Here is a 72,089-nt window from a genome sequence, read left to right as displayed (position 1 = left end):
GAGAAGCTCAGTTTGGTGTGTTTTCTTGCATTTTATCTTTACATAAAAATCTTGAAAGACCTTATTTTTCTGTGTTCTGATATTTCCAGAAGGTATAAAAGAAAGCTTCTCTTTGCCACCCAGGCAGACAGTTGCTGTGCTGACTTGCTGGTCAAAATGAATGGGCTGCCATTAAAAGCTGAGGAAATCCATTATGGTCTGGACACTTGTGCAGCATCAAGTGGTCTCAGTTCCTGAGGCTGGAGATGATGTGAGGAGTGATTAGCACGGCACTTGTCCAAGACACAGCAAGGGTTATGGCCATCCTTATGGTCAGCAACTGCACAAATATGAAATAGGCTGAGTTTGTGGAAGGAGGTTTCTTCAAATTATTTGAAGTGGGGGGATACCTCCTATCTCTATTTATTATTCCACTTCTTGGGGCAGCACTGATGAAAAACTCTGTTTACTTTAAGCTGTTCCCATTATCGGGACAGCATTATAGGCATTCCCCCACCCAGTGTTATTTCCACAGTGAAGCGCTGGCAAATGTGACATTATGACAACCTTGTTTAAAAATATTCAGCTTAACATGAGGAGCTGTGTTTGTTCTGTAAACTTCTTGGTGTTTTAGAAAACAAACTTGCATGTCTGTCGCCTTCTGGGCCTAAACGCTCCTGCCATAGGATCTAAGGCGAATAAATATTTGTCCGTTTTGTGTCAGGGGCTGGGCAAGGCAGAGAGCAGAGAAGAGCAGCAGAGGGTAAGGCCAATGGCTCTGGCATGCTGCAGCCTTTCTTGACATGGCCAAGCAATTCAGGAGAGTGGTTCCCCAGAGCCTCAAATGAGTGCTCCTGTCTGGAATCGCCTTTGTGAGAGGTCATAGGCAGGGCTGGTGTGCTCAGTCCTCTGCCTTCATTTTGAGCAATACCCTTTGCAGATGAAGACAGACAAAGAAACCCTCTTAGGCTTCATTACTCCAGTCATCTGCTGTCCCATCCTCCCCCCCCAGTCTTGATAGGCTTGGCAGCCAGAGAAAAAAGGAGGTTCTGAGAGATTTCACTGGTTTGTTATCACTGCCAGTATGTAATAGCTCTGTTTTTCGTAGCCAGCCTCAGGGTAGTGCAGCCTCTGCCTGCTGCCTGGCAGACATCTGAGTAAGTTTTAGTTTGGAAAAGAGGAGGCTGAGGGGAGACCTCATTGCTATCTACAACTACCTGAAAGGGTGTTGTAGGGAGGCTGGTGCTGGTCTCTTCTCTCAGAGGAATCTCTTCTCTCAGATAGAATAAGAGGCAATGGCCACAAGCTGTGACTGGATAGGTTTAGACTGGACATTAGGAAAAAATTTCACAGCAAGGGTGGTCAGGCTTTGGAATGTGCTGCCCAGGGAGGTGACTGAGTCCCCGAGCCTGGATGTGTTTCCAGGTGGTTTGGATGTGGTGCTTGGGGTAATGGTTTAAGGGTGACCCTTGTAGAATAGGGTTCTTGGTTGGACTTGGTTATCCTAAGGGTCTTTTCCAACCTGAATGTTTCTGTGATTCTGTGTGCTGGGGAGATGGACACATATGGGTCTTGCTGGGGAGAGCGCCACATCTGGGCTTCTCAAGGGATGTGGCTGCACCTGAGCCTCTCTCAGGATGGAGCGTGTGGTTGTCACTGAGGAGATGACTTTGTTTTGATCTTCCCTGGATTGGTTGGTTCATGGAGAAGCTGATGAGGAGTCATGCATGGGTGAGAGGTCTCTTGGCAAGGGAATGCCCTTCCCCCCCTCAAAGCAACCAGAGTGAAGGGTAGGTGGCAGTGCAAGTATGAGGATTTTCTTGAGGGTCACTCCTTGTGTGCTCAAAAAGGGGCATGTGGTTGTCCAGGGAAAGACAGAAAATGAACATTGCTCCAGGCATTACCTGAAGCCTTGTTCACCTGAAAGCCCTTCAAAGCAGCCTGTGTAATGACAGAATAGAATAGAATAGAATAGAATAGAATAGAATAGAATAGAATAGAATAGAATAGAATAGACCAGACCAGGTTGGAAGAGACCTTCAAGATCATTGCATCCAACCCATCAACCAATCCAACCCACCTAAACAACTAACCCATGGCACCAAGCACCCCATCAAGTCTCCTCCTGAACACCTCCAATCATGGTGACTCCACCACCTCCCCAGGCAGCCCATTCCAATGGGCAATCACTCTCTCTGTATAGAACTTCTTCCTAACACCCAGCCTAAACCTCCCCTGGCACAGCCTGAGACTGTGTCCTCTTGTTCTGGTGCAGGCTGCCTGGGAGCTACCTGTCTGCTGGAGAATACCAGCTCCCTGACTAGCAAAGATGGGAGCCTAGGTGCTGCCTAGCATTTCAAATGGGGCAGGGTTGAGTATTTAAGAGAGAGAGGAGTAGTGTGTAGGTGTCTGTTAGTGCTGCAGATTACTTGATACAATATTTAGGTCTTACAGAGGTTTTAGTTATCAAAATAATTTATGCTCTGGAGGGCAGAGAGATGCTGGCAGGGATTTCTCAGAATAACCCTGTTACTGCAGTAGGATGACTGCTCCTTGAATGGTGAGTAGCAACAATTATGGGCTCAGAAGTGACTACTCTCTCAGTTTGAATGGGAAGTTCTGAGAGGGAAGGCAGTCTTGTGCTGTTCTCCAAGTTCCAAGTAGGTGCTATAACTTCTGGATGTACACAGAGTACTTGGAAACCATGCTGAGTAGGGTGATGGAGGAACATGACCAAAGAAATACATCTAAAGTACAGGACAGAGGCTTGGCTAACAAGCCATGTTGGATCACGACTACAGCATCATACTACAGAGAGTTCTGCATGTGTGTGTTTTAATGGGGACACAAATGAATGACTCACCCAGTGCTCTGTGTTTTAAGTCACTGGATCACATGGCATGGCTCAGTTTCCAGCTAAGAAACACTTCATTCAGCAGTTAAGTGAGTTGTTATCTGGCAGTCATTATATCTGTGATTTACAAGGAACATACAGATCTTCATTACCAGTGTCAAAGACCACCAATATAAAATACAGCAAATGGGATTTTTATCTTTCAGCACACAGCAAGAGTGGATGCATGAGCCACACTTTTCAGGCTGTATGTAATCAATCTAACGTAAGACATTATCTCCAAAACAGAAGACTAAACTTAGGACTGCTTTACATGACTTCATACCTTTAAATGCAGTTTACAATCTGCTCCCCTGGTTCCCCTACAAGTTCTCTGTGGCCACTACAAGATGTTCATCACCAGCGTGAAACGGTCACCGATGCAAAGTGAAGCTGTTATGTCAGAGGAGTCTGCTGACGGCAAGCTAAGGAGCCAACACTTGCCAGAAAAATCAAAGTCCATTTCTATGTTGTGTTTTAACCCAGCTTCAACAATCTCTCAAGGTGAGAAAGACATGCACAGACTCGAAAAGCAGTCAAGGAGTATTGAGTGATTACTTCCCAACAGGCACAAGGAACTGTGAAGAATGGAAAGTTAAAGAACAAAATGAGAGTTTAGCGGTGACTGCGTAGCTTCCATATCTTGCAGTTGTTTTGTAACAAGGAAGAATCTGTGAGCTGGGAAAGAAAACAGAATCTGTTTGGCTTTGCAGCTGGAGCAGATATGGCCATCCTTAAAGCAAATAATTTCTAGGGCTGGTTTTTAGAAAGCACAAAGTTGTTTTTAATTGTGTTCAGGAAGCGCTCATTAGTATAAAATTTGAACCAACACTGCTCTCCCTCAGCCTCAGAGTGGATGAACAATCAAGAGACTTTCAGACCTGCTGGGCACCCTCAGTGGGAAGTGAGAACTCGAGACCTAATGACACTTAGATCATTTTGTTCACTTAGGTGGGCTCCAACCTGGCAAGCACTTAAGGTTGTAATGGTTAGGGCTGTGTAAACAGATGGAAAATTATAGCATTGCTATTATTTAATCATTTTTCATCTAAAGGAAGCTGAAAATAAACCCAAACAAACTGAATAAAACATTTAGTTCAAACAAAATAAAATCTCAGGTATGTGCAAGCAAGGCATAGGAAGCAAGTAAGGTACAGGAAGCAAGTAAACTATTAGAAACAAATTGGGCAAAAATCAGCATAATTATCTCTTTTCTACAAAAGCCAAGCCAGGAAAATTATTTCCACAGACAAAACTATTCAACATTCCCCACCCAAACTTGCAAATAGGCTTGGGATGACCAAAACCACATGTTCTGGGGTTACCCTGAAGGGGTTTTTTTCTTCTTGGTTCTTGTGCCTAGCTTCAACTATAGAGGCAGTTTACTTGAATGCAGTGGGGCTATTCCTATCTAAAAAATAAAAAGCCTTTACAAACCATGCTAAGAATTTCAGAGTCTGTTTAGTTGTGAGTGATCATGTGGACATTAAGAAAAGAATTTTACATGGGCATTGCCTTCTGGTTTTGCTGTGCTGTTTGACACAGGCTCTGTGTTTGCTAGCATGGTAGAATGAACTCAGAAACAAATGGATTTAAATGGGGGGTGAATATTGGTTTCTATGCTTATGTATCACTCAGATTTTAAACTGTGCAGTGTCAGAGCAGGAAATTAATGTGTCCTATGGTCTCAGTGTTGTGTATTTATATCTTGGGTTAAAGGTGACATCATAAACCTTCAGAAAGTCCTTGTATACAGAAAAAACAATGAGGGGGAGAAGACTGCTGACCTCTCATTCACATCAAGAACATTCAGCCCCAAAATCAGAGGTTGGCATCAGTAACATTTGTAAGTTAAAAGTTTCCCTGTGTGGTGAGAAAGTTCTTCACTGAGAGTCATTAGCCATTGGAATGTGCTGCCCAGGGAGGTGGTAGAGTCACCGTCCTTGGAGGTGTTCAAGGGGGGACTGGACGTAGCACTTAGTGGCATGGTTTAGTTGTCATGAGGTCTGTGGTGACAGGTTGGACTTGATGATCTTTGAGGTCTCTTCAAACCTTGGTGATTCTGTGGTTCTGTGAATCTACAACAAGAAATGCACTGCTTCTGCCTTGGAGATAAGGAGGCTGACTGTTAAAATCCTTTTAAAATGTGGGGATTTGAGATTTAATACTATTATAAATAGTTCTTTCTGCAAAAAATGTTATGTAAGGAAACAGGAAGAAGAAAATAAAGTTGTTTGGTGTTTTGGAGTTTTTTTTTCCTTTTTTTTTTTCCAAATAGGTAAGAAAAATAGGACAAAATTTTATCTGCCTTTCGGGTAGGGAACAGGTTCTGCAACACGTTGTTGCCCAAAGAGTCAAGTTTCTCCACTCATTATGCACTTACTCCATAGAATAGAATAGAATAGAATAGAATAGAATAGAATAGAATAGAATAGACCAGACCAGACCAGACCAGGTTGGAAGAGACCTTCAAGATCATCATGTCCACCTCCAATGATGGTGACTCCACCACATCCCCAGACAGATCATTGCAATGGGCAATCGCTCTCTCTGTGTAGAATTTCTTCCTAACATCCAGTCTGAACCTCCCCTGGTGCAGCCTGAGACTGGGTCCTCTTGTTCTGGTGCTGGTTGCCTGGGGGAAGGGACCAGCCCCCACCCGGCTACAACCTCCTTTCAGGTAGTTGTAGATGGCAATAAGGTCTCCCCTGAGCCTCCTCTTCTCCAGGCTAAGCAACCCCAGCTCCCTCAGCCTCTCCTCATAGGGCTTGTGCTCCAAACCCCTCTCCAGCTTTGTTGCCCTTCTCTGGAGGTAGCATTTCAACATCCTTCCTAAACTGAGGGTCCCAGAACTGGACACAGGACTTAAGGTGTGGCCTAACCAGTACAGAGTACAGGGGCACAATGACCTCCCTGCTCCTGCTGGCCACACTGTTCCTGATGCAGGCCAGGATGCCACTGGCCTTCTTGGCCACCTGGGCACACTGCAGGCTCATGTTCATCCTACCATCAACCAGTACCCCCTGGTCCCTCTCTGCCTGGCTGCTCTCCAGCCACTCTGACCCCAGCCTGTAGCACTGCATGGGGTTCCTGTGGCCAATGTGCAGAATCTGGCACTTGGATGTGTTAAATCTCAGTAGCAGTAGCAAAGAAGTTTGTTATCATTCTCTGGGAAATTCTGCAAGGTTCTGTGTATGTGTGGGCCCCTCCTGCTACTCCCCAGGAATGACCTGCCTCACTCTTTCCCCACGTATTCTTCTCTTTCTCCCATTTTTATCCAATGTTAACAAGTCTGGAAATAATTAAGAAATCCAGTCAGCTCTCCAGCACCATATAATTCAATTTACTGCTCAGTGTGTGAAAATTAGAGCTCAAGGCAGTGTTTATCTGTTATAAAAGTGCTTTCTTGTAGGGGAAAAAACAGTCTTCCTGGTTGCTTGTGGCTCACGGGTAGTTACTTAAATCATTAAAAACACAGATCTAATGATGGCAAGTGAACTTTTTTTGGCTGTTGCTCTTTTAGAGTACATGATGCTTCACTTCTTGAAACACAGAAGACAATGAAATATATAATAAAAATAGAAGAGTACTTTTTCCAGTGTCTTCACTATGATCCAATATGTGTCCAGAGAAGGGCAACGAGGCTGGGGAGAGGTCTCAAGCACAAGCCCTGTGAGGAGAGGCTGAGGGAGCTGGGGTTTTTTAGTCTGGAGAAGAGGAAGCTCAGAGGAGACCTTATTACTCTCTACAACTACCTGTAAGGAGGTTGTAGACAGGTGGGGCTTGGTCTCTTCTCCCAGGCAACCAGCACCAGAACAAGAGGACACAGTCTCCAGCTGCACCAGGCTGGAGATGAGGAGAAAGTTCTTCCCAGAAAGAGTAATTGGTCATTGGAATGTGCTGCCCAGGGAGGTGGTGGAGTCACCATCCCTGGAGGTGTTCAAAAAAGGACTGGACATGGCAGTTGAAGCCATGGTTTAATTGTCATGAGGTGTTAGGTATTAGGTAATAGGTTGGACTTGCTGATCTCTGAGGTTTTTTTCCTGGTGGATTCCATGATTCTATAATAGCCTCTGTGTGAACATGGATCAGGAAGATTCTTCCCTGGATTTGAAGAATAATATTAATAAGTTGGGGAGGATATAGTCAATGCTGTCCTTGGTATGATCCACAAGCTGCCCAGGACAAAAGGATGGAAAGGTATTTTACCCTAAAAGGAGTAAAACAAAATAAGAACAAATAAACATTTGCACAGAATTGGAGGTTAATTATGAATGCTGCTTACAAATATATAGACAGAAATCATGGAACCATAGCATCATAGAATCAACCAGGTTGGAAAAGACCTTAGTTCCATACAGCCAACCATACAACTGCATGAAAATGTATAAGAATTAATGAAAATCTCTGGTTTTTGAAAGATACATGCTTTCATGATGTTCTCATGTTCAAAGAATTCTGCATAGAATCACAGAATCATGGAATTGTTAGAGTTTGAAGGGACCTCAAGGATCATCTAGTTCCAAACCCCCCTGACATGGGCACCTCACACAAGATCAGGTTTCTCAGAGCCACATCCAGCTTGGCATTAAAAACCTCCACGGACAAGGCTTCCACCACCTCCCCTGGGCAACCTGTTCCAGAGTCTCACCACCCTCATGGGGAAGAATTTCTTCCTAACAGCCAATCTGAACCTACCCATTTCTAGTTTTGCTCCATTCTCAGAGTTAGAATTGGATGCACAGGGGTGGCAGAGCTTGCTAATACAGAAAAGAGCTTACTTAGACGGAGTTATACATAAGGCATCTTCCTGGCTTTCTGTATATTTTTTAGCATAAAACATTCTGCCCCACCCAACTTTGATCATGGTGGGCCTCATGTCAGGACTGCCCTCACTGGATGTATCTGCACTAGCAACTTCAATGTGCCTGGGACCATTCATTCCCTAGCTGTGAGGCCAGCTGGCACAGAGCACCCACCGCCATACAATTAACATCCTGCTGGTAATGATCGCTGGCTCCTACTGACTCCCACTGCTGCAGAGCACAGCCTGAAACTATGTCTGGGACCATTCTAGCCATTTAAAATACAGACTGTTGTATCTATTGCATTTGTTTTAATTGTTAACAAATGGGTATTTAATTTATGAGTATGGATGTAGAGATGGTGTTGTGCACGCAGAAGAAAAGAGATCTTTCTTTTATATGCATCTCCATAATGTCCTTGAGGTGAAGATATATAAGACAAGTGACCTATATATGGAGAGTAACAGGAGCTGCCACAGCTGAAAGTGGGTGGAACAGTGTTTTCCTGCTCAGGACCCCCAGGGCTTACAGAGCTGTGTAGAACTTGACCTTCCACATCAGGCCATTTGGCATATGTAGGTAACGTGAAGTATCACAGTATCGCTAAGGTTGGAAGAGACCTTGAGGATCATCGAGTCCGACCTGTCACCACAGACCTCATGACTAGACCATGGCACCAAGTGCCACGTCCAATCTCCTCTTGAACACCTCCAGGGATGGTGACTCCACCACCTCCCTGGGCAGCACATTCCAATGACTAATGACTCTCTCAGTGAAGAACTTTCTCCTCACCTCGAGCCTGAACTTCCCCTGGCGCGGCTTGAGACTGTGTCCTCTTGTTCTGGTGCTGGTTGCCTGGGAGAAGAGACCAACCCCTTCCTGGCTACAACCACCTTTCAGGTAGTTGTGGAGGGCAATGAGGTCACCACTGAGCCTCCTCTTCTCCAGGCTAAACAATCCCAGCTCACTCAGCCTCTCCTCATAAGGCTTGTGCTCAAGGCCTCTCACCAGCCTTTGTTGTCCTTCTCTGGACACGTTCAAGTGTCTCAATGTCCTTCTTAAACTGAAGTAATTCAAAGTGCAAGTATTTACTGGACATGGCTTTCTTAAAGCCATAGATAATGAATGTCCAAAGAAACCATGCCTAGCTGAAGAAAGCATGTCCTTCCCCTCTTTCTGCTTGGCTAGTCAACCTTCCTTTGTGACTTGTAAAGATAGCTGAGGTCGCAAAGAAATAATTTGTGTGTAACTGTGTGGTGGGATGGAAGGTAAGGCCGAGAAGCCTCCTCCCTTCCCCCTTGTAAAGTAAAAGGGAAAAAAAATTGAAGGGAAAAGAAAAAAAACTCGCAAGCTGAATTAGCAAAGCAGTGGAGCTATATTTACAAAGCGATGTAGGGTTTGCAGGGGATTATTTACAAATTTACAATATCTACAATATATACAAAGATATACAACAGAGTAACACAGAAATGAGAGTGACCCCCCTCTGGACAGAGGGGGTTCCCCACCTCCGCTCTCCCCTCTCTCCCCCCTTTCCCCAGAGTGGGATAGGAAGAGAGAGAAAAGAGAGGAAAGAAAAAAAAAATGTTAGAAGCAGTTTGTGTTAATTGGAAAAGAGTTAATACAGGCCTGTTATCTGTTTTTCTCTCAAGGCCGGAGCCTTGGCAGAAAGCCCAGGACAGAAAGCTGTTGCCTGAAGAAGAGGCGGAAGCAAGACTGACTGAGAAGTGCTGGAAATGTCCAGTATAGTCCCAGCTCAGAAGTGCTTCCTCCCACTCGTCCAATGAAATTAGTTTAGACTATTCCTTCCGTTTACCAACTTCCGTCCACCATATTCCCTTTCTTAAGGGGGCAACGTCAACCGGCCACAGTCCACCCCTTCTAAACAATTTCATTGGCTGTTCATACTGTCCATCCAATCCAAAACGATATTTACAGTTCGTGAGTAAAGTTCATAGTCCATTCCGGCTATGCTCAGATGTAGATGATTCAAAAGTCCAAGAAAATCAGAAAATGAGAAAAATGGAAAACAGTTCATTTCTTCACCGATGAAGCGAAGAAAAGGGAAACAGGGAATCTCAGGGTCTCTTAGTTGACTCAGGGCTCTCAGGGATCTCAGGGTTCGTGCACCGTAGACTCCTCGTTGATTCTTCCTTTGGACGCGATGTAGCTATACAACAGTTTGAAATTAACCTCTTTCAGCTAAAGTTAAATTTCTTTGTGGAATACACTGAATTTCACCATTCTCTTGCATTACCCAATAAGTGTGACCCGGACCTTCAGCTGAAACCACCCCTCGGACAGGTTTAGCCTCTCCTGAGGGTGAAAATACCCAAACAGTTTTACCTAACAGATTCTTTTCTCTAACAACAGGAACTCTATCACCTTCTACTTTCCGTAGCAAATCTGAATGTGCAGGTCCAGCTCGGTTCACTGAACCTCTACTATTTACCAGCCAGGTTGCTTGTGCTAAATGTTTTTCCCAGTTTTTCAAAGATCCACCTCCCATGGCTTTGAGAGTGGTCTTCAACAAACCATTGTAGCGTTCAATCTTTCCTGAAGCTGGTGCATAGTAGGGAATGTGGAATATCCACTCAATACCGTGCTCTTTTGCCCAGTTCTTTACAAGGTTGTTCTTGAAATGAGTTCCGTTGTCTGACTCAATCCTCTCTGGAGTTCCGTGTCTCCACAGGATCTGTCTCTCCAGACCGAGAATGGTGTTGCGTGCAGTTGCATGTGGAACTGGATAAGTTTCCAACCATCCAGTGCTTGCTTCTACCATAGTAAGCACGTATTGCTTACCAGAACGAGAATGTGGTAGAGTGATATAGTCAATCTGCCAAGCTTCACCATACTTGTACTTGGACCACCTGTCACCATACCACAAGGGCTTAAGTCGTTTTGCCTGCTTAATAGAAGCACAAATGTCACAGTCATGGATGACTTGTGTGATAGCATCCATGGAAATGTCTATGGATCTGTCACGAGCCCATTGGTATGTTGCATCTCTGCCTTGATGTCCTGACGAATCGTGAGCCCACCGAGCTAAGAATATCTCACCTCGGTGTTTCCAGTCGAGATCAAGATTAGAGTCCATGTCTACTTGAGAAACTCTTGCAGCTAGATCTGCCTGATGGTTGTGTTGCTGTTCCTCAGTAGCTTTGCTCTTAGGAATGTGAGCATCGATGTGTCTCACTTTCACTGGAATTCTCTCGATTCGATCAGCAATGTCCTGCCATAGGTTGGCTGCCCAAATGGGTTTTCCTTTTCTCTGCCAACCACTCCTTTTCCAGTTCTTTAGCCAACCCCATAGAGCATTGGCTACCATCCATGAGTCGGTGTAGAGATAAAGCTTTGGCCATCTCTCACGTTCAGCCACGTCGAGAGCTAGCTGGACAGCTTTTACCTCTGCGAACTGACTGGATTCTCCTTCTCCATCTTTTGCTTCTGCAACTCGGCGTGTTGGACTCCACACTGCAGACTTCCACCTTCGCTTGTTTCCAACAAGACGACAGGAACCGTCTGTGAACAAAGCATATTTCTTTTCATCATCAGAAAGGTCATTGTAAGGAGGAGCTTCCTCAGCACGAGTCACTTTCTCCTCTGGAGGTTTAGCACAGTTGATACCTTCAGGCCAACTTGAGATCACCTCCACTAGACCAGGTCTTTCGAGATTTCCCATTCGAGCTCTCTGTGTTATCAGAGCCATCCACTTAGACCATGTTGAGTCTGTGGCATGATGTGGTGTGGAGCCTTTGCCTTTGAACATCCAATTCAAAACTGGTAATCTGGGAGCTAAGAGAAGTTGTGATTCAGTTCCAATCACTTCAGAAGATGCTTTTACTCCTTCATAGGCAGCTAAGATTTCTTTCTCTGTTGGAGTATAATTAGCCTCTGAACCTCTGTAACCTCGACTCCAGAAACCAAGAGGTCGTCCACGTGTCTCACCTGGAGCTTTTTGCCACAAGCACCAGGTTGGACCATTGTCACTTGCAGCCGTGTACAAAATGTTCTTAATGTCTGGACCATCTCGGACTGGTCCCAGACCCATTGCTTGAATTACCTCTTGCTTTATCTGGTCAAAGGCTGCTTGTTGTTCGGGTCCCCAGTGGAAATGGTTTCTCTTTCGAGTCACATCATACAGAGGTTTCACAATCTGACTGTATCCAGGAATGTGCAGTCTCCAAAATCCCACTGTCCCCAAGAAACGTAGGGTCTCTTGCTTGTTGGTGGGACTTGCCATGGTAGAGACTCTATTTACCACATCCACTGGAATGTGTCGACGTCCATCCTGCCATCGCACTCCCAGAAATTGAATTTCTGTGGTAGGTCCTTTCACCTTGTCTCGCTTGATGGCAAAACCTGCATTCAGAAGAATGTCAATGATTTTGTTACCTTTCTCAAAGACTTCCTCAGCAGTTTTGCCCCAGACGATGATATCATCGATGAACTGGATGTGTTCTGGAGCACCGCCTTTCTCCAGAGCATCATGGATCACTGCATGACAGATGCTTGAGCTGTGGATCCAGCCCATTGGCAGCCTGTTGAAAGTGTACTGGATTCCTCTCCAGGTGAAAGCAAACTGAGGCCTGCATTCCTCTGCTACGGGAATAGAGAAAAATGCATTAGCAATGTCTATGGTAGCATACCATTTGGCCTCTTTGGATTCCAGCTCATACTGTAGTTCCATCATGTCTGGTACTGCTGCACTCATAGGTGGCGTCACTTCATTTAGGGCTCGGTAGTCTACCGTCAGACGCCAGTCTCCATTCTGCTTCCGCACAGGCCACACTGGACTGTTGAAAGGTGAATGAGTTTTGCTGACGACTTTCTGACTTTCCAACTGACGAATCAGATTCTGAATGGGCAACAAAGAGTCACGGTTGGTTCTGTATTGTCTGTGGCGCACAGTCTGAGAAGCAACCGGCAATTTAATGTCCTGTATCTTATGTTGTCCCACAACTGCAGATTCATCAGAAAGTTCAGGTCTGGCAGACAGCTTCAATTTTTGTCCATCAATTTCTATAGAAGCTACTCCAAAAGCCCATTTGTAACCTCTAGGGTCCTTGAAACGCCCTTCTCTCAGAAAATCAATTCCCAAAATACAAGGTGCGTCAGGTCCGGTCACAACTGTATGCTTCCTCCATTGTTTACCAGTTAAACTTATATTAACCTCTACCTTACTTAACTCTTGAGATCCACCAGTGACTCCCAGAATAGTTATTGACTCTGATCCCTGATAATTTGATGGTATTATGGTGCACTGAGCTCCTGTGTCAACCAAGGCCCTGTACTTCTGAAATTGTGAAGTGCCAGGCCACTGGATGTACACATCCCAATAGATTCTATTATCTCTGTTATCCCTCTCCTCCCCCTGGCGGGAGGCAGGGCACCCCTAGTTATGGGGAACATGCGCACATGTGCATTGCACATATTGTGCAGGGTTATAACTTTGCGTGTTATAACTGGAGCCACTGTTGGAGCCATAAGAGTCGTTCTGGGGAACTGTGGAAGTAACAGCTACCCTTCTGGTATTGCTACCTCGGGTTCTGCCACTTTGCAATTCCCTCAGTCTCCTGAAAAGATTAGAAGTTGGTTGGCCATCCCAGCGGTTCATGTTCTCACCAAACTGATCACGCAGAGTTATCCAAATAGTTCTACGTGATTGTCTTGGTGGTCTGTTTTGGAATGACCTGTTTTGGAATGTCCTGTTTTGGAATGACCTCCTTGGAGGACGTGTATTCCTCACAGATGAGACTTGTACCCACCTGGAGGAAGAATTGAAATTATCCTTCTGTGCCAATTGGTATATGGAATCTTTTAACTCTCTTATGCAATTTTGAATATCACCAGACATCGTTTTAATGGCTGAAACCAAAGAACCACGTGTCATGCTATCCTCCAATTGTCTCATTTGATCACTGAATTGGCCAACCGTGGGAGAAGCTCCACCATAACTTCTTGACACAATTCTGCTTGCCAGAATATTTGCATAATTAGAAGGAGCAAGTTTGATGATCTTTTTAGCAAGACCAATACCCACAGGAATGTCATCAGGATTCAGAGTTTCATGTTCACCATAGAGTAGCTCTCTAACAGCAAATTCTCTCAAGCGCTTAATTCCCTCATCTATGGTAGTCCAGGGTTTAGGATTCCATGGAAGATCATCTCGGGAAGGGTATCTCAGGGCAACCGCTATTAAAAGGCGTATCCACAGATTAACCTTACCGAGAGCTTTGCCTAGATGTCTATCTATTCCATTGTCCCTTGAGAGAGTTCCTAACTGAGCTGCTGACTTGTCTCCAACTGTTAGAGCTGAAGCACCTGTATCATAACACCTACTAAGCCAAGCTAGAACTGGCTCCTTATCTGCCCTGGTGAAATCTTTACGGACATTTCGCAATTCCTCCCTTGGGGAAGAACAGTCCGTAATATCATCTTCATCTTCATCTCCCTGAATTCTTTGCCCATAAAATCCTGCTGTCATTCTCCTAAGGATCTCTTTAAGCTGAGAACCACCTTTGCCAGCTGCTTTCCTAGCTTCATCTCTATCCTGCTTTGATCTTACGAGGTTAGCTAGATCTTTAAAACAAACCTTCTCTTCCTCCTGAGCAGGATCTTTTAGAGTAGAGGGCCCCTCACCAGGATCAGTCTCCACCTCTTCTTCTCCATCTTGGGCCTTTCCACTTCTAGTCTTTAAAGGAGCCATCTTGACTGGAGCTGTGTTTGCATTTACAGCCACCTTAATGGAAGCTGACAGGTCCTGAGATAAATCAGCTGCTGGGGCAGTGACTTTCGGTCCCACCGAGGGAGTGGGTGGAAGTGACGTTGCTCCATTAATGGCCGACGGAGAAGAAGAAGAAGGAGAAGGAGTGGGAGAAGGAGTAGGTGCCATGTTGATACCAGCCGATGCCCTTGGCTGCTTGCTAGAATCAGCAAAGTCATTTAGAGCTGCTTTACCAATTAACTTTTTAGCCTTCTTTTTGACTGACACGGGTTCTCCACAGTCCTCGTCACTAGATGACTCTGGGACTGACCGAGAACCACGGCGTTTTCTTTTTGATCTAGTTTTAATAACAAAACACGCCCTGGACACCTTTTTCTCCTGACGCCAGGAATACAGAGAATACACATTAGTTATCACCAGCAGCAGAATTATACACACCAAATAAATCACCTTTGGATCCCAGGCATCACCTAAAGTTACTGTCTCCTCAGGCGGAATCTTAAAACCCTTTATCTCAATTGGGAGAGTGGTGGAGGTAACATTCCTGTATCTCACTGGCCATAATAAATTAATACATTTTCCATACCATAATTTAACTTTATACATAACCCACATATAAATTGTCCGCACCAAATATTTACCCAGGTAATCCAAAATCAAACCCAAACAATATCTGTAAATCAGAGCCCCAAAAATTGAAAAGAATAATCGCTCCACAAACCACAATACCTTCATGTTTGCTAATTCAGCTGGAAAACACTAAATCAATCAAATAATAAATTAAACTAATTATCTGCCGCACGTTGGGTACGCCAATAAAAAAAAATGTGGTGGGATGGAAGGTAAGGCCGAGAAGCCTCCTCCCTTCCCCCTTGTAAAGTAAAAGGGAAAAAAAATTGAAGGGAAAAGAAAAAAAACTCGCAAGCTGAATTAGCAAAGCAGTGGAGCTATATTTACAAAGCGATGTAGGGTTTGCAGGGGATTATTTACAAATTTACAATATCTACAATATATACAAAGATATACAACAGAGTAACACAGAAATGAGAGTGACCCCCCTCTGGACAGAGGGGGTTCCCCACCTCCGCTCTCCCCTCTCTCCCCCCTTTCCCCAGAGTGGGATAGGAAGAGAGAGAAAAGAGAGGAAAGAAAAAAAAAATGTTAGAAGCAGTTTGTGTTAATTGGAAAAGAGTTAATACAGGCCTGTTATCTGTTTTTCTCTCAAGGCCGGAGCCTTGGCAGAAAGCCCAGGACAGAAAGCTGTTGCCTGAAGAAGAGGCGGAAGCAAGACTGACTGAGAAGTGCTGGAAATGTCCAGTATAGTCCCAGCTCAGAAGTGCTTCCTCCCACTCGTCCAATGAAATTAGTTTAGACTATTCCTTCCGTTTACCAACTTCCGTCCACCATATTCCCTTTCTTAAGGGGGCAACGTCAACCGGCCACAAACTGCTACTCATAAAAAGTTTTCTGTTTGACAGACTCTTTAGGTCTTTCTCCAGAGGTGACACAACACATGGCAACACAGTACTTGGCAACACGAATTCAGGTAGGTTAGTTACAGAGTTGAAAGGAAGATTCTTGATTAAAGGGGGGAAAGAGAGATTATTGGTGATATGGATGAGGGTTATTGAGTCCATCGTCTGTAAATTTGCAGATGACACCCAGCCGGGGGCAGGTGTTGACCTGCTAGAGGGTGGGAGAGCTCTGCAGAGGGACCCTGACAGGCTGGACAGATGGGTAGAGTCCAAGGGCATGAGATTTAACACATCTAAGTGCTGGGTTCTACACATTGGCCACAACAACCCCACATAGTGCTACAGGCTGGGGACAGAGTGGCTGGAGAGCGGCCAGGCAGAAAGGGGCCTGGGGGTACTGGTTGATAGTAGGCGGAACATGAGCCAGAAGTGTGCCCAGGTGGCCAAGAGGGCAAATGGCATCCTGGCCTGCATCAGAAATAGTGTGTGGCCAGCAGGAGCAGGGAAGTCATTTTGCCCTGTACTCAGCACTAGTTAGGCCACACATTGGGTCCTGTGTACAGTTCTGGGCCACTCAATTCAAGAAAGATGTTGAGTTGCTGGAACGTATGCAGAGAAGTGCAACAAAGCTGGAGAGGAGTTTGGAGCATAGCCCTGTGAGGAGAGGCTGAGGGAGCTGGGGTTGCTTAACCTGTTGAAGAGGAGGCTCAGGGGAGACCTTGTTGCTCTCTACAACTACCTGAAGGGGGGTTGTAGACAGGTGGGGGTTGGTTGGTCTCTTCTCCCAAGCAACCACCACCAGAACAAGAGGACACAGTCTCAAGCTGTGCCAGGGGAGGTTTAGGCTGGATGTTAGGAAGAAACTCTTCACAGAAAGAGAGATTAGCCATTGGAATGTGCTGCCCAGAGAGGTGGTGGTGTCACCATCACTGGAGATGTTTAGGAAGAGACTGGATGGGGTGCTTGGTGCCATGGTTTAGTTGGTTAGATGGCGTTGGATGATAGGTTGAACTTGATGATCTCAAAGGTCTTTTCTAACCTGGTTAATTCTATTCTATTCTGAAGAATAGACTCATTGTCTCATTCATTAACTGTGGTCTCTTTAGGGTTGTTGCAATATGAACGGTAGCATACCTGTCTGACCAGGGACTTTCTAACAACTGAACAAGATAACAGCTTTGCTGTGAAGATGATCATAGAATCATAGAATCAACAAGGTTGGAAAAGACCTCAAAGATCATCAAGTCCAACCTGTCACCCAAGATCTCATGTCTACTAGACCATGGCACCAAGTGCCATGTCCAATCCTCTCTGGAACACCTCCAGTGATGGTGACTCCACCACCTCCCTGGGCAGCACATTAACAATGGCTAACAACTCTCTCTGTGAAGAACTTTCTCCTCACCTTGAGCCTAAACTCCCCCTGGTGCAGCTTGAGACTGTGTCCTCTCGTTCTGGTGCTGGTTGCCCGGGAGAAGAGAGCAACCCCCTCCTGTCTACATCCACCCTTCAGGTATTTGTAGACAGCAATAAGGTCTCCCCTGTCCTTCTCCATGATAATCCCCTTTGTTGTGATTATTCAGTGCCTAATTACTAGTACTTAGCCAAGACTTTTAAGAGAGCCTTATGTCTTGAAAAACAAACAAACAAACAGCTAGGAATATTAAACTCCTGGTAGGAATCATAAACAGAGCAGGGTCTTTCAAAATATGCAGGTGGTGTCTGTTTGGGAAAGACTCGCTCTCTCCTAAGAAGAGAGCTTTCTGCATGCCTTACTATTCCTTCCTATGTTCTCAAATATAAAGCTTTCAGAGCTTAGTGCAAGCATGACACCAAACACCTCCAGACTTCAAACCCACCCTTCTATCACCACTGCAGTTTTTCTGGGGTGCTGAGTAATAGCCAGCATTCTAGGAAGGGTCATTAATGGTGAGACAGTCTGTGTTTCAATCACCTGCCTATCAATCAAATTCCTGAAGGCCAGAGTTCAATTAATTGATGACACCCTTGAGGCAACCTAAGCAGTTAACAAGTCAGTGAGACTTGGTAGAAAAACAAGCAGTAAGTTTAAGGGGAAAAAAAAAGCAACCCACACACACCACCAAAACCTCCCATAACTCTCATTTGCCATTCTACCTCCCCCAGGTTTGTCTTTCCATTGCTGCCCCACACTTGCAAAGACAGTGCATATTTTTCATGCAAAAAATCCTGGCCTAGACACAGAAAAACAAGATGTATTTCAAATGCAGACATCTGCCATGCCATGGGTGGGTTCACGCTCTTAAAAACAGACCCGAGTTTGGTGCTGTCCTAATAGTTAATTCTTGTTGTTTTTCCTTTTCTTTAGCTGCTTTAAACTATGTCATCACGCTTACAAAGCTTCCATGAGGTGAGCTTCAGGTCCCTGCTGTGTAGGGTGTTTGCTTTTGTATTGCTTTGTTTTAATGCATTTGGGTTTTGACTAGTAATGCATTTGGGTTTTGACTCTTAATGCATTTGGGTTTTGACTCGGAATTCATTTGGGTTTTGACTCTTAATGTATTTGGATTTTGACTAGTAATGCATTTGAGTTTTGACTCTTAATGCATTTGGATTTTGACTAGTAATGCATTTAGGTTTTGACTAGTAATTCATTTGGGTTTTGACTCTTAATGTATTTGGGTTTTGACTAGGAATGCATTTGAGTTTTGACTCAATGCATTTGGGTTTTGACTCTTAATGTATTTGGGTTTTGACTAGGAATGCATTTGAGTTTTGACTCTTAATGCATTTGGGTTTTGACTAGTAATTCATTTGGGTTTTGACTCTTAATGTATTTGGGTTTTGTCTCTTAATGCATTTGGGTTTTGATTGGTAATTCATTTGGGGTTTGACTAGGAATGTATTTGGGTTTTGACTAGTAATGCATTTGGGTTTTGACTAGTAATGCATTTGGGTTTTGACTCTTAATGTATTTGGGTTTTGACTAGGAATGCATTTGAATTTTGACTCTTAATGCATTTGGATTTTGACTAGTAATTCATTTAGGTTTTGACTCTTAATGTATTTGGGTTTTGACTCTTAATGTATTTGGGTTTTGACTCTTAATTCATTTGGGTTTTGACTCTTAAAGCATTTGGGGTTTGACTCTTAATTCATTTGGGTTTTGACTCTTAATTCATTTGGGGTTTGACTAGTAATTCATTTGGGTTTTGACTCTTAATGCATTTGGGTTTTGACTAACAATGCATTTGGGTTTTGACTAGGAATGCATTTGTGTTTCGACTCTTAATTCATTTGGGTTTTGACTCTTAATTCATTTGGGTTTTGACTGTGGTAGTTTGCGTCACTTATAAGACAGTTCCAAAGAACTCTGAAATATGTAAGGAGCTCTTCCAAGTACAGAATCACCATTTTTATCTATTTACATTTTTCTTTTGGTGGTGGTAATAAATCAGACAAACATGGGTTTAAGAAGAACAAGGGGAAAAGCAAAACGCCCTAAAACAGTGCAATCAGCTTGGCTTAATCAAGGCAGTTTATGTTGTCCTTACCAAAGGGAACAAGCTTGTTGATACAGTTCAGATACGTGTAGAACTGTTTTCACTCTGTGGATGTGTTGAAACATCTAATTTGATTTAATTGTGTACCAGTTTGCACTGAGCTTTGAAAAGTAAGGGTTCATTGCTGTAACTAATCTTGATATCTATGTATTTAATCACTCAAACCCACTTCTTTCTTGGGTTGTGTGTAACCATACTGGATGGCTTCGCCTGAAAAGTTTCAGACATAAGTAAATCTTCTGACAGATCTGGCCTGGCCTGGAAATTTATGATGAAAAATGATTCCACAGTTGGGTTTTGTTAACGTTTTGAGGGCCTCTGGTCTGTGGAGACAAAAAAAATTATACGTTAGCTAATGCTTTGATTCTCACCAATGGCTTGTTTCTGGCTTTAGGTAGTTGAGGGGGAGTGTAGCAGTGTCTATTTCCCATGTGGAGTCAACTATTTAGATGCAGAGGGAGTGAAGGCTTCTAGCACCTCTTGCTGAGTGAGAAGTGATACATATCTGCTGCCCAAACTGATCAGAACATACTAAGTCGGTTAGGGGTAGTTCTTGTCATGGGTTTTATTTGCAACAGAATGTGTAGGAGGTGGGTTGATCTGGAAGGGTTTTTTTCAGTTTGCTCACAGCAAACCCCATGGAGCATCGCTGAATCTCACCTTATTTGCTTGAATTGTGTGGAGAAATAATGTTCTTGAGTGGAGAGAGTTGCTAAATATAAAGAAATCTCCATAAGTAAGCCTCAACTATTGATTTATAGAACCAAATATAACTGAATGTTTTGGGAACAAATGTTTATTGCTACTGCATTATTGCTTTACATTTACATTGATATATGGGATGAGCTACCTATTTGCTCATAAATTGCTCTTCAAACCTGACTTCAACAGCATGAATTTTCACGAGTACCTACATAAGTCATACAGAGTCATTAAGAACTCTTGTGTCAGCAGCTTGAAAACAAGGAGTAAGGCAATTGTTACACTTCTGCTTCACTGCATATCACAGAATCACCAAGGTTGGAAGAGACCTCAAAGATCATCATGTCCAACTTGTCACCCAAGACCTCATGACTAGACCATGGCACCAAGTGTCATATCCAAGCCCCTCTTGAACACCTCCAGGGTTGGTGACTCCACCACCTCCCTGGGCAGCACCCTGGGCAGCACATTCCAATGGCTAACAACTCTCTCTGTGAAGAACTTTCTCCTGACCTCAAGCCTAAACTTCCCCTGGTGCAGTTTGAGACTGTGTCCTCTTTTTCTGGTGCTGGTTGCCTGGGAGAAGCGACCAACCCCCTCCTGGCTACAACCACCCTTCAGGTAGTTGTAGACAGCACGGACAAAGTCAAAAGTTTGGATATTGGTCTTGAGGCTGTGTCCTTATACTGCTGGTTGTAATTTTTTTAAACTTTCTTTAATGAGCCCAAGGATTTTTGCTTTTATATTTTGTTCTTATTAAGCCTGCTGCCTCTGGTATTTTATTATTTATTTTACCAACAGCCTGTTTTCTCCTCTGTGCTGGCACAGTAGGAGGGGTTAATTTTTGCCACCAATTACAGTTCATAGATGCAGGAGTACCTCACTGTCAGTGCCTGGGCAGCATTCCATTCAGTTCAGAGGTGCAGCATGGATCAGTTGTACATGAATAAGCTGTTTGTGGCTCCTTTCAAGAAGGAGATTGGTCCTTTGCTGTTTGTTAGCCACTACCTGCTTTAAAAGATCTCTTTCCAAGAAGTGAGAGGAAGAAGATCTGAAAGACACCAGACAACAACAGTTTGAAGATACCTTCACAAAAGATGCTGGAAGATGATAGTGGTGAGTGTAGTTAAGAGATACTGTGTGGTATTTGGGGTAGCTCACAAGACAGCTCTCCGTGGTTGTCTGTATGATCACAGAATGCCAGGTTGCAAGTGACCCTGAGGATTATGTGATCCAACCTTTCCAGGTAATACTGTAGTTTAAATTAGAAGGAGTAGCACCCTGTCAGATGGAGTCTTAAATTCTATTCTATTCTATTCTAAAACAGACCAATGTAGGGGAATCCACTACTTCTCCTGGGAGATTATTCTAATGTCTAACTGTTCTCATTGTGAAAAATTTTCTTCTGGAATCAAAGTCTCCCCAGGAGTTAACTTGTCCCCATTACCCCTTGTCTTTCCCATGCGTCTCCTTGTAAAAAGGGAGTCTCCATCATCCTGGTAGATACCCTTCATGGTAATAAAGTCTCTCCTAAACCTTCTCTTCTCAAGGCTGAAAAACCCCAGTTCTCTCAGCCTTTCCTCATACTTGTCTAATAAACCACTTCCCTTCACCAGCTTCCTTGTTTTCAATCTCATTTTCTAGGGGAGATCTCCCCTTTTAACTGCTCCTAATTGTGTAAAGGTTCCATTCAACTGCATGTGACAAAATTAATAGATGAGGGGCGAGCAACTGATGTTGTTTACCTGGACCTGAGCAAAGCCTTCGACACTGTCCCGCACCACATCCTGGTCTCCAAACTGGTGACACATGGGTTTGATGGGTGGACCACTAGATGGATAAGGAACTGGCTTGATGGCCGCACCCAAAGAGTGGCTGTCAATGGCTCCATGTCCCAGTGGAGGCCAGTGACAAGCGGAGTCCCTCAGGGATCAGTCCTGGGACCTGTCTTGTTCAACATCTTTGTGGGTGCCATGGACAGTGGCATTGAGTGCACCCTCAGCAAGTTTGCTGATGGCACCAAGCTGTGTGGTGCAGCAGACAGGCTGGAGGGAAGGGAGGCCATCCAGAGGGACCTTGACAGGCTGGAGAGGTGGGCACAAGCCAACCTCATGAGGCTCAATAAGAGCAAGTGCAGGGTCCTGCATATGAGTCGAGGCAATCCCAGGCACAAATCCAGGCTGGGCAGGGACTGGTTGGAAAGCAGCCCTGAGGAGAGAGACTTGGGGGTGCTGGTGGACAAAAAGTTCAACATGAGCTCTCAATGTGCACTTGCAGCCCACAAAGCCAATCAGATCCTGGGCTGCATCAGGAGAAGTGTGGCCAGCAGGGCAAGGGAGGTGATCCTCCCCCTCTACTCAGCCCTGGTGAGACCCCACCTGGAGTACTGTGTCCAGTTCTGGAGCCCCTATTACAAGAGGGATGTGGAGGTGCTGGAAGGTGTCCAGAGAAGCGCCACAAGGATGATCAGAGGGCTGGAGCACCTCTCCTGTGAGGACAGACTGAAGGAGTTGGGGCTGTTCAGTCTGGAGAGGAGAAGGCTCCGAGGTGACCTAATTGTGGCCTTCCAGTATCTGAAGGGGGCCTACAGGAAGGCTGGGGAAGGACTTCTCAGGATCTCAGGTAGTGATAGGACTAGGGGGAATGGAATGAAGCTGGAGGTGGGGAGATTCAGGCTGGAGGTGAGGAGGAAGTTCTTCACCATGAGAGTGGTGAAACCCTGGAATGGGTTGTCCAGGGAGGTGGTTGGGGAGCCCTCCCTGGAGGTGTTTAAGAACAGGCTGGATGAGGCTCTGTCCAGCCTGATGTAGTGTGGGGTGTCCCTGCCCATGGCAGGGGGGTTGGAACTAGATGATCCTTGTGGTCCCTTCCAACCCTGAATGATACTATGATATTATGATACTAACAGAAATATTAAAATATGGAAGGGAAACTCTTCAGATCAGGCCAGCAGTGCTAGTACAGGTCTCCAAGACATTGTCATTACAAAATGTTGAAATGCATTTCTTCATCACCATTCTTACTCATACTATCTGGATGAAAACTGCAACAAAGGAGACGCTGGGTTGTGGACAGGTAGGTTTGTTTCAACGTAGAGCAATTTTTGTTCTTGTTGGGGTTTTTTGTTTGGTTGGTTTTGGTTTCTTGTAGTGACAGCTTATTCCCATCTGTGGGTTAGTTTCAGGTAGATGGCAAGGTACCAGTTTGATTAAAGTAAAAATTTATGATATTTGGGTGGCACAATAAACAATATTCAAAGAACCACAGAATTGTCAGGATTGCAAGATACCTCAAAGATCATCCACTTCCAAGCCTCCTGCCACGGGAAAGAACACCTCTCACTAGATCAGGTTGCTCACAGCCACATCTAGCCTGGCCTTAAAAACTTCCAGGGTTGGGGCTTCCACCACCTCCCTCGGCAACCTGTTCCAGTGTCTCATCACGCTCATGGGGAAGAATTTCTTCCTAACAGCCAATCTGAATCTATCTATTTCTAGTTTTGTTCCATTCCCCCTAGTCCTATCACTTCCTGACACCCTAAAAAGTCCCTCAACAGCTTTCTTGTAGGCCCCCTTAAGGTAATGGAAGGCCACAATGAGGTCTCCTTGGAGCCTTTTCTTCTCCAGACTGAACAACCCCAACTCCCTCATTCTGTCTCCATAGGAGGGGTGCTCCACTCCTCTGATTATCCTCATGGCCCTTCTCTGGACATGTTCCAGCACCTCCAGATCCTTCCTGTAATAGGGGCTCCAGAACTGGATGCAGTACTCCAGGTGGGGGTCTCACCAGAGCGGAGCAGAGGGGGAGAACTGTCTCCCTTGACCTGCTGGCTATGCTTCTCTAATAATAAAAAAGCAAGTAAAGCAAACAGTCAAATCAAGCCCCTCTTCCAAGCTCATGAGACATGGAAGCGTTCCAAAGACCATTGCACAGTTTGGATGCTACACAACTTAATTGGAAAAGTACAAACAGGAACCAAATGGTCAATGGAAATTACAACTAAAACTTGGAAAGGAAAGAAAATGAAAAAGCAAATGTAACCTGCATGAGAATTATGTTTGGAGATGAGGAAAGGCAGAGATGGCAGAGAAACATTTCTGAAAATGCAAATGATCACCTGGGTTGGAGTCCAACATTCTCGATGGGTGACGCACGCAGCAGCTTACACCAGTTAGAGGCTGGATGGGAAGTTGGAGATCTGGGCCCAGGGCAGCTCTTTCTATATTACTGGAGAAGTTGGTAAGTACCCAAGCAAACTTATCACAAGGTCTTGTTCTTTTGCAATATGTTCCATGGAAAGAGGCTGCTACCTTTGGAAGTTCTGGAAATGTAGCAAAAGGGACCCAGAATGCCTCAATTTACAAAAATAGATGTCCAAAATGAAAAAGACTCTGATTTGATCAGAGTGAAAAGGATTCAGAGGCTTTTAAAACAAGATCTGTTGCTCTGATACAGTTTGCTAAGTCTCCCTTGCAACTTATGAAGGTTGTAATAGTGAAGAGAAGATCCAGGAAAGGCAAAATTCTCTGTCAGTCACACCTGGCGTGCACAGATGAAGGAGGCAAAGCTAAGTATTTAGCTTTTCTTGTGGTTTCCTTTTTACACCAACAGTAGCTCCTAGCTTAAAGGCACAGCCTAAACTGTCGCAGTATGGCAAATGCAATGACTGCCACAACTTCTTGGATGGCTACATGACAACCATTGACTAAAACCTTTCTTTTTGAATGCAGTGCATTTGTATGTGCGTATAAGCGACTTTAAGCAAGGATCAGGAGATTTCTGGACTGCTTCAAAAGCTTTGTGAAACTTTAATGATGTATATTGCTTTGTGCCATATAACCTGAAAAATTCTGTTAATAGCAGGCATGGTACATGGCTTGGAAGTGATAATGTTTCTGTATTGCATTTCCCTCACCCTTTTTCACTTTCAAGAATATGCAGTGAAGTAAAACTCCTGCATCTTCAAATTAATCAAAAAAATAGCCTGAGCTGAAATATAGAGATTTTTTTTCCCCTGGCTTTCTTAGGGTCACACATTTTTATGAGGCAGAAGATCTCATAAGCTTGCTAGTGCGCCAGATGTGGGATTTTGCTTCTGATTCAGAGCAAAATCGTTGGGTAGAATCCAGATCCCAGGTTGGGAAATGGCAGCATTTGCTTTCTCTGACAGTTTTGAGTGTTTTCAATATGCTACTTCTACTTGTAAGAAGGCTGGCTTAGGCATGGATGCCTCTGACAACACACAACGGAAAATCATGAACTTTTCCTTCCTTCCTTCCTTCCTTCCTTCCTTCCTTCCTTCCTTCCTTCCTTCCTTCCTTCCTTCCTTCCTTCCTTCCTTCCTTCCTTCCTTCCTTCCTTCCTTCCTTCCTTCCTTCCTTCCTTCCTTCCTTCCTTCCTTCCTTCCTTCCTTCCTTCCTTCCTTCCTTCCTTCCTTCCTTCCTTCCTTCCTTCCTTCCTTCCTTCCTTCCTTCCTTCCTTCCTTCCTTCCTTCCTTCCTTCCTTCCTTCCTTCCTTCCTTCCTTCCTTCCTTCCTTCCTTCCTTCCTTCCTTCCTTCCTTCCTCCCTTCCTCCCTTCCTCCCTCCCTCCCTCCCTCCCTCCCTCCCTCCCTCCCTCCCTCCCTCCCTCCCTCCCTCCCTCCCTCCCTCCCTCCCTCCCTCCCTCCCTCCCTCCCTCCCTTCCTTCCTTCCTTCCTTCCTTCCTTCCTTCCTTCCTTCCTTCCTTCCTTCCTTCCTTCCTTCCTTCCTTCCTTCCTTCCTTCCTTCCTTCCTTCCTTCCTTCCTTCCTTCCTTCCTTCCTTCCTTCCTTCCTTCCTTCCTTCCTTCCTTCCTTCCTTCCTTCCTTCCTTCCTTCCTTCCTTCCTTCCTTCCTTCCTTCCTTCCTTCCTTCCTTCCTTCCTTCCTCCCTCCCTCCCTCCCTCCCTCCCTCCCTCCCTCCCTCCCTCCCTCCCTCCCTCCCTCCCATGAATTCTTCCTCCCTCTCTTCCATCCTTCCTTCCTCCCTCTCTCTTTCCCTCCATCCCACACATGATGAAATAATCAACACCATTCTCAAGCATTTTTTCCCACAAGACTGGCATCTCTAACTCACAAACTATTTGGCCTTCATATTGTAATGAGTCTCTGTTACCACCAGTGAAGACAGCAATAAAGAATTTGCTGCTTGGTTTCTGTGGGGCGATTATGATGTCATGTATTTTATCATAGAATTATAGAATGGTTTGTGTTGGAAGGGACCTCCAAAAGTCATCTAGTCCAACCTCTTCTGCAATAAGCAGGGGCATCCTCAACTGGAACAGGCTGCCCAGAGTCCTGTGAGCCTCACTTTGAATATCTCCAGGGAAGTGGCCTCAACCACCTCCCTGGGCAACTTGTCCCAGTGTTCCACCACCCTCATAGTAAATAACTTGTTCCTAACATTCAGTCTAATTCTGATCTTCTCTAGTTTGAAATCATTGTCCCTTGTCCTATCACGACAGACTTTTGTAAACAGCTTCTCTCCATCCTTCTTGTAGGCCCCCTTCCGAGCAGGTTGCTATTAAGTGTCCCCAGAGACTCCTCTTTGTTTTATTCATGTAGCTTCTGCCTGCATCCTTTGGGATCTGTAGTCATTCTCATGACCCTGTATTTGGCAGGTATTTACTAGACATGTTTAGGGCTTGTTTCATTTGGTCTGTATCATCTTTCCATTTATAACCTGTATGTGATTCCTAGGTTCTGTTGTTTCATGTCAGTATAGCCCAGTTATATACATCTGGGCATGGGTACTTGCTGGACAGCTGTTGCCATCCAAACAGACTACAACATGTTTAGTAGATGAGGCTGAGAAATCACTCTAGACCAGGCAAATATTTTCTGAATTCTTCTCATCAGAATTCAGGCCTGTGCAGAAGACACAAGCATGAAAGCAAAATTGTACAAAATTAACAGTGAGAAGATGTGGTGGTTTAAGCCTTAAGTGGGACTTAAGAGCTCAGATGGGGGCAAGGCTGAGAATCAATCCCCCGCTCCCCCCTCCTCCCTCCCAACAGAGAGGGAAAAAAAAGAAAAGGAAAGGATCAAATCCACCAAACAATAATTTGGAGTTGGCTTGGAAGTAGAGAGGTAGAGAGTTTTCTTTAAACAATATCTATATCTATATCTATCTATCTATCTATATATATATATGTGTGTGTGTGTATATATATATATATATATACAGCAATAACAGGTAAGGTTCACAAGGGCAAGGAACAAGGATGGATGGGAGGGGGACAAAGAAGAATACAAAACCAGTCTCTCTCTGAAGAGGCACAGAAGCAGCAGGGAGAAGGATCAGGCCTGACCATGTGGCAGAGGAGTAGGAAAGCAGCTGCAGTAGCTCTCATCCAGGAGATGCAGGAGCCAAAAGGAGAGTTAATGACTCCAATGCCTTCCCTTTTTATACCCTATCTGGGCAGGGAGCGGGGAGTAGAACAGACTCAGTTTCCCAGGGGGAAAATGCCCTGCAGGGAGGGCAAAGCAGTTGCAAGCCCTCCACCCTGTTTTTCAGAATGGGCGTTAACCCACCGCAGAAGAGACAAAGATCAATTTGTTTCTTCCTTTATCTTACAAGACTAATCCAGAGCAAGAATGCCCTAAGTATATTCAGTGCTTGGATCCACGGACTACAAATTTTGGTGCAGCACACCCCATTTATAGCACTGCTTTCTGCAATTGTAGGTGATACTTCCTCATGAACATGCTGGGTGAAGCTCTATCCCAAACTCCCCACCTCATTTAAGTTCCTGCATGGTGCCCTTGACCGTGAAGAAGCAAAGCAAAATCCTCCTTGAGATGTTAGAATTGAATAGAATAGAATAAACCAGGTTGGAAGAGACCTTCAATATCATCATGTCCAACCCATCAATCAATCCAACCCACCTAAACAACTAAACCATGGCACCAAGCACCCCATCAAGTCTCCTCTTGAACACCTCCAATGATGGTGACTTCACCACCTCCCCGGGCAGCCCATTCCAATGGGCAATCACTCTCTCTGTATAGAACTTCTTCCTAACATCCAACCTAAACCTCCCCTGGTGCAGCCTGAGACTGTGTTCTCTTGTCCTGGTACTGGCTGCCTGGGAGATGAGACCAACATCTGCCTGTCTACAACCTCCCTTCAGGCAGTTGTAGAGAGTAATAAGGTCACCCCTGAGTGTCCTCTTCTCCAGACTAAGCAACTCCAGCTCCCTCAGTCTCTCCTCCAAACTTCCAGAGCAGCTGCACTGAATAATAGTGGTCGGGTTTAGTTTACATGGTGCAGGTACTGCACATTGCATTCACTTCCTCAGCAGTGACAGCCAAATACCCTTTTTGGTTCATTATCATGATAAAAAATAATAAATAAATGCTGCTCCCATGGACATTAATCATGTCTCTGTACATTATATTTCAGATTGGTTTCTCCTCTCTTATATGATGGCAGAGGAGATTATTTGTCTAACTGTCCATTCATCATCCCCCTTTTTCCACTTTCTTTAACCAGGACACATACTAACTTCTGCTGAGCATGTTGTTTGCTTTACAGCCCTGCTCACATTGCCAGCATTTGATCCGCTTTTATAGAGTTCAAAGGTAGATTTTCTTGGCGCTCTGCAAAGCTGAACCTAAAAAAGTAACAAAGACTTTTTTCTCTCGGCATCTTGGTTCCCCCAAGAAAGATGTGTTTCTGCCTTCAACCTAACAGTAACAGAAGGGAAGGGAACTTCTTGTGGATAAACCAAAGCAAAAGTAACCTTCCTGCCACAGCACGAGGTAAAACAGCTGAAGCAGCACTTGTTTATGGGGCAGAACCTGTTTCAACTACACCTTGGGGCTCTGGCAGGCTGAAAATCATAGAATTAACAGAAACAAACAGGTTGGAAAAGACCTCAGAGATCAGCAAGTTCAACCTATTACCTAATACCTAACACCTCATGACAACTAAACCATGGCTCCAACTGCCACGTCCAATCCTTTATTGAACACTTCCAGGGACGGGGACTCCACCACCTCCCCAGGCAGCTCATTCCAATGGCCAATCTCTCTGGGAAGAGCTTTCTCCTCACCTCCAATTTCTAGGGGAAAGAATTCCTTTCTTTTGCATCTGGTGTTGTATTAATCTACTTTTTAATTTACTTTCAATATTGTAATTTCCTTTTGTTGTCTGTTTGGTTGGTTGGTTGCTATTTAATTCTAACATAGATGTGTTTTGAAAAGGGATCCAACAGAAGAAGAGGAAAGAGGTTTATTCATTTTAAGTATAGGGTGTATGGTTCTTCTAAAACTTGTTCAGTCTGTTTAAAATAATACATTATAGTACATAGAATACATAGACTAAACCAGGTTGGAAGAGACCTTCAAGATCATCGTGTCCAACCCATCAACCAATCCAACCCACCTAAACAACTAAACCATGGCACCAAGCGCCCCATCAAGTCTCCTCCTGAACATCTCCAATGATGGCAACTCCACCACCTCCCCAGGCAGCCCATTCCAATGGGCAGTCACTCTCTCTGTATAGAACTTCTTCCTAACATCCAACCTAAACCTCCCCTGGTGCAGCCTGAGACTGTGTCCTCTTGTTCTGGTGCTGGCTGCCTGGGAGAAGAGACCAACCTCTGCCTGTCTACAACCTCCCTTCAGGTAGTTGTAGAGAGTAATAAGGCCACCCCTGAGTCTCCTCTTCTCCAGGCTAACATTCATGAGAATTAAAAAGGTGCAAATGATCCAGCAGAAGGTTGGACATGATGATCTTTGAGGTCTTTTCCAACCTTATTGATTCTATGATTCTAAGAGAGGAAAAGAGGTTTATTCATTTTAAGTGTAGGGTGTATTGTTCCTCTAAAACTTCTTTTATATTTTCTTACATTTATGAAAATTGAAGAGCAGCAAATGATCCACCAGAAGAGGGGAAAAGAGGTTCATTCTTTTTAAGTGTAGGAAGTATTCCTCTAAAACTTGCTTTATCTTTTCTCGCATTTATGTGAATTAAAAAGGAGCGGATTTGGGGGCCTAAAATGTGAAGATATCTTAACCCCAGAGTTTTCTGATATTTCATAAAAAAAAAAATCAGATTAATATCTCATTGTCCTTAATCTGTTTTGAAACAAATTTATCCAGAGCTTTAGGTACAATGCAGCAGATAGTGTAGAGCTAAAACCAGTGCTGATGCCTTTATTCTGAAGCATTAGCCAATATATGAAAAAAAAAAATATTCAGATGCTGCTCAAAAACTGCTCTGAGACTAAAAAAACCCACCCCTGGTTCTTCCCCATTTCTGCTTGAAGAAATTAATGTATGTCTTTGTCATACAACCAAGTGAAAAAACAGATGCTACTCTTTTATCTTGTGCCCCATTTGCTGACCACTAGAAAGAGTGCTGGAAGGGGAATGCTCTCCTGTACTCTAATGCGCTCGCGATAGCGAGGTGTTATCTCAAAGGCTGCCTCTCAACCTCTACCCCGTCACATTAGCCAGGATCAGCTATGCAGCACTCACTGTCAGTTCTTGAGGTTAAACACTCTACAACTGGTGAAAGGGCTTTCTCAGTTAGGGGCCACAACTGTGAACTTTCTCATGAGCAGAGAGACTTTTAGGACCAACTTGCTCCTCCTATCTGGACTGAAGCTTTCTGTAACCTGGCTGGTGCTGGGAGAACACACCCCACGCAGCTGATGACAGCAGTCACCAGAACTAATCTGACTTTGCAGAACCTTTCATTGTCTTACTGTAGATCTATAACAGTATCATAACACTTTTAATAAGCACTTCAGACTGGATTCAGGGAAAGATTTAAAGGGGTCCCTGTAATAGAGAGGTGAACACTATCCTTAGCATTCAGAGAAAGATTTAAAGAGGGCCCTGTAAGAGAGAGGTGAACACTCTCCTTAGCATTCAGAGAAAGATTTAAAGGGGGCCCTGTAGGAGAGATGTAAACACACATAGCAGAGCCTATTGTAAGAGGGCCAGGGGCAGTGGTTTTAAACAAAAAGAGGGTAGATTTAGACTGTGTATAAGGATTTCTTTGACAGTGAGGGTGGAGAAACACTGGCACAGGTTGCCCAGAGAGGTGGTAGAAGCCCCATCCCTGGAAATACTCAAGTTCAGGTTGGACCAGGCTCTGAAAAGCCTGATCTAGTTGAAGATGTCATTGCTTACTGCAGAGAGCTTGGTCTAGAGCTTTAAATGTCTCTTCAAGCTCAAAGCAGTCTATGATACATGTGCCAATTGGACAAGAATGTAGGGAAGGCATTTCATTTCAAGAGAAAACTCTCCACTCCTCCAAGCCCAATACTCTTATTAGGAAATCAAAACTCTAGTTGTCCTGGCCCTCTGATTTCCAAGGGTAATTTGTTTCTCTCAGGGACCTACTTCTCCTGTATTCAATAAAAAATAGGTATAGGTACTACATCCCACATTGCCTGAGCCTCTTGTTCTCAGGATAAGATTGCTGTGGGTGTTTTCAGGCAGTTTCTAGGCCAGTCATGGTAATAGTTGTTAGGAACATTACAGAATGCTCAAAATGAGATATGTTCAACCATGAAGTTGTCTTACACAGGAATTAATAATAATAACGATGATGATGATGATGATGATGATGATGATTAATAATAATAATAATAATAATAATAATAATAATAATAATAATAACAACAATAATAATAATAATAAAAAACAACCAGGATGGAAGAGACCTTCAAGATGACACATCAATATCTTTAACAATGATCTGGACAAGGCTGTTGAGTGCACTCTCAGTAAGTTTGCAGATGTCACAAAGTTGGGAGGGAGTGTTGATCTGTTTGAGCGTAGAGAAGCTCCACAGAAGAATATGGACAAGCTGGATTGATGGGCCAAGGTCAATGGTATAAGATTCAAGAAGGCCAAGTGCCAGATCAGACATTTAAGTCACAATGACCCCATAGAATCATAGAATCAATAAGGTTGGAAAAGACCTCAGAGATCATCAAGTCCAATCTATCACCCAAGACCTCATGACTACAAAACCATGGCTTCAAGTGCCTCATCCAATCCCCTCTTGAACACCTCCAGGGACAGTGACTCCACCACCTCCCTAGGCAGCACATACCAATGGCCAGTCACTCTTCTGTGAAGAACTTCTTCCTAACATCCAGTCTAAACCTCCCCTAGTGCAGCTTGAGACTGTGTCCTTTTGTTCTGGTGCTGGCTGCTTGGGAGAAGAGATCAACCCCCTGCTGGCTACAACCTCGCTTCAGGTAGTTGTAGACAGCAATTAGGTCTGCCCTGAGCCTCCAGCATCCCTCCTTACTAGAAGCATTCATTTGATCTTAGGTAGCTTCAGACTAAATATTTTATTCTCTCAGGTATAACAGCAATGCATTTAAGGCAGACTTCTGACACTGGAATGAGACAAAGTAGCTTCACAAGGGCTGGAAGTTTTATCTTACATGTTTTGGACACTTGCTCAAATGAATCATACTCAGGTGTTTATTGGTTGAGTGTTAAACACTAACCTTTGGTAGTTCTTCATTTGTGAGTGTTTGATTTCTCTACCCAGAAGCAAGATGAAAATTAAGGCTGTAAAAAGTAACAGTGCAGAAGTTTGATAGCTGTCCTAGCTCAAAGCTGGGCAGCAGAAGAGAAAAAATTCTTATCCTTCACCTTCCTTGTACTATTTTCTTCCTCTCTACTCTCTCCCCACAAACAGAGATCCAGCCAAACACTTCATAAATTCTGCTCTGTCAGACAGAAAAAGTTGTTTCTCCCAGAAGCAAACACTCTCTTCACCAAATGATGCTGTCAGTGGTATTTGCAGAACTGTTTTACTTGAATTGCATCAGCCTGGTGAGTGACACTGCTCTCTTGCTTTTGCCAGCAGCGCAGCATTGAGAGGAAGAAAAAGCAGTTAAAAAAAAAGTGCCCTCTGGGGATAAAGATGAATAAGAAGGTGTCAGTTTTATAAAGTCACCTTTGCAGTCAAAATTATCCTTCAGTGTTCCTTTAAAGCCAGTTATGTTTCCCCCAAGGCCAGAAAGAAATGTGTGTAATAGTTAAATATTGCAAGAGTAAGGATTCTTCAGCCAGTGAAACAGAAAAATCTCAACTGCTAAGCTGCAGCTCAGCTCAACCCATCTCCCATCGATTTCTTTGCCTAATAAAACTATTTTAATGTTACCAAGCTGCAGCTGTTTAGGCCTTTTCCATAAGCCAAGGAGTTTGAGATGCCTTATTATTGCTGGCAATTTTAGCACTTCCTTCCTTCTGCCATAATAGCAGAGTCTGTAAGGTTCCTCATTAAGAGACGAGTGCCAGATACTGACAGAGTGCAGAACTCAGCCTCAGGCTTCCCAGGCTTGTCCCCTCATTACCGAAGCAGAATGGAAGCTGTGAATTCACAAAGATTTACTTGAACAGTGCTAATGCATTTGAAGTGATAAACATTCCAAAGTGGAATGATTCTCACTCAGTGCATGGGAAATAAAGAAGCATAGTGCAGTGTTAATATGTCCCACTTTCCTCTTAAAGCAATTGCCATCAGATTAGTTTCTTCTTGCAAACAGGAAAGAAAAGATTCCTTCTCTTACGCCACCTCACATATCACGTCTGATGCCGTAAATGACTTCCCCTTCTGCCTGTTGGGGTTTTGCCCTAAATGGGTTGATTAATATGAAGCCAAATGTAACAGAAATGTCCCTCCCTTCACATTAAAGGCTTACCTTGATTCTCTTTGCTTCATAGTGTTAAAGGAGGTTGCAGCTGATTATAAGAGCTTGTCTTCATAGGTGTCCTATGCTTTGACCTCCAGGAAACAAGTGAATTTCAGAACAAAAATCATTCACCTATGCCTTTATGAAACATATGACATGAGGCTCTTCCATATGAGGCTGGTGAGAGGCCTCGAGCACAAGCCCTATGAGGAGAGGCTGAGGGAGCTGGGGTTGTTTAGCCTGGAGAAGAGGAGGCTCAGGGGAGACCTTATTGCTCTCTACAACTACCTGAAGGGAGATTGTAGCCAGGAAGGGGTTGGTCTCTTCTCCCAGGCAACCAGCACCAGAACAAGAGGACACAGTCTCAAGCTGCATGAGGAGAGGTTTAGGTTCAAGGTGAAGATAAAGCTCTTCACAGAGAGAGTTGTTAGCCATTGGAATGTGCTGCCCAGGGAGGTGGTGGAGTCACCATTCCTGGAGGTGTTCAAGAGGGGATTGGACGTGGCACTTGAAGCCATAGTTTAGCTGTCATGAGGTCTGTGGTAACAGGTTGGACTTGATGATCCTTGAGGTCTTTTCCAACCTTATTGATTCTATGATTCTTTATTGACTGACAGATACTGGAGTGTGATGATTTCATTAAGCTCCTGTGGAACACACCAGACACAATTCTAGTTTTGCTAACCGTGAAATATTATCATTGATTTAGCTGAGAGGTTTTCCTTTAGAAACCACTCTTCCTTGTTCATCTCTTGAGCTGGGTAATGAAGGTCACCTGCTTGTAGTAATGGCATGACAAGAACATTTATTTACTGTAAAAGACTTTGATTGTTTTCCTCAGATGAGCAAGTTTTTGGAGACTGTAATTCATCATCTGACTCATGAGGGGATCAAGAAGGCCATATCTCTCAGGCTAGAGATTCCCTCAGTGAGCTTTATTTTGTTATTCAGTGATTTGTGAGACCCCCCCCCAACTTTCCTCTAGAGAGTGCTGTCTACCTGAAGGGAGGTTGGAGCCAGGTGGGGGTTGGTCTCTTTTCCCAGGCAACCTGTGACAGAACAAGAAGCCACAGTCTCGAGATGCACCAGGGGAGGTTTAGGCTGGATGTTAGGAAGAAGTTCTACACAGAAAGAGAGATTGGCCATGGGAATGGGCTGCCCAGGGAGGTGGTGGAGTCACCATCACTGGGAGTGTTTAAAAAGAGACTGGATGAGGCACCTGATGCCATGGTTTAGGTGATTAGATGATGTTGGGTGATAGGTTGGAATCAATGATCTCAAAGGTCTTTTCCAGCTTGGTTGATTCTGTATTCTGTATTTGCATGTCACAAGCAGCTTTATCAGACTCTCACAGTCTGTGACTTCATATAAAAAATGTTCTGCATTCATCCTACCAAACCACCAGCAGTGTTACATAGAGAGTAGCTAGAAAATGTGTGATGTCTTATCAAGCAACATCTCCCTTCTCCCCTGTGGAAGCAGGTCAGTGAGAAATTATAGGATAGGATAGGGTAGGATAGGATAGGATAGACCATATTGGAAGAGACCTTTGAGATCATTGACTCCAACATATCATCCAACACTATCTAATCAATTAAACCATGGCACCAATCGCCCCATCCAGTCCCTTCCTAAACACCTCCAATGATGGTGACTCCACCACCTCCCTGAGCAGCCCATTCCAATGGGCAATCATTCTATGAAGAACTTCTTCCTAACATGTAGCCTAAACCTCCCCTGGTGCAGCTTGAGACTGTGTCCTCTTGTTCTGGTGCTGGGTGCCTGGGAGAAGAGACCAACCTCTGCCTGTCTACAACCTCCCTTCAGGTAGTTGTAGAGAGCAATAAGATCACCCCTGAGCCTCCTCTTCTCCAGGCTAAGCAACCCCAGCTCCCTCAGTCTCTCCTCATAGGGCTTGTGTTCCAAACCCCTCACCAGCTTTGTTGCCTTTCTGGGAACAGTGTTTCAAAATTTCATCAGAGTATTTGTTTGTCCAGTCTTGATCCATAGTTTCAAACAGACAATAAACAAAAGACAGCAAGATCATGGCAAGTTCTTTCACTGTAGGTGATGTATCCTTATGTCCTACCTAACGGTACTGAGAGGCAGGGTAATACATGAAAGCCTTATTTTATGTTTTCTATTTAGAAGCTTTTCCTGCATTTCTGAGTGTACTGAACCAGAGGAGAAAAAGGAATTTTCACTGCCAGACTTGTGACTTGATTTGTAATACTTTATAACTAGCAATCCATTATAGACCAGAGTCATTTGGAAGAGCTGAAAGAATTATCTGCTGGCTGAGGGTTTTGGTGGTGGCTTGTTTTTTTAATGCAGGGTGTTTGGTATGAGGTTGTTAAGCATTTTTAGATGAACCCTGGAACAGCGGAATCTGAGCGACTCGGCCTGCCACCGTGCTTCATCCATCTCCTCGTTTACACCAGCAAATGCTGCTGCCCTTCTGTCTCACAGAATGAAAGGGAAGCATGCAGATTCCTGTGCTATTTACACAGAGAAGTCAGAGGTGTGACAAGACCTTGGAACTGGCGTCTTGCCAGGAGAATGCTCTTTCCGATGACCTAGAAGGAATGGCTCCACAGTACCCTTATCTCCCTCACTTCAGAAATAAAAGGGCCAAATTAGAGGGTGACAAAGTAGCCCTGCAACTGGTAGGGTGGTGTAAGTGGCAGTAGCAAGTAGAGCATACTGACTTGGCTTTCAGTAGCTGTGGGATTCTTATTTTTTCTAGTATTTAATACTAATGGAACTCCAGGTAGTTTATGAAAATACACAGCTTTGCTCCAGCAGAAGGTGCCTGCTTCTACCTGTACTGAATTGGGAGTCACTAGTCACATAAAATTAAGTTTTAAATAGTATTAAGCCTCTTCTGAAGCCCTCCTTCAAGTTCCCTATGTAATAACTTGGAAGATTTTTTTCACATTCCTGTTCTAGTTTCTGCCTTTCAGCTCTGCAGCATGAGTAGTTTTGCTGTGAAGTTTCAAGATGATTTCAGCACATCTGCAAGTGAATTTGCTGGAAGTTATCCTGTTTTTCCAATTATAACCCTTTTGTGACTTTAATATACCTCAGGTATACTCATTGGTAGTTCAGGCCAAAATCATAGTATCATAGTATCAGTCAGGGTTGGAAGGGACCACAAGGATCATCTAGTTCCAAACCCCCTGCCATGGGCAGGGACACCCCACACTACATCAGCCTGGCCAGAGCCTCATCCAGCCTGCTCTTAAACACCCCCAGGGACGGGGCCTCGACCACCTCCCTGGACAACCCATTCCAGGGTTTCACCACTCTCATGGGGAAGAACTTCCTCCTCACATCTAGCCTGAATCTCCCCACCTCCAGCTTCATTCCATTCCCCCTAGTCCTATCACTACCTGAGATCCTGACAAGTCCTTCCCCAGCCTTCCTGTAGGCCCCCTTCAGATACTGGAAGGCCACAATGAGGTCACCTTGGAGCCTTCTCTTCTGCAGACTGAACAGCCCCAACTCCTTCAGTCTGTCCTCATAGGAGAGGTGCTCCAGCCCTCTGATCATCCTTGTGGCCCTTCTCTGGACACCTTCCAGCACCTCCACATCCCTCTTGTAATAGGGGCTCCAGAACTGGACACAGTACTCCAGATGGGGTCTCACCAGGGCTCAGTAGAGGGGGAGGATCACCTCCCTCGACCTGCTAGCCACACTTCCCCTGATGCAGGGAAATGGAAAGTAACTGATTAAAGACTTAGGTTGCATCCTCAGTAACTTTCATCTAGTGGAGGATGCTCAAGAAATACAATTTTTCAAGAACATTTTTCTGAGTGATTCACAAAGCAGGAAGTTTTTTGACATAATAAAACACAAGTGCTCAGCCACTGAAGCCAACGAATATCTTTAAAGGCCTAAGCATCTCTTCTGTATAAGAGCATGTATACATGCAGAATACAGAATTAACCAGGTTGGAAAAGATCTTTGAAATCATCAAGTCCGACCTATCACTCAACATCATCTAATTAACTAAACCATGGCACTAAGTGCGTCATCCAGTCTCTTTTTAAACACTTCCAGTGATGGTGACTCCACCACCTCCCCAGGCAGCCCATTTTCTCTTGCTGGGAAGAATTTCTTCCTAACATCCAGCCTAAACCTCCCCTGGCACAGCTTGACACTGTGTCCTCTTGTTCTGGTACTGGCTGCCTGAGAAAAGAGACCAACCTGGCTACAACCACCCTTCCGGTAATAAGGTCTGCGCTGAGCCTCCTCTTCTCCAGGCTAAGCAATCCCAGCTCCCTCAGCCTCTCCTCACAGGGCTGTGCTCCAAACCCCTCACCAGCTTTGTTACCCTTCTCTGGACACGTTCCACCAACGCAACATCTTGAACTGAGGAGCCCAGAACTGGACCCAGTAATCAAGGTGTGGCCTAACCAGTGCAGTGTACAGTGGCAGAAGGACTTCCCTGCTCCTTCTGGCCACACTGTTCCTGATGCAAGCCAGGATGCCATTGGCCTTCTTGGCCACCTGGGCACACTGCTGGCTCATGTTCAGCCTCCTCTCAACCAGCACCCGCAATGATACCCACAGTGTCTTATTGGCAATGAACACATGAGCTCTTCACTGTCATTCTGCACTTACTGAGCAGTAATCAATTTTAGACCGAGGCTACCTGCAAACAACATTTTTGACATAACTATCAGTTGGAGTGGTGGCAGTATCTAGTCCAGGAGGAGATTACATTACAAAGATTACTGAGAAAAACAGGCTAAATATTATGTAAAGACAAAACCTCCTATATTAGCTACAAAGAAACTCTAGCTTCTCACAGCATCCTCTTTAATTTCAGTAAGAGGAGGCCGTGATAACATGATTCTATTTATCTTCATTTCATTCTTAATATGTTGTCTTAAACTTCCATTAAATCCAGAGGAGATAAACTTACTCGGTTCCTAAAGCTATAAATTACTGTGGCAAGCATCCTCTTTCGTTTGAAGCGAAGAGTTTACATCTTCACTAATTTAAAAGAATTTCAGATGTAAATAGGGACTTGTAATCCAAGCACAGAGTGCGAGATGCCATTCCCAGCCAAAACTTGCACAGCGTTTGTTCATGACGGCAAAGCCGAGTGGACAGAGTGGTGTAAAATAGCTTCACTCTGTTTTACTAATTACTACATTGCTGCCAAAGATACAGGCAGGGAGATAGGACTTCAAGGGATGTGCTGGTGTTAGACTGCAGAGTCTCTTTCTGAAATTAGTGAACATGAAAGGAATGTGTTGTGAGCTCCTATCTACTGTTTATCTATGAGGGCCCGGCAGATAGTGAGCTTGACAGTGAAATTCTAGCCCCGAAACTGATGAAATGCCAAAGTTTCCTTAGTCCCTGGGACCGCTCGGTGTATCTTTTCTTGCTTCATAAGGGAGTGACTGGTATTTGAGCACTGATAACAGCAATCTTACTGGTGGTGCCGAGTTAGAAAAGACATTCCACAAAAATAAACAGCAGAACAACTACAGTTTCTTTCCCTTTTCCCTCCCTCTGTGAATGGCAACTCATCCAGGAGTCAAAAAATAAATCAGTTTATGAAGCAGGACATTGAATCCCATGCAGATCTAAACATCCATTGCAAATTTCATTCACCTGGGTATGTATGAGCACATGGGTGAGCATGGCAAAGGATAAGAGCAAACGTGTTGCAAAAGCTTCTTATGAATCACAGAATCACCAAGGTTGGAAGAGACCTCAAGGATCATCAAGTCCAACCTGTCACCACAGACCTCATGACTAAACCGTGGCACCAAGTGCCACGTCCAGTCCCCTCTTGAACACCTCCAGGGATGGTGACTCCACCACCTCCCTGGGCAGCCCATTCCAATGGCTAACTGAACTTACTAGAGCCATAAAATGAGGTCTTTTGTATGTCATTTTGCACAGTTGTGTCTACCAAAGGTTTATGACAATCACAGGATCACAGAACATTAGGGGGTGGAAGGAACCTCGAGAGATCATCCAGTCCAACCCCCCTGCCAGAGCAGGATCACCTAGACCAGGTCTTTTTCTGGTGCTGGTTGCCTGAGAGCAAAGACCAACCCCCACCTGTCTACAAACACCTTTCAGGTAGTTGTAGAGAGCAATAAGGTCTCCCCTGAACCTCCTCTTCTCCAGGCTAAGCAACCCCAGCTCCCTCAGCCTCTCCTCACAGGGCTGTGCTCGAGGCCTCTCCCCAGCCTCATTGCCCTTCTCTGGACACCTTCAAGTGTCTCAATGTCCTTAAATTGGAAGGGCCCAGAACTGGATGCAGTACTCAAGGTGTGACCTAACCAGTGTTGAGTACAGAGGCTCCCTGCTCCTGCTGGCCACACTATTTCTGACACAGGCTAGGATGCCATTGGCCTTCTTGGCCACCTGGGCACACTGCTGGCTCATGTTCAGCCTGTATATACGCACACACACACAGACATATATATTATACATATTATACATATATACACATATATGTGGATATATATACACACACACACACTCATACATACATCTATGCCGATACTTAAGTTCTGTTGTTACAGCTGGAAAGGTTCTCCCAGAGCCCGAGAAATGTACGACCAATGGAATTTTTAGCAGCCGGTGGCGATAATATTTCTTCAGATTATGAAACTTTCTTCAGATGCCTACAAAATATGAGTTTATCCAAGTTATGAAAACCTTAATGACAGCAAAGCACCTTCGAAAGTTATCTGTGGGCTCGTTGGCAAGCATTTATCACTTCGTGAGTAATGCGAAGCTTATCCGCTGGCAAAGGCAGCAATGGTTTCTGACAAAAAGCACAACCTTAAAACAATTTTGTTATGAGCCTTCCTCCTCTCAGATGACCTGTAGGTGAAAATAACAGCAGTCTATGACTATATGGGCTGTGATAAATGTAATGCATTGGGTGAGGGTCTCTTTGTCTTTTTTTTTCTAGCTGTATTTCAAAAGTAAGGTCGCAGAGGTTATATTTCTTCACAAGCATCATCAACTTGTTTACACTGATCAGCAAATTTACCAACACATTCACTCTGAGGTTTGGGTGTGTGACAAGCATTTTAGTATTAAGCTATTATGGTAGTTTTAGGTTAAAGCCTTTAAAATTTTTCACTGAGCTGGTCTGGCAAAGTTAATGTTGGGATGAGGCAGACATTTCAACCCACCACAACTGCAAACATTGCTATGGATAGTAGAAAGAAAGTAGGAAAGAAAGGTCTCTATGAAAATAAATATAATTTCACACAATCATAAAATCACTGAATGTTAGTGGCTGGAAGGGACCTTGAGAGATCATCCAGTCCAACCCCCCGGCCAGAGCAGGATCACCTAGACCAGAACACACAGGAGCACATCCAGGTGGGTTTTGAATATCTCCAGAGAGGGCAACTGGAGATACTCAACTTCTCTGGGCAACTTCTCTGGGCAACCTGTTCCAGTGCTGTGTCACCCTCACTGTAAAGAAATTTAGAATAGAATAGAATAGAATAGAATAGAATAGAATAGAATAGAATAGAATAGAATAGAATAGAATAGAATAGAATAGAATAGAATAGAATAGAATAGAAAGAATATAATAGACCAGGTTGGAAAAGACCTTTGAGATCATTGAGTCCAACCTATCATCCAACACTATCTAATCAACTAAACCATGGCACCAAGCGCCCCATAAAGTCTCTTCCTAAATGCCTCCAGTGATCATGACTCCACCACTCCCTGGGCAGCACATTCCAATTAAGAACTTCTTTCTTAGATCCAGCCTAAACCTCCCCTGGTGCAACTTGAGACTGTGTCCTCTTGTTCTGGTACTGGTGCCCTTGAGACATTCAAAACCCACCTGGATGCATTCCTGCGCAGACTGCCCTAGGTAATCCTGCTTTGGCAGGGGGCTTGGACTCAAAAATATCTTGAGATCCCTTCCCACCTCTAATGTACTGTGGTACTGTGATTTCAAGACGACAAAAAGGAACCACTTTTGCACAACAGTCATCACCCAAATAATTGTTTATTTCCCCTTACTCTTTTTTTTTCCTCCACTTGCCATCTTTGAATGGGTAACAAACCTACCTGTTAGTTATACCGCTGATGATTGTGGTCCCTCTTTCCCACAGTTCCACTTCAGCATCCCAGAAGGCTCATCAAGAGTGCAAGCAGTTGTGAATATTGTATTTCTAAGTGATTTATTGACAAATTAGACAGCTGAATTGTTGTTAATGTGAGTTGACCCAAGCAGGGACATCACTTATCTGTATACCCCTTCCACAAATTCTACATCACAGAAACAATGTTACTGAGGAGCTCAGAATTGGACACAATATTCCAGATGTGGCCTCACCAGGGCAGAGTAGAGAGGGAGGAGGACCTCTCTTGACCTACTGACCACACTCCTTCTAGTACAACCCAGGATACCATTGGTCCTCTTACATAGATTTAGTTTGGTATTAGTCTGTTCCCTAGTAAAAGGGTGTGAGTGGTGTGGGAAGTAACCTCTGTTACTTTATGGGAATTCTAGGATGCTTCCCTTTCAATTCAGAGACCTGTATTTAGGGATATGACACAAAGATCTGCTAACCAAGGAGACAGAAATGCCTTTCCAAGTCTATACTTCCACCACCAGTGAAGCCAAAGGCCTTCTGAAGAAAGAAATGCTCTCATAGAATTACAGAATTATTGAGGCTGCAGTGGAGCTCTGAGATCATCAAGTCCAGCCTATGATCTAACACCACCACATCAACTAGACCATGTCACTAAGTGTTACATCCAATCTTTGCTTAAACACCTCCAGGGATGGCAACTCCACTAGATCCTGGGCAGTCCATGCCAGTGTCTAATTCTCCTTTCTGTGAGGAAGTGCTTCCTAACATCCAACCTAAAACCTCCCCTGGCAGAGCTTCAGGCCATGCCAGACCCCCATCTTACTACAACTTCCCTTCAGGTAGTTGTAGAGTCTGATAAGGTTCCCTGAGTCTCCTCTTCTCCAGGCTGGACAACCCCAGCTCTCTCAGCCTCTCCTCATCTGACTTTTCCTCCAGTCCCTTCACCAGTTTTGTTGCTCTCCTCTGGACCTACTCCAGCACTTCAATTATCTCAACTTAGTCCTTCTTTAAAGTACAACTGACATAGCCTCTCTCCCCTTCAGACCTCTGCAATACCATATATGAGTGAAGCAGGAATAATAATAACAACAACAATAATAATTAAACAATAAAAATAATAATAATAATAATTAAATAATAATAACAACAATAAAATAACAATAACAAAATTTATAGGGTTATTGCTTATAGAAAGGTAACTGCCCAGATGGTAATTAACCTGTTGCATGCAAGACTGACTATACAAATGCCTCCAGCAGCAGGGTAAGCTCATTGTCTTTGTTGTGGCAGCCTCACAGTCAATAAGTGCTTAGGATTGCATGTTTTTGATTCACAATCCTCTAAGATGGGACAACTGAATATTAAACTCTCCACCTACTGAAACATTTAGAATGCATTGAACACAATGTACAGAGGAGAATTGCTAGGAGGATGAGAGCATTGCTGGCAAGGGGCAGCCAAGTCTGTCAGCCTCTCTATTGCTCTTGCTGGTTTTCACTTCAGACCTGTAAGGAGTAACTCAGTGAAAATAATCTGCACGTCTCCAGTCAGAGGAATACCAGGCAGCAAAAGGGAGCATGAGGACATGGATCTGTCCCCACTTGCCCCATAGCTACCTGGCTGAGGTAGAACCATAGAATTGTTAGGGTTGAAAGGGACCTCAAGGATCAGTTAGATCCAACCCCCCTGCCATAGGCAGGGAAACCTCACACTAGATCAGCTTGCTCAGAGCCACATCCAGCCTGGCCTAAAAAACCTCCAGGGATGAGGCTTCTACCACCTCCAGCAACCTGTTCCAGTGTCTCACCATCCTCATGGGGAAGAACTTCTTCCTAACATCCAATCTGAATCTACTCATTTCTAGTTTTGTTCCAATTTTTTTTCTAGTTTTGCTCCATTGCCCCCAGTCCTATCACTCCCTGACACCCTAAAAAGTCCCTTCCCAGCTTTCTTGTAGGCTCCCTTCAGATACTGGAAGGCCACAATTAGGTCTCCTTGGAGCCTTCTCTTCTCCAGACTGAACAACCCCAACTCCCTCAGTCCATCCTCACAGGAGAGGAGCTCCAGCCCTCTGATCATCCTCGTGGCCCTTTCTCTGGACACGTTCCAGCACCTCCAGATCCTTCCTGTAACAGGGGCTCCAGAACTGGATTCAGTATTCCAGGTGGGGTCTCACCAGAGCGGAGCAGAGGGGGAAAATCACCTCTCTTGACCTGCTGGCTATGCAAGGAGGAGAATGGAGGTGTTCTGACTTGTAGCAGGCAAGGCACCAAAATATGCAACTGAGCCACAGAGTGGCAAAGTGACACTGCCCCTTCAGTACTTCTCACGCGCCTGGAGAAGAGGAGACTCAGGGGTGACCTTATCACTCTCTACAACTACCTGAAAGGAGGTTGTAGACCGGCTGATGATGGTCTCTTCTCCCAGGCACCCAGTACCAGAACAAGAGGACACAGTCTCAGGCTGCGCCAGGGGAGGTTCAGGTTGGATGTTAGGAAGAAGTTCTATACAGAAAGAGTGATTGCGCTATGGAATGGGTTGCCTGGGGAGGTGGTGGAGTCGCCGTCATTGAAGGTGTTCAGAAGGAGACTTGATGGGGTGCTTGGTACCATGGGTTAGCTGTCTGGGTGGGTTGGATTGGTTGATGGGTTGGACACGATGATCTTGAAGGTCTCTTCCAACCTGGTTTGGTTTATTCTAATAAAGGTTATTCTTTCTCCTTAAAAAGAAATTAATGCAAGAGCCATGCTGTATGGAGGCAGGTTAACACAGTAATGAGGAGACACTTCCAGAGGAGTCTCTCTACAAAGACAAGCATATTTCTAGGTGTGTGTTTACCCTAACCTAAGATAAAGTGCCCTCTGCAGATACATTTCTCCTCCTCTTTCCGCAGCATGTCTAGGTGACTGCTCCAGACCATTTGCCTGACTGAAATGACTAAGGTGAGGTGAGATGAACCCCTCCTCTGCTGTTGAGTCAGGGGTTTGGGGGGTTTGTTCCCTGCCTTTCTTCTCAGATTCTTGTGTGAATGAATTCCAGGGCATATTTTAGTGCTATTTATTTCTTATTGATTCATATGCCGTGGGAGAACGTGACTGAGGTTTATTGCTCCCAGTAGCGGCAGCAGCAGACATTAAAATGATAATATATCCATTTTTTTGAGTCAAGGAAAAGCTGTGGACAGCCAGCTATTTAAAATATTTCAGAAGACAATAATTCTCCTAGGGAACTTTGAAATGGCCATAATTACCAGTCATAGATTAGGATTTAAGAAAACTACTCTGCAGTTCCCAACCCCTGAGACGGGAAAACTGTTTTCCCTTCCAGATTTGCACTAGGTTATTAGAGTGAGATAAGAAAACATGAAGCAAAGTAAACAGAGTGAAATCTCAGGTTGCAAGGAAGAGCAAAAATGAACAGATTCTTTAGAGAAGTTGTCAGCTTTTTCTCACAGGAAAAATAGTTTGGGATATAAAATACAACCTGGGCACTTGGGAAACTGATGTAACGTTTCCTGTTCTGGGAGAGACTCTGACTGACCCCGGAGAAGTTTGTTGCACGCAGCTGGCCACTGTCACAACCTTTGCCATTTTGTTAAAACCCAGAAGATTTTCAGTCTGGCTGATTATTGGAGAATTTAATACTTTATTTTTAAAAAAAAAGTAGTTAATTAAGCTTCAAGGTTGCTCTCAACTGGTTTTAGCCAGTTGGTTTTCAAGCCACTTTCATTATACATGTTCTTCAGAGATAAAATTCATGGATTTTAACCTTCAGAAGTATTCTCTCTGAGGGAGGGCAATTATAGAATCATAGAATCAATCAGGTTGGAAAAGACTTCAGAGATCAGCAAGTCCAACCTATTACCTAATACCTAACACCTCATGACAACTAAACCATGGCTTCAAGTGCCACATCCAATCCTTTTTTGAACACCTCCAGGGACTCCACCACCTCCCTGGGCAGCCCATTCCAATGGCCAATTACTCTTTCAATTATTTTTGCTTTCTGCATATTTCCTTAGGCCAGTTGAATTAGATTGATTTCTCATTATTATAATGTGAACTCTGAGGAGTCCACCCCTCTTGAACTGCCCAAAACCTCAGGAAAATTCTGTTTTATAACTAAATTTTAATTCCAAACTGCAGCAATCTTAATTAATATAGATTCAAACAATAGGGTGAGGGAGACATAAGCACATCCAAGTGTCACAGAAGTCAATGGGGGTCCTTTTGAGTGTAAAATGTTGAACAAGCATATATGTTTGCAAAGACTGATGCTTTACCAGCACCCATTTGTCAAAATTTCTTGTGGCCCAGTGAAGGCATAGAATCATAGAATCAACAAGGTTGGAAAAGACCTCAAAGATCATCAAGTCCAACCTGTCACCTAAGACCTCATGACTACTAGACCATGGCTCCAAGTGCCACGTCCAAGCCCGTCTTGAATACCTCCAGGGACAGTGACTCCACCACCTCCCTGGGCAGCACATTCCAATGGCTAACAACTTTCTCTGTGAAGAGCTTTCTCCTCACCTCCAGCCTAAACATCCCCTGGCACAGCTTGAAACTGTGTCCTCTTGTTCTGGTGCTGGTTGCCTGGGAGAAGAGACCAACCCCTTCCTGGCCACAACCGCCCTTCAGGTAGTTGTAGAGAGCAATGAGGTCTCCCCTGAGCTTCCCCTTCTCCAGGCTAAACAATCCCAGCTCCCTCAGCCTCTCCTCGTAGGGCTATGCTCGAGGCCTCTCCCCAGCCTCATTGCCCTTCTCTGGATACGTTCAAGTGTCTCAGTGTCCTTCTTAAATTGAGGAGCCCAGAACTGCAGAATTAGAAGATTCTTGTCAGCAGATCTTCACAGCATGCCTCTCAAATTAAGAAAGCAGAGCACTGCACTTTCAGTGTCAAGTGTGTTGTTGTTTTTTTGTTTTCCTAGAGGAGGCTGGTAGCAAACAGAACCTGTTGCTGTTTGGCTGTGGTAGCTAAAAAGGAAAGTATCTAATATCATCAGTATTTGCTGCTGGCCACTGAATAACACACTGTCATGAAAACAGAGCACCTGGCCACCTTCACTCACATCAAGTGAGACATGCTGCCCTGAGTCATGCTCTAAGGATCAGTTAGTGTTTGCTTGGACAGCCATTCCCAGAATGGCAAGATCTTTCTGCTGACCTTTTAACTGGCTTGAAATACATTTTTTCCACATAGCTCCTAGATTAAATTGTTTGTTTGATCAGTTGTCTCGTACTTTAACCTTCAGGATTATTTTACCTCACTATATACATCCCACCAGGCTTTTGGCTGCCAGCACTAGATTTATATTAGAGATCAGATTTAGGGGGTGTTACCTCTTTTCCCCCAGTTCCCTGCCCCTACTTGCATGGAAGAGGCACAGCATTTCCCTTGGCATTTTATGTCATAGTTGAAGAGTTCTCAGAAGCAGAAACTCTCTTAAAGAAAACAGTTATAATGGTAATCATGGCACATTTATGAAAGATCAGAGATTGTTATCCAGTGGGCTGATGATACCCATTAGCCTCACTGTGTCACTCTCAGCTCCTTGTTGTCTCAGCCTTGTCAATAGTGATAGCCTGCTTTTTCCCACAGCAGGTCTTCATTCTTCTGCCTTGCTCTTGCAGTTTATTCTAAAACTGATTCAGAGGACCCTTATCCTGTCTTCCTGGGATTAATCCTCCAGGAAACCTCAGCTAAGGATCATCCAAGCTTCTGCGCATTTAATATTCATATACAGAGAAGTAAATGAGTGGACAAAATTCTATTTCTACTGAAATCAGTGCAAAAATCCCCCAGTTTCACATCACCTATTGAGAGGAGACAGGCAGTCAATGCGCTGCTACTAGTCATGTGAACACCGCAGCTCCCCAAATAGCTCCGGTGTCCCCAGGGCATGACAAGTGTGATGCAGAGACAGAGGCAGCTTAGACTCAGTTGCCTCCTCACAGTGTCAGTGCTACCAAGCCCTGGCTGTCCCTGCCTCCCCATGGCCATCTCCACTGTTACATGACAACTGAGCAGTGGAGTTGTAGCAGCAAAATAGGCCTTTATTTCATCACATGTTTATGTCTTTGCAGGGGGAGGGTCATACCTTCCACACAGGTGGCCAGGCAGCAAGGCTGGGCTCCCAGCAAGCATCCATTTGTGTAGCTTCGTGTCTCCCTGTTCGGTCTTGCAAAATGTCATGCAGGCCAAGGAATAGAATAGGAATAGGAATAGGAATAGAAATAGGGGTACTTGGTACCATGGGTTAGCTGTTTGGGTGGGTTGGATTGGTGGGTGGGTTGGATTGGTTGATGGGTTGGACACGATGATCTTGAAGGTCTCTTCCAACCTGGTTTGGTTTATTCTAATAAAGGTTTATTCTAATAGGATAGGATAGAATAGAATAGAATAGAATAGAATAGAATAGAATAGAATAGAATAGAATAGAATAGAATAGAATAGAATAGGAGTAGAATAGAAAGGTTGGAAAAGATCTTCAAGATCATCAAGTCCAACCTATCACCCAACACCATCTAATCAACTATACCATGGCACCAAGTGCCCCATCCAGTCTCTTCCTGAACACCTCCAGTGATGGTGACTCCACCACCTCCCTGGGCAGCACATTCCAATGGCCAATCACTCTGTGAAGAACTTCTTCCTAACATGTAGCCTAAACCTCCCCTGGTGCAGCTTGAGACTGTGTCCTCTTGTTCTGGTGCTGGTTGCCTGAGAGAAGAGACCAACCTTCACCTGGCTACAACCTCTGTTCAGGGAGGGTCCTGGAGATAGTCTCACAGATACACCTCCTTCTTGAGCAAATCATTGGTGTTTACAGCCTTATGGCCTTTTGGTCTTCCCTTAATTGCTGGATTCTCATTTGGGGGTGGGGGAGAGGGGAGGCAGGGGAATCTGTTCACCTTTGTCTCTCCCACAGACTCTGACACAGCAAAGATTCCCTGTGCCGCTTGAAAACAGTGAAAATGGACTCCAACCACTTCACTCTCATGGTTTCTGAGTTTATATAATACTTCATCACCACACTTACAGGACTGAAATTAGCCAGCAGTTATTGTTTGCATTATTACAGGCAGCCCACAGCTAGGGAGTCAGTATGTGGTAGCCAAAGTATGCACTTTGCCACCAATCACAGGTGGTGACAATACAGTGTACACTTCACTGCTTGCTGTCATCACTCTCAACAAGACATTTCAGTGGTGTTGAGCTTTGAAATCAGATTTCAAGGCGACAAGAGCCCTCAGGACTGTGGAATTTAAAGTCAGTTTTTATCTTCAAAGCAGCCTGCACAGCTAACGTGCCATGTATTTGTTTATGCTAGTGCTTCATCTGTAGTCCTCCAGATTTGCCAAACTGATCTCAAGGTAGCCACGGGGGAAGGCAAAAGGAAAGAGAAGAGAGAGATTTAATCTGGGCTACAGTCCCAATATGTTGCCTATTAAAAGCAAGTTTGCCTTCACTACGTGAGAACTGCAACATGGCAGAGATCTGTCTGGTGCTCTTGTGGCACTGACATGTTGAAAGCCACATCACAGGCACGTCAGTTCCCCCTCTCCACAGGGGAGCGGGTTCTTCCTTCAAATATCCTCTCCTGCTTTTTTCTATGTTGGTTTTTTTTTGAAGGCTTTCACCTCTTCTGTTGCTATTTTCAAAGAGTGAGAGGAAAGATAAGGTTACAAGGCGGTGTGAGCATGCGCACAGCCCGGTCTCTGGTGAATGTGCAACGGGAGGTGGAAAACTAAGGCAAAAGGAAGGTCAGGGCCAGGTGGAGACATAGTTGTGGAGCTAATTTTTATTTGTGCTCTAGAGAATCACACTTACAACTCAATCACACTACAACTGTGAAATAAATTGTCTTAAAGAGGGGACAGAAATAATTTTACTCCCCAAAGAAGTAGAACAAAGATGCCTTCATTGAATTGGAGAGAAATACACAATTATATTAAAAAATATACAGGAAAATACAGAATACATGAATCCTTAACATCTAATACATATACAGGGTACCCAAAACCCCCAAAAACCTTCCCCCAACCAGACTAAACCACAAACCTCAGTACTCCTTTTCTCCCTCCTTCATTGTCTCCCTGGCCTAAGCGGGCCATAACTGTGCAGGAGACAATTAGTTCAAGAAGAACCTCAGGGAACTGCTTGACAGTTTCCAGCACAGAGCCATGAAAATGATGAAGGGAGTAGAACATCTGACTTACAAGGAGAGACTGAGGGAGCTGAGGGCTCTTTAGCTTAGAGGAGACTAAGAGGTGACCTCATTCATGTTTATAAATATGTAAAGGGTGAGTGCCAAGAGGATGGAGCCAGGCTCTGCTGGGTGATGTCCAATGACAGGACAAAAGGCAATAGGAGGAAGCTGAGGCATAGGAAGTTCCATGGAAAGAGGAGAAAGAATTATTTCCCTGTGAGGATGACAGAACACTGGAAGAGGCTGCCCAGAGGGGTTATGGAATCTCCCTCTCTGGAGATATTCAACACCTGCCTGGATGAGTTCCTGTATGATCTGGTCTAGGTGATCCTGCTCTGGCAGGGGGCTTGGACTGGATGATCTCTCAAGGTCCCTTCCAGTTCCTAACATTCTGTGATTCTTCTGAATGCCAGAAACAGGGTTAATGCCCCATTGTTTACCAGATAATGGACTCCCTCTGAAGAGCCAAAAGGAGGGATAAAGGAGAACAAGCTGGCCTTGATGCCAACTTATAAAGAGAGAGCAGAATTATGGGACTGAATAACACAATGGCAATTTTCTGGCCCATCCCTGGACCTTTCTGGTCCTCCTGAAGGAATCCTCTCTATGGTTTATTTTTATTCTTAAAGGCCTCAAAATACCACATAAATCACAGAAATATTCAGGTTGGAAAAGACCCTCAGGATCACCAAGTCCAACTCAGAGCCCTACTCTACAAAGTTCACCCATAAACCATATCCCCAAGCACCACATCCAAACCACCTTTTAATACATCCAGGCTGGGTGACTCAACCACCTCCCTGGGCAGCACATTCCAATGTCTGAAATGTTTAAGGACAACCATGAGAAAGGAGTAACTGCCTCAAAGAGACATCCTGGTTCCTTATGGGTGCACTTGTGAGGTGCATTCACATTAGCATCATGTGTGTAGTGCGCCATGTCCTTCGTGGAGGGAACTGGCTGAGTGAGTCCCAGTGATGCTCAGGGGCAGCCTAGGTTTTCAGTGTCAGCATCCTCACTGGCTTGTGCTCTGTCTGGATGCCTTTGTCAGACATGTACCCATGGGATGCCAAAAGAAGAGTTTGGAGTGGGCAGTAACTGAAACTTTGTCTAAAGTATCAACATGGTGAAATTAAGTAGTGACCAATTTGCCTTTTCTTTTTTCTTTTCTTCTTTTTTTTTTTTTTTGTTTGTTTTGATAACATCTTTGAAAAGCCAGTCTGAAATTACTTGGACTATAAGAAGGCATTTGATTAAATTCTGGTTTATCTTTTTCTTCAGTCTTTAGTGAAACAGAGCAATGGAGTTGAGCTGAGCTCAAGGTGCTCAGGTGGGCTTGTGACTGACTGTTCTGCCCACTGCAGTTATAAAACCTTGGTCAAGGAGCACGTTGTCAATAGAGTTCACTGCTAGTGAATTTCACCTACACTCCACTGAGACCAGAGGGATTTCTCTATGAGCAGTAGCAGTAAAAAAACTGAAGTTTAAAAACAAATGAATGAGTACATTTCATTGGGAAGTTAGCCAGGGAACGCACAACTGAAGTGAAGATTCTGAGCTGTTAGTGATGCAGCAAGACAGAAGAAGGTAGTGAGTAGTTGCCAAAAATTTACTGGGGAAAATGGGTAAAGATCCCCTTTATCTGAAAGTGGCAAAAAGCCTCAGCACTTTGGCAATGACATTGAACATAGAGCAGCCCAGTGTTGTCCATTTATCTCTGCTTCTAATTCAGCCATTTCATTTACTGCCTATTTGTGTACTGTGTATTTTTATGGGGATCCAGAGGATTTAACTGTTACTGGTTTGGCTGCTGCACTTAGTGTCATGCAGCAGCACCTCACACATGGGAATAATTTCAGATAGATTTTTTTTTTTACATATCTACAAGTGGACTTTTCTGTTTGCTTTGTTATAATCTGGTTTAACTTTGAGATACCAAGATAACTGCTGCTCGAGGAAGAAGCTGATTCCACAGCTCCCTGCAAACAGAACCGGTTCTCTGTGCTGACTAGTGGAGCTAACTGGTTTGTCTTCAGGCAGCAGGAAGCAGCATATGCTCTCTCCTCAGTCTCACCCTTTGGGATGCCTTGATGCACCACAAGCTCCTTGAATAAATCTCCCTAAACAGAAGAGAGGGAAAAAGAAACATGCCAGCAACATGCTCAGGGACTTGTCATTCAGAGCACATTTTAATGGTTTTGAGTAATGCAGAGCAGACCTGTTGCAGTTTCTAGACTCAGCAGTAGGCCATGACTTCAGAGCATGATCAGCATCCTCTTGTCCTATGTCAAACAGTACCCGCTTTCCACTTGCCCTTTTGGATTAATGAGTGAAGGAAATTCGTGCTCTGGCAGCAGGTCACCTGTGGCATCCAGCTCTGCGGTATTCACACCCAACACTTCCTTGTAAGTGACCATGAAGTGGAGATCACAGAGTGAAAATGAATACTGGACTTCACTATGCTGATAAAATAGAGGCTATTTTTCTCTTTCCACATTACCTCTGGCCAGTGACAGCCTCATGAGCTAGCTCCAGTTTCTGGTCCCCTTTCTCTGCCTTCCTGTGTCCTCTTAGGTCTGCACTTCTACAGAGAGTCTCTCTACAAAATCCCCCAAACAAATCTGGGATAAGCAGGTTAAGTCCTGTGCTTGGTGATATGATGGACCTCAAAACTATGGATCTCAGAATTTTAAAGGAATGCCAAGGTAAACTTTGAAGTCCTATGAATGGATTTGACCTCACTGATGCCAGTGGGAGTTTGCTATTGACGTTAGTGGGAGGAGAATTTTATGCCATTGGTGTTCAACATCTGCCCATATCCACAATCTCCTTGGAAAAATGTTGCCTTGAGATAGGGAGTAGTATGTGAAACTTCAGGAGGAATTGATTTATTTGGGAAGAAACAGAGAAGGAGTTAGAAATTACAATAATTAATGGACGTGCCACATGACCTTTAATGATAATTTTCTGTAGGGAGGTTTGTTTCCACAAGGCAGGCCTCACCTGTGGGAAGCACAGAGGGACTGTCTGGTTCAACGGGATATGGTTAGTAGGAATCCCTCAGTACAAATCCTCCCAAAGCTGCTACATCTGCTTCTTTGAAAAAACACTTCTTCCACATCCTCTGCTACGGTGCCAGTGCGCACTCTGGGGAGATGGATGAAAGCACGCTCCAGATTTTCACATGCCAAAGTGGGAATAATGATTCACTAATTAATCCCTCCTTAACAAAACAACCAGACTACTTGAAGAGAAAAAAAAAAATGGGGGGGAGGGCAACAATAAACACTATTAGGCTTTCCTGCAACACTAGAGAAAAATGAGAAGCATTCTAAAATTAGGTGCATGTGTGTGTGTGTGTGCAGGGGGAACAATATCATAGAGCCATAGAAACATAGAATCATAGAATCATAGAATCAACCAGGTTGGAAAAGACCTCAGAGATCAGAAAGTTCAACCTGTTACCTAACACATCATGACAAATAAACCATGACTTCAAGTGCCACATCCGATGCCTTTTTGACCACCTCCAGGGACAGGGACTCACCACCTCCCTGGGCAGCACATTCCAATGGCCAATGACTCTTTCTGGGAAGAACTTTCTCCTCACCTCAAGCCTAAACTTCCCCTAGTGCAGCTTGAGACTGTGTCCTCTTGTTCTGTCATACGTTGCCTGGGAGAAGAGACCAACCCCCACCTGGCTACAACCACCCTTCAGGTAGTTGTAGAGAGCAATAAGGTCTCCCCTGAGTCTCCTCCAGGCTAAACAACGCCAGCTCCCTCAGCCTCTCCTCACAGGGCTTGTGCTCCAGACCTCTCCCCAGCCTCACTGCCCTTCTGTGGACACGTTCAAGTATCTCAATGTCCTTCTTAAATTGAGGAGGCCTGAACTGGACACAGGACTCAAGGTGTGGCCTAACCAGTACTGAGTATAGGGGCATAATGGCTTCCCTGCTCCCGCTGGCCACACTATTCCTGGTCAGCCCAGGATGCCATTGGCCCTCCTGGCCACCTGGGCACACTGCTGGTTCATGTTCCACCTACTGTCAACCAGTACCCCCGGGTGCCTTTCTGCAGCACTGCCTGAGATACTCATGAGATGAGCCTCTCTTTAATTGACATTTGTCCTATGCATGCCATTTGTTGAATGAAAAAAAACAACCAACAACAACAAAAATAACCAAACACATAAATTTGCCTTTTTAATGAAGTGTTTATGTTTATCCCACTTAAAAAAAAAATAATAATGCTCAAGACTTACATTATCAGCAAGAAAATATGGCCTTTAAAATGCTTGGGGATATGGTTTAGGGGGTGAACTTTGTAGAGTAGTGTTGTTGGTCAGACTTGGTGATCCTGGGGGCCTTTCCCAACCTGAATGTTGCTGTGATTCCTCTATGGTCAATGATGATGTTCAGTAAAACGAGTGTTGGTTGTGCAAATTAAGGGCCTGGCAGCACTCTTAACTCAGCCAAATTTCTCTTCAGACTTCAAAGCCTTCTGGAGAGCAAAAATGCATGCAACAAAACTCTTTGGGTCAGTGCTTCCTTTTATTTTTTTCTTCTTTTGTGTGGGTTTTTTTTCCCCCTCCTTTTACTGACTGATTTCTAAAGTGTAGAACAACATCTCAGAGCCTAAGCATGGTGCAGAAAACGAGCCACACAACCATTTCTTGTTTTGGTGCAGTAATAATGAATTTGGTTTGAGGAGTAAAAAGAAAAAAATAAGAAGAAAGAAAAAGGGAGTCTGCTCTTAGCAGTATCTCACTCTGTCCTGCACAAAAGGAACAAAACAGTCGTGCTTCCTTACTCTAACATATATAATTTATTATATGTTTATGCTTTTTCTTTGCTGACAGCTTTAACTAGTAGTTGCCCTATGGTCTCAAACAGAAAAAAAAAGTAGGAAGGCTCTGAGCTCAGGGTTAACCCCTTCCTTCCAGCTTTTCTGAGACAGAGTGTTTCAGGAGAGGGGGATTTCTTGGGGTATTCCCCTTCATCATGCTATTGTTGATATCCCTACCTGATGACAAAGAAACCACCCACCACTGCCGGCCTACTCCGCAGACAAAAATTGCTGCCCTATCCGTCAGTCCAGCGGATAGGGCTGACAAGACATACTACGCTCAAATGTGAAACACATGGCTGCAAAACACTTAGTTTCCTGGCAATAATTAAGAATGCTACTTGGCAGGTTGGCAGCCACATAAAACAACTGTTAGTCAGCTTTAAATTTATTGCTTTCCCAGCTTATTGAAATGAAACCCATATTATAAACGTATGTATGAAACGAGGCCTCAGATGATGAAACAACATGCATATAAAGTTGAGGCAGAAGTAAATTGTCTCAGGAGAGCTTTAAAAAGTTTCTGTGTCCTAAAGGAAGCAGGGAATAGTAGAGACCTTCTGGAGTGAAACACCTGAAAGCTCACCTGCCTCTCCTGGCTGCCTGCTGTTGAGCACCTCAAATACCAAAAATTATCAAACTGCTTGCTAAGTTCTGGGCTCTTCAGTTTAAGAAGGACCTTGAGACTCTTGAACATGTCCAGAGAAGGGCAATGAGGCTGGGGAGAGGCCTCGAGCACAAGCCCTATGAGGAGAGGCTGAGGGAGCTGGGGTTGTTTAGCCTGAAGAAGAGGAGGCTCAGGGGAGACCTTATTGCTCTCTAAAACTACCTGAAGGGTGGTTATGGCCAGGAGGGGATTGGTCTGTTCTCCCAGGCAACCATCACCAGAACATGAGGACACAGTCTCAAGCTGCACCAGGGGAAGTTTAGCCTCGAGGTGAGGAGAAAGTTCTTCATAGAGAGTTGTCAGCCATTGGAATGTGCTGCCCAGGGAGGTGGTGTAGTCACTGTCCCTGGAGGTGCTCAAAAAGGGATTGGACGTGGCACTTGGTGCCATGGTTTAGTAGTCAATAGGTGTTGGGTGACAGGTTGGACTTGATGATCTTTGAGATCTTTTCCAACCTTATTGACTCTGTGATTCCAGAAGACAAAATGGAGAAAAGATAATTGCTCTGAAATCAGTTTTCATCTTTACAGTTATTGAGGGAAAGCCTCCTTACATGGGCTATATGCATGTAGGCAACCTTATTAGGCCCTTTGCAATTACCATAAGTGAAATCAGTGCTGGGTGCCTGTCTGCTCTCTCTGTGCTATTTTGCCTGGTCAGTGTGGAAGTCCAGCCCAGTGTAACTGTGCTGGTGATTCCTGTGATCACAGCCCCTTCCCTTTGCTAATCAACAGATATCACCTCTGTCCTCCCATGGTCTCTGATGTTTTTGCTGGCCCTAACACATGAAGCCCTTCCCATCCCTCTTCTTGAGCCAAGATCTCCATTCCCCATCTTTGTCTTAGAAAAACCTGATTCAGGTTCACCCAATTTTTGCAAATTTTGGGGATGAACACAGGGTCCCAGGGAAGGAGACAGGAGCTTCTCCTGTGATATACATGAACCTATGGCTCTCCTGAACCCCAAGACAGTCTGGAGAAAAGACTGAGAGGGGACTTAATAGATGTTTATAAATACCTGAGCGCTGGCTGTCAAGAGGGAACAGATAGACTCTGCTCACTTGCACCCTGTGACAGGGCAAGGAGTAACAGATATAAACTGCAGCACAGGAAGTTCTACCTCAACCTGATGCCATGGTTTAGTAGTCATGAGGTCTTAGGTGACAGGTTGGACTTGATGATCTTTGAGGTCTTTTCCAACCTTATTGATTCAATGATTCTATGATTCTATGAACATGAGGAGGAGCTTCTTCCCTGTGAGGGTCAGAGAGCACTGGAACAGGCTGTCCAGAGAGGTTGTGGAGACTCCCTCTCTGGATACTTTCAAGTGCCATCTGGATGTGTTCATGTGCAACTTGTGCTGGATTCTATGATCCTGCTCTGGCAGGGGGATTGGACTCGATGATCTTCAGAGGTCGCTTCCAACCCCTGTGATCCTGTGAACCGCCACCCTCAAATGCGGGAGGAGAAACCAACCTTCCCTGGATGTCTGGGCAGTGGATACAATTGCAGTGCAACTTCATTACTTACATTATTTTTGCTGCTGGAAAACAATGGGGATTTGCAATTATCTCACACCTGCTTTTAAGGGTCCTGAAATGATTTCAAATTTTAGATCCAAATCCCATAAACACTTTGCCATATGACTGACTTGACTTGTGTGAAGCAACACTTGCCGGCTCTTTGAGGTTTCTTGTAAAAGAAAGCTGTACATGTGCTAAAGTGTTTGCAGAATCAGCTCCTTGGAGCAAAATTCTCATTTTCAATTGTTGCACCACTCTTCCTGCAGGCAATGGCCTCTCAGGGCTATTTAAGCTTTTCTCTGGGGTGGAAGAGCTTTGAGTGTTTGTGCTGCAGCAAACTGATGCCCCATTGTTTGCTGCTCTGATGACTTTCTCTCTTACCCTGCCAAAAAGATCAGAGCAAATCTGCCTGCACTAGACTGGTGAATAACTGTTTCCAAGGGATTCACTGAGCTGATATCACCATGAGTGTACTGAAGTCAAAGATAATCTAGTATCCAGATTCTACAGTAAGAAACCATGTGGTCATCCGTTTGCAAGGTCTTGACAAACATTTCAGTGGAGAATGTTGTAGACCTTAGAACATCTTTCTAGGAATGGCATTAGAGAAACATACAGTGATTATTTTGTCCCTCACAGTTCATGACTCCTTTGTGGTTAATATTATCACAGTATATCACCAAGGTTGGAAGAGTTTCATAGTTTCATAGTTTCATAGTTTCATTCAGGGTTGGAAGAGACCACAAGGATCATCTAGTTCCAACCCCCCTGCCATGGGCAGGGACACCCCACACTAGATCAGGCTGGACAGAGCCTCATCCAGCCTGCTCTTAAACACCCCCAGGGACGGGGCCTCGACCACCTCCCTGGACAACCCATTCCAGGGTTTCACCACTCTCATGGTGAAGAACCTCCTCCTCACATCCAGCCTGAATCTCCCCACCTCCAGCTTCATTCCATTCCCCCTAGTCCTATCACTACCTGAGATCCTGAGAAGTCCTTGAGGATCATCGAGTCCAACCTGTCACCACAGACCCTGTATTATTGGGGTATCCCAGAGAGAAGAATTTTCACAGAGGTATTGGGTAGTATGAACCTAACACTCCAACAGAGAGCCACGAGGATGATTAGGGGATTTGAGCATCTCCCCTATGGAGACTGAGAGCCCTGGGGATATTTAACCTTGAGAAGAGAAGACTGAGAGGGGATCTGATCAATGCCTATACATATCTGAGGGGTGGGTGTCAAGTGGAGGGGACTGAGCTCTTTTTGATGGTGCACAGGAATAAGACAAGAAACAATGGATACAAACATGAACATAGAAGGTTTCACTTCTTTACAATGATGGTGACAAAGCACTGGAACAAGCTGCCCAGGGGGGTTGTGGAGTCTCCTTTTCCAGAGACTTTCAAGACTCACCTGGATGCATTCCTATGTGGACTACCCTATGTAATCCTGCTTTTGGCAGGGCAGTTGGACTCAATGATCTCTGGAAGTCTCTTCCAACCTCTAACATTCTGTGAGTCTCTAATTTTGAATCACACAGGCTACAGAATAGCAGATTAGACACCTAGAGCCCAAACCCAGACTGTTACTGCTCTCCAAAACCATCACACAAATGTGTGTGTCCTCTCTGCAACGTGAATACCTAGATAGAAGGTAAGCAAACAATATCTCAAGGAAGAGAGAAAAGAGGGTGTCCCTGCCCATGGCAGGGGGGTTGGCACTAGATGATCCTTGTGGTCCCTTCCAACCCTGAATGATACTATGATACTATGAATATCTCCATGTGAAAAGGATATACCTCAGCAGTCAGCTGTTGGAAAGGAGTAGCAGTAGTTGCTGCAGCAACAGCAGGGAAGAAATGGCATGTGTAGGGAACTGAAAGTAAAAAGACTGAGCATTAAAGGAAGAAAAAGAAAATTATACAGCGAGGGAAATGGCAGAGATGAAAGGAGAGAATAATGAAAGCAAAATAAAACAAAGTAATTTTAGGGAAAAGGAGGATGTAAGGTAAGAAGAGAGTGGAAAGGGAAAAGGGGGTGGGGGGAGAGGAACCCCGAGGCTTAAAGCTGTGGGGGAAGAAAGGAATAGCAGAATAAAAGAATCCTTTAGGAAAAAGAAAAACAGGTAAAAAAAATAGCATGAGGAAGTTGTAAATTGATGCACCTTTTTTTTTTTCCCCCTTCTCCTTTTAAGGAAGTTTAATGTCAGGATGTTACAGTAAATAAAAACTCCACCAGCATTTTCTAGGGTGCATGTATGGGCACTTCAGCACAGACAGATACACTCAAATGGACATCTTCAGCAGCCTGTAAAACCATACCACAATCCCCTCGGAAAAACCACGGCTGTAAGCTGTGCACAGGCACACATGGTTGTAGTAGATGGAGAGAAGATGGCCTTCCAGTGTCTTAAGGGGGTTACAAGGAATCTGGGGAGGGACTTTTTAGGGTGTCAGGTAGCGATAGGACTAGGGGGAATGGGAAATAAATAGAAATGGGTAGATTCATATTGGACATTAGGAAGAAGTTCTTCAGCATGAGGGTGGTGAGACACTGGAACAGGTTGCCCAGGGAGGTGGCAGAAGCCTCATTCCTGAAGGTTTTTAAGGCCAGGCTGGATGTGGCTCTGAGCAAGCTGATGTAGTGTGAGGTGTCCCTGCCCATGGCAGGGGGATTGGAACTGGATGATCCTTGAGGTCTCTTCCAACCCTGACAATTCTATGATTCTAAGTTAGGACAGACCTTTCTCATCTGCTTTAATAGATACTGCCCAGACAGCTTTCATCCCTTCTGGTAGGCCTGCGACTGCAGTAGGAAAAAGCGCAGAGGAGAGGCCAAGAAAGTTTGGAGAGGAAAATTTTCCTAGGAGGCCTTTGTATTGGCACAAGTAGGAGAGGGGAAAACTACTCCTGGAATAATTACTAATCTAGCTACCGAAAAAGCCAAATGAAATAGAATCCTTGAACACAGGTTGGAAGGGACCTCAAGGATCATCTGGTCCAACCTTTCTTGGGATAAGCACAGTCATAACTTCTCCCCAGACCTCTCTATTCCCATCTGTAAGGATGTTATTTCCTACTGAAGGGGCTAGGAAAAGCCAATGAAGGATGAAACCAACAGGCTGTCCACCTACAGTCTCTCAGCGAGGCACTGAAAGAGAGCGTGGCTGCTTTCACCTCCGGCCTCCTGCTCAGGTGTACAGCCGAAGAAGCATGATGGGGATGGAGAAGTTGGTGCATGTGAGTGGGGGAAAAAATACCCATAACCCAAAACTCTTAGAAAAAATAATAATAAATTACAAATCCAAAACCTGCAGACTTCTGCACAAAGCAATAGTGGTTAATTGCAATTCTGAACCTCTCTATTGCAGCTCACGACAGGCTGCGAAGAAGGGATCTCATGGATCAAACCATTGGGAGTTGGCTGATGAAGTGTAAACCAGGACCCTGCCCCATTTCCCCCATCACACATGACACAGAAAGGAGGAACAAAGAAACATCAGATGTGTAACAGAATCATTCTTCTACCCTAGATGAGAAGAGACTGCTGATAAATCTTGCATTGCATCATCACAGAATGACAGAAACATTCAGGTTGGAAAAGATCCTCAGGATCAACCAAGAATCCCACTCTACAAGGGTCACCCCTAACCCATATCCCCAAGCACCACATTCAAACCACCTTTAACCACATCCAGGCTTGGGAACTCAGCCACCTCCTTGGGCAGCACATTCCAAGGCCTAACCAGTCCTGCTCTGAAAATTGTTTTTGTAATGTCCAGTCTAAACCTAGCCAGTCACAGCTTGAGGCCATTCCCTCCTGTTCTATCACTAATTACCTGTGAGACGAGACCAGCAACAATATCTCCACAATGTCCTTTCAGGTAGTTGTAGAGAGCAATGAGGTCTCCCCTCAGCCTCCTCTTTTCCAAACTAACCATCCCCAGCTCCTTCACTCACTCTACAGAAGATTTATTCTCCAGGCCCTTGATGTCAGTACCTAGGTCTGTACGTTTAGATAATGCTGCAATAAAACCACAACACCACCTTCAAATCCACAGTGAAAGCAAACACAAGAGGAGTGAAATAAGGGAAATCAAGGCAGTATAAAACCAGACCAGTTTCTCCCCAGTTTTTTCTCAGCTGAAGCACAAGACAGTCTGCTGATATAAGGACTGAATTTCTGTTGCAATTCCCTGCTCTAAGAAGATTATTTGCAATTTTGGCACTTCAGTCTGAAATGTCCAGTATCCCCTCTACACTCATGAAATAAAAAGTCACAAGCCCTATGAAGAGAGGATGAGAGAGATGGGGCTGTTTAGCCTGGAGAAGAGGAGGCTCAGGGGAGACCTTACTGCTGTCTACAACTCCCTGAAAGGAGGTTGTAGACAGGTGGGAATTGGTTTCTTCTCCCAGGCAGCCAGCACCAGAACAAGAGGACACAGTCTCAAGCTGCACCAGAGGAAGTTTAGGCTCAAGGTGAGGAGAAAATTCTTCACAGAGAGAGTAATTAGCCATTGAAATGTGTTGCCCATGGAGGTGGTGGGGTCCCCGTCCCTGGAAGTGTTCAAGAGGGGATTGGACGTGGCACTTGAAGCCATGGTTTAGCTGTCATGAGGTGTTGGGTATTAGGTAATAGGTTGGACTGGATGATAGAATAGAATAAACCAGGTTGGAAGAGACCTTCAAGATCATCGCATCCAACCTATCACCCAACACCATCTAATCAACTAACCCGTGCAACCAAGCACCCTGTCAAGTCTCCTCCTGAACACCTCCAGTGACGGCGACTCCACCACCTCCCCGGGCAGTCCATTCCAATGGGCAATCACTCTCTCTGTGTAAAACTTCCTCCTGACCTCCAGCCTGAACTTCCCCTGGTGCAGCCTGAGACTGTGTCCTCTTGTTCTGGTGCTGGCTGCCTGGGAGAAGAGACCAACCTCTGCCTGTTTACAACCTCCCTTCAGGTAGTTGTAGACAGCAATAAGGTCACCCCTGAGTCTCCTCCTCTCCAGGCTAAGCAACCCCAGCTCCCTCAGCCTCTCCTCATAGGGCTTGTGTTCCAAGACCCTCACTAACTTCGTTGCCCTTCTCTGGACTCGTTCCAGCAAGTCAACCTCCTTCCTAAACTGAGGGGCCCAGAACTGGACACAGTACTCGAGGTGTGGCCTAACCTGTGCAGTGTACAGGGGCAGAATGACCTCCCTGCTCCTGCTGGCCACACTGTTCTTAATGCAGGCCAGGATGCCATTGGCCCTATGATCTCTGAGGTCTTTTCCATCTTGGCTGATCCTAGGATTCTATGAAAGGGAGGGAAAGCAGAAATAAATACGTAAATAAATTGATGTTCTTTCAAATGAAAAATCCTGGGAAATTATACCCAACATAGATATTTTCTTCAAAATGTTTGTTTTGTAATATATATATATAAAAATCTGGTTAATTGTATTCTATTCTAAAATAAAATTTTCATGAGTTTCCTATTGCTAAGTCTTGCAGTTATGTGTGCTCCTTTGTTATGGTTTCAGATAAAAAAAATGAAGAAGTAGAAAAGTATTTTACCTGAAATGGAATAGACTAGAATAGACTAGAATAGACTAGACTAGACTAGATTAGACTAGACTAGACTAGACTAGAATAGGATAGAATAGAATAGACCAGACCAGGTTGGAAGAGACCATTGAGATCATCATGTCCAAGCCATCATCCAACACCATCTAGTCAACTAAACCATGGCACCAAGTGCCTCATCCAGTCCCCTCCTGAACACCTCCAGTGATGGTGACTCCACCACCTCCCTGGGCAGCACATTCCAATGGCAAATCATTCTTTCTGTGAAGAATGTCTTACTAACATCCAGTCTAAACCTCCCCTGGCACAGCTTGAGACTGTGTCCTCTTGTTCTGGTGCTGGTTGCCTGGGAGGAGAGACCACCCCCCACCTGGCTACAAACTCCCTTCAGGTGGCTATAGAGAGTAATAAGGTCTCCCCTGAGCCTCCTCTTCTCCAGGCTAAGCAACCCCAGCTCCCTCAGCCTCTCCTCACAGGGCTGTGCTCCAAACCCTTCCCCAGCTTTGTTGCCCTTCTCTGGACACGTTCCAGCAAGTCAACATCCTTCCTAAACTGAGGGTCCCTAGACACTAACTTTGAGGATTTTGTTGGTGAAATTTTAGGGTGTGGGGTGTTTTGCATGTTTTTTTTTTTTTCTAAACTCCCTTTGTTCTGGGGGAAAGGAGTTCTAAATCCTTCCTGCCTCCTGAAATATCTGAAATCTCCTCCCTCTCCACCCCCCCCCCCCCCCCCCCCCCCCCATCTAATACAGACTCCCAGGCTATTTCCTGGCAATTTTCCAGCTGTCAAGTGAATCTCCAGTCAGTAATGGCATTCTCTTAAACTATGTCAAGGGTAGAAGTTTTATGATGTACTGTACACACGTGCTACTAAAAAATTGCAGTGGGACAAGTCATTTGTAACAAACTTTTTTCACTTGTGAATTATCTGCAGACAGATGGACATTTTTTATTTTTTTTGCCCCCCTTCCTAATCTGATTTATTATTTGCAGTTTGTTTCCAATTTCCACTGGTAATTTCTGATCTGCACTTTTTCACACACACGCACACACGCACGCACGCATCTTTCTGTTATGAAATTCTGAGTACTGGAGCACTGCGTCCAGTTCTGGAGCCCTTATTACAGGAAGGATCTGGAGGTGCTGGGGCATGCCCAGAGAAGGGCCACGAGGATGATCAGAGGGTTGGAGCTCTTCTCCTATGAGGAGAGACTGAAGGAGTTGGGTTTGTTCAATTTGGAAAAGAGGCATCTCTGAGGAGACTTTAATTGTGGCTTTCAAGTACCTGAAGGGGGCCTACAAGAAAGCTGGGGAAGGACTTTATAGGGTGTCAGGGAGTGATAGGACTAGGGAGAATGGAGCAAAACTAGAAATGGGTAGATTCAGATTGGATGTTAGGAAGAAGTTCTTCCCCATGAGGGTGGAGAGACACTGGAACAGGTTGCCCAGTGAGGTGGCAGAAGCGTCATCTCTGAAGGTTTTTAAGGCCAGGCTGGATGTGGCTCTGAGCAAGCTGTTGTAGTGTGAGGTGTCCCTGCCCATGGTAGGGGAGTTGGAACTAGATGATCCTTGAGGTGCCTTCCAACCCTATTCATTCTATGATTCTATAATACAAATTTGAGATGGGACCTTTCAGCTGCTTGCTTGGTTTGGGTTTTTTTGTGATCTGATTGGATGAAAGAAATTCTTTACTTCTGTATTTCTGGTGAGCATCCTTTCTGGTAAATATTAGGTCTCTATAGTCCATAAAGTTTACTTTTATCTAAGAAGAGACAAAAAGCACCCCAAAAGCCCTAATCAAAACCTGTGCTCCAGTTCTGCTTTGTTACAGATGCAGTTTTTTCTAAATACTCATAAACTGCCCAATGAAACACTGTGTCCTGTTTCTCACATGAACAAAGCACTCCTTTTTCCTTTAGCAGAGTGAGTGGACTTAGGGCCTGTTAAAAACAATAGATGCTGACATTTGGTGTGATTAAATTGCAGCTTGTGGGGACAGAATTCAATGGAGAAGTTGCAGTTGTTTACTGTAACAACAGAGTCGCAGCATCATCTATAAGGGTGACCTGTAAACCACTCTGGCTTCATTGGATGGTCACATTCTTTGTTGAGCTGCTCAAGGTGAGAGCAGCATGTGTGGGAATGGCTGGTTTCTACTTTGATGAGAGGGAGAAAGCAACAGATGCCTTTGGAGGGATCCATCACAGCATCTGCACCAGCGCTGAGGGCTCAGGAGGGCTGCAGAGTGGATATCAAGCCACGGGTGCAAAAGCAAGGCAGAGACCACAAACAGAGTCCAGTGTTGCTGGACGTTGAGGGTATGTTTTCTGTCAAGGCATGGTTTATGTCAATCAAACACATAAACCACTGTTACTGTTACTGGGACTGCATAAGCCCATAAAGATGCACTTTTAAACCTTTAAAAGTAAGGTACCGTAATTACATCTAATACAACTCCCCAGGTCCCGGGGGTGCCTTTCCTGCTTTTAAGATACCCAAGGTGGATGAGGTAAAGGAGTAAAAAAAGCCCTTCCTTAAAGTTCTGAGGGCAGAAAAATGCAAACGCTGTCCAATTCCAAGCACAAGATCTCTCTAGCCTTGATTTATTGGCTTTAATAACTGTAGGATCTCTCTCTGCTTTTTGGCTTGAGAAATTGAAGCCATGAGGTTGTGAGAATGTCTTTCTTCCAGAATCTGCTCCAGTGCCAGTCATTGGGGAAAGCCAGCAGGCTCACTTTTATTTGAGCTGCATGATGCTCTTTTTAAACTTGCTTTAAATCTAACTTCAGCCTCCTCTCTCTCTCTCTCTCTCACACACACACACACACAAGCTTCTTCTGGGAAGCAAAAGGCTCGGCTTTGCCTTACAAAAAAAGCGTGAACGACTCTGATGTGGAACTTCTTCACTGTGATGATCACAGAGCACTGGAACAGGCTGCCCAGAGAGGTTGTGGTGTCTCTTTCTCTGGAGACTTACAAGACCCATCTGGATGCCTGCCTGTGCGACTTTGTGCTAGATTCTCTGGTCCTGCTCTGTCAGGGGGGTTGGATTCGATGATCTCCGGAGGTCCCTTCCAATCCCTAACATCCTGTGATCCTGTGATTTTATGACACAGTCACAAATCTTCCTGAGCAAAGTTGAGCCTGGGAACACCATGCTCACTTTCTTAGAGGACCTGCTAGTTTTTTGCTGGAAAATCCTCCCACTGGAGGAATAGGTGAAAAAAGAAATGAGGCATCTGAAAGCTGAGGAGGCATGGAAGACATGGATTAAAATCAGATTGCTGGAGCTGTTGCAGTCTGCTGCCTTTCATCATCCTTCCCATCCCAATGAGATGCTGAGGCAAACCCCTCTAGTTTCAGCAGCAGGTCATGGCCCTCCAGCTCCCAGACAGGCTAGGGGCAATGGCAGAGGGCACATAGTTTATGTGCCTAAACCCTGCACCCAGAGGTGGCAGCAGCCTGATGAGGAGTGAGATGGAATGTTGTGCAGCTCCCACCAGCTGATTTCAATCTGCTGCCACATGCAGGGGCATCTCCAACCTCATGCAAGGTCCTGCGGGAGGTGAGCAGCACAGAAGCCATTCAACCCTTACCCACGGGGGTCTGGCAGGAGTTTCCATCTGCTGGTCTTCGGTTCCAGATGGACCTGCAAAATCCCACTCTGGATTTTTGCACTGTGTGGTAGTTTTAGGCTATGCCTAAAATATCATTTTCTTCCAACTGAGCTGGTCTGGCAAAGTTCATGTTGGGGGTAAACCTCAACCCACCACACACTGACAGTGAAAAGATTTGGAGACAGTGTCAGAAGCGTGGGGAGTGAAAAATTGACAGTGCAGCACGGTGCAGCCACTGCAGGAACTGGATTTTTCCCTTTTCCTTTTTTCTTTTTTTTCTCCCCCAGGTTTATTTTTAAACTGAAACAAGCCTCAGAGGTCAGAGCAGAACTTATTGAAACTCTGTATGAAGTGTAACAGTCAGGGGCTCGTGGACCACCTCCACAGCCTGCACAAAGCTTTCCACTGTCTGCTGCAGTGTGGGCAACAGGCATTGGTTGGGAACTTTTCACCAAAGCATCCCTTTGCTATAAACTGCCAGTTTGTTTGCCCCCAGTATTTTCATGAAAATAAAGGTTTCTGAGGTCTGAGATGAAAATTTGGGCAAATCAGGAGAACACATGCCGAAAGAACTCACTGTTTAGGGCACTCCTGAGTTTTAGCCTAGAGAAGAGGAGGCTCAGGGGAGACCTTATTGCTGTCTACAACTACCTGAAGGAACGTTGTAGTGAGATGGGGGTCAGTCTCTTCTCCCAGGCAACCTGTGACAGAACAAGAGGACACAGTCTCAAGCTGTGCCAGGGGAGGTTTAGACTGGATGAAGAAATTCTTCACAGAAAATTCTGAGAAGAAATTCTTCACAAAAAGAGAGATTCGCCATGGGAATGGGCTGCCCAGGGAGGTGGTGGAGTCACCATCACTGGAAGTGTTTAAAAAGAGGCTGGATGAGACACTTGGTGCCATGGTTTAGCTGATTATAGAATCATATGATCATAGAATCATAGAATTATTAGATGGTGTTGGGTGATAGGTTGGACTCGATGATCTCAAAGGTCTTTTCCAACCTGGTTAAGTCTGTATCTTCTGTATTCTCCAGCCTGAACTGGATGGAGCCGAGCCTGGAAATGGTATTTTTCATATTACAGGTGAATTTTGGAACACCAGACTGTTTTAAGACAGATATTGGTTTCTTTTTTTTTGTTGTTGTGGGCAAACATAGCTGGTGGGTCTGAGCGCTGCACTCGTTACGATTCAATAAACTTGGGACTCCACAAATGGGAAAGCTTTCCTTCCTGGTTCTCTCATGAACAGCCTGGAAAACACTGCATAAATAAATACATGAATCTAATTCACATCTCATGTGCGGGCAACTGTTTATTTACATGTATGAATATCTGTTAATAAGGGAGAGAGGAGGAGGAAAGAATCCTGGTCTAACTGTACATTGTTTTAGGAGCCCTGAATTGAAGTGAAAAGAAAAAGCCAGGAAATTCCAAGCCGAGGTTCCCAGTTGACAGTACATCTGTCACTTGTGTCTTGATGTGCTTTTTATTTCCCATGACGGCAAGAATTTCCATTTATGAGGATTTGCTTTAACTTTGAATTTCCTGATTGTTGTGGGGACATGGAACAGTTTTAGAGCTAGACGTGCAGCAAGCGGTTTTAATCTCTCGGCTGGTTATTAGAGGCTAACCCAACGGTATTTTATGTGCCCCTACACCTTTCTGGGTTAGTCATTTCAGGGTTCAAGGACAGCTAGGCTTTTCTGAGCTAGCATTCACACTTCTGATAGAATTTGGGGCGTATTGTGCATCTTCTTTTCCCTGTGGGAGGGCTCCTCTCTGCCTGCTGTCTGGGTTTCGCCGGCCTCTGGCTGCTCCAGCTTCTCAGGGTTTATTTGCAGTGTGTGGTAATCTAAATTCCTCATGAACACCTTCCATCACTCGCTTGCTGATCCGTGTCCTGTTCTTTTGGCTGAATTACATTTTAAAGTCCCTCCTGGCTTCCTTCAGTCGGGTCTGAGGCTGGCTGCTATGAACTGACCCTTATCCCGAACGGCTATCACTCATGTTCACCCTAACAAAAAAAATACGATGTACCTATGCTGTTAAAGCAAATAAGCCACATGTCTTATTAGCAAATATGTGCAGCTAAAGACCAGTGGACCAGAAAGGACCCACCTCATATTGTCTTATGATTCATATTTAAATATTTCTCCCCTCAGAGGTGGGAACTCAGTCGGATACGGCCTGTGTGGCCCTTTCCCACCGGTCCTGAGTGACCAATAATTAATTTATGCTGAATGTAATTACTCCCTTGTTAACAGTAGTTTTTCTGCACTTTCTCTCGTTTGGCTCTGGAGACGTACATGTTGAGTGTGATGTATGACTCCTGGCACAGAATGAAACCCTAGTCCCGTGAAAAGACATAGATAAAGTGAGGTTGCTCCATTACTTGCTAATGAATTTATAGGCTCACCGCCCTTATCTGAAGTGCAGCAGAGAAAAATTCTTAAGGGCTATTAGTGTAGGCTCAAAATAAAGATACTGGGACTTGGGTTTAGCCATCTTTCTCTGTCCTGTCACTTCAATGGGCACTTCAAAACAACAACAAGAAGAAATGGTTTTAATCTAAAGGAAGGAGAGCGAGACAGACAGCTGCTGTGGCCCGGGCTGTGTGTTGGCCAAGAAACGCCAGGGCTGGAAAAGCAAGGAATAATGAAAATGCTTCCCACGTGATGATTCATTAATGGCACAGAGGCGTGTGCAAAGCTGCACAGTACAGCAGGGGATGAATTACAGATACTGAGCTGCCACAGCTATTGTGTTTCAAAGCAGTAGTCATGCTAATGTGGTGCTGGCAGGCAGATTTGAGCCTTTTTGGAAGGCGCTAGAATAGCTTCCTAGAAATTAAAGACAGAAGGGGTTAGCAGATCATATACCCTGCCCTCCTCAAATACTGCAGGCTGCTAGGATTTGTGCAGATGCCTTATACCATGTCCAAAGCTGTCAGTTAAGTCAAACGTTTCAACCTTTGAAAGCTGAACTTGGTGTCAGAGGCAGAAGAAATCCAGGGCCTGGTGCCTCCTGGATGAGAGTCCCTTTTGCTGGTGGCATACAAGGTAAGTCTGACAAGCTCAGGCATAACCCTGCCAGATAAAAGTCATGCCACAGGCCACAGGGAGAGATGGAAAACCCCCAAGACCCAGTAAGTCTGGTCTAGAAGGGGAAACACATCCTCAGCCAAAATCACAGGATGTTAGGGATGGGAAGGGACCTCCAGAGACCATCCAGTCCAACCCCCTTGCCAGAGCAGGACCATAGAATCCAGAGCAGGTCACACAGGAATTCATCCAGATGGGTCTTGAAAGTCTCCAGAGAAGGAGACTGGAGACTTGAACATCTATCCCTGGGTCTGTGGGCAAAACACACCAAGAGTATTAAGGGCTCTGTATGCCCATCACTGAAAGGGATAATGAAATGGAAGCTGGACAAGGAGGGATTTTTGGAGCTCAGAAGCTGAACTATTGCAGGGAGTAGGGTGAAAAAATCCTTCCTGACCCTAACACATGGAAACCAGCTTGTTTTGGCACGTGTGTGTGAAGTTTCTTGAAGGCTAATTAAAGAATTACGTGTGTCAATAGCCTGCTAGCTGTTGTGCAGAAACCTGGATTTTAAACCGTAGGGGGTAACAAAGGCCCTGTTGCTGTCTGCTGGGCAACATTTAATTTATACCAGTCAGCACACCCTGGAGACCTGACCTGATCCTGCCACACTCTGAAAGGGGCTGGTGAACAGATACCCAGGAAGACAGTGGGGGTGGGGGGGGCAGGTGACGAGGGCTGTTGGCTTTAATATACTAAGCTGAAAAGAGCAAAAGCGAGAAAATATTTACAGCTGAAATCATCACAGCGACTCCTGAGCAGCAATGCAGGAGACTACCAGGAAAGGTGTTGCTCCCAGGGTGACACTGTCACTTTCCTCTAGGAGATATTTTGTTTAAGAAACTGAGCAAGAATGAGAAGGTAACAGGTCAAGCAGGGGTTGTGGGGCTGGTCTGCTTGTCTCCAGCAGTCTTCTTTTGGTAATATGGGGAATTAGGTTCAGAAGAGATGATGAAAGCCATTTAACCCTCCTGCAGCTACAAAAGCCACTACATTTCAGACAGGACAACCATGGAAGAGTCCTGCTGAATCTCAGAGGGCCTGACCACATGGCGTTTTAGCCCTGCACAGCTCATCTGGTGGGACACGAGGAAGGCCAAAGCTGTGCTTCAGCTCTGTTTTCCCTCTATTTTCCCTTGTTGCAGACTCCCTCCTGGTTTGCCTTAAAGAAAAGAGGATTTGACTTCTGTATGGCCTGGAGAAGGGACAGGTTTTCACAGCAGACTGGTGGGGATGGAGGAGGTGGGTGGTCGGAGGTCTGAGCTGAGGTGTCCCAGCAGGGCTGGGAGCCACTGGGCTGTGAGCTCGCCTGGCAGGACGCGGTGGACTGCGTTTCCCTTCCTTCCTCACGGCCCGGTGTAGTGCACAGGGCTCCTGACCGCAGCCACAGCCTTTTTTTTCATGGAGAACAAAGCCCTTTTTATTTCTTTTTATTTCATTTTTTTTTTCCCCCTTCCCCTTGAATTTGGCCCTTGGAAAGGAGCTCAAAACTATTTTGCACCAGGAAATACAGGCTGAAGAATGAGCGTGTCAGCCTGAGTCCACTTGGCAGCAGGGCTGCTTCTCCTGCAAGAAGAGTGAGGCAGCAGTGCTTTAGGAGGCCTGCTAATTGTCAGGGAAGACAAAATGAATAGCTGTGGATTAATTGAGCACTTCTACTATTGTTTTTCTGGGAGAAAATGCCTTGCTTCTAGGAAAGGACCAGGGATGATGTTTCTGCTCAAGCACACATTTTTTATTGATCAGACATTTGCTAGGTCTTCTGAGGCTATAAAAGACAAAAAATAAAAGGTACAGAAATGTTCCAGAAATGTCCTTTGCTGATGAATCCTCACCAGTGCAATGCCAAAGATCAGGTTGGTCAGGTTGCTGTGGGGCCTGCTGTTATTAAATAGTGCACAATTAAAAATGCTTCCTTAATGCAAAACATGTACACAGCAATGAGCTCTATTATTTCTTTAGCAGGGAAAAGAAAAACCAAACCAACTGGCTATGTTTTATGAAGGGAAAAGAGTTGCTTTAATGGATTGTCTCTGCTGAGCAAGGAATTACAAAGGGAGGAATTACAAAGCACCTCCTGAAAGACAGTGGCAGACGCAAGTAAAACAGGGTAAATCCCGCCTCTCCCCAAAGCCAGGTTTAAAGCTTTATGCTGACTTAAGCAGAGATCACAATATATCAGATTAAAAGCAGAGCAAATCCTCCTTCACTTATGATGAAGGTCTCTGCCATGAAAGCAAAAATCCAAGCATTTTACCCAGACAGCAACCAGTGTACTGCCAGCTGCAAAAGTATTTAGCGTTGAGGTCTTGAAACAGTCTTCTCACATGCAACAAGTGACAGGACAAGAAGGAAAGGGCTCTAGTGCCAAGGAGGTTCAGACTGGATGTTAGGAAGAACTTCTTTACAGAAAGGGTTGTCAGAGATTGGAATGGGCTGTCCAGGGAGGTGGTGGAGTCACCATTTCTGGTGGTATTTAGAAGACATGTGGATGTGGTGCTGAGGGACATGGTAGTATCTTAACAGGAGTGGGACTGGGAGTTCTAGGCAAGGGGTTAGACTTGATGATCTCTCCTAACCTCAAAGTTCTATGATTCTATGATTCTAAATGAAGACGGCTATCCACC

The sequence above is a fragment of the Melanerpes formicivorus genome, unplaced genomic scaffold, assembly GCF_026170545.1.
Source record: "Melanerpes formicivorus ecotype bairdi unplaced genomic scaffold, bMelFor1.0.p_v2 SCAF_2, whole genome shotgun sequence".
NCBI classification, from domain to species: Eukaryota; Metazoa; Chordata; class Aves; order Piciformes; family Picidae; genus Melanerpes; species Melanerpes formicivorus.
Note: the sequence above shows the minus strand (reverse complement) of the source record.